This window comes from Bidens hawaiensis, unplaced genomic scaffold, assembly GCF_021521415.1.
Source record: "Bidens hawaiensis isolate Kalapana, Puna unplaced genomic scaffold, B.hawaiensis_p1.1 tig00034696_1, whole genome shotgun sequence".
NCBI lineage: Eukaryota > Viridiplantae > Streptophyta > Magnoliopsida > Asterales > Asteraceae > Bidens > Bidens hawaiensis.
The window spans coordinates 93,394-165,482 of NW_027496026.1; the positions used below are offsets into that span (position 1 = coordinate 93,394).

Here is a 72,089-nt window from a genome sequence, read left to right on the forward strand (position 1 = left end):
TTGACAGGTCAACGGGTTTGGGTTGGTTTTACTGAAACGGGTCAGCTGCTTATGGGTCAATGGCTCAACTGTTTTGTTTAATTTAATCACATGTTTGTTTGTTTGTTTAGCAAGCTTTAGTTAGTGGTTCATGTTTTCTAGTTCATGGGGTGTTTTTCCTTAGCTGACTAGTTCTTGTTTTCCCAGTTTCAGTTATATGAAAGAGCCGAACATCAGTTTGTTCAATTATTGTGTTTCTTCCTGCTAATTACTATGGTTTAAGATCTGATATCCAATAATTAACGCCGAAATAGCTTCCATTTTTTAAGTAATTAAGCATACAGCCCTAAATAAAACCATCCAAATATAACAAATTACATACCCTCAGATGAGTATACAGGATCTTAGATTTGAGTTCGAAATGAGGAATTCCTTGATTCGATTCTTCATTCGTTGATGCTTCTGTTGCCCGGGTCGTTTACTTATATGTGCAGAGGAAACCATGAAGAAGAGAGAAACAAATTCAACACCACACACTAATATTATTAACACAACTTGAAATGTCAGTACATGGTGGGTATTTACACCCTTACAAATGATGGTTATATAACCGTTTTAACAAACTAACCGGTGGGTATTGGTATCTAAACGCCGGGCCCTAAATCTTGATAATTTACAACAGCTTGACATTCTAAATTGACTTCTAAATTACATGGATTAATTTCTTAATGATTCTAAGTCTAACAGCTTCTAGCTGAACAAAATCCATAAACGTCTGGCAATGTTACTAAGCTCTGCTTTAAACCGCACATTTTCTATCAAGTCTTTGTGTTCTTGAATGGATATGTGCGGGATCTTTAGAGCTCCTTTAATCGCTAAAAACGGAGGGCTGAGTTCCTCACTCTCTTGCCTCAGTCCGGCTCTGTTGGTGCATGTACTTCTTCCTCAGCACTTTAATCGTAATGATAGCTAGAAAAATACCAAATGCCTGTAGTTAAAAACCTGCCCTTTTTCTTACTTTGATCGCCAGCATTTGCGTAATCCAAGGGTGGGCCCATGTATCTGGTTTAATAGCAGCATCACACTTCAAGCAACTTATGAAAACTACTAAGCATCAAAATGAACTTGCAACTTATTATATAGAAAGTTTCATGGAGAATTATTCATTTTGCGTAGGATGAAGGTGGGCAGTGGATCAAATTACCGTGTGATTGTTGTAACGCTATGAGCAATCAACATTCTAGAAGTAACGATAACCATTCCTTATGTTCGTCCATCATGATAACGATTAACGAAAGGGACAGAATTGAACAGAAATCACGATGTCTGCTTTGTTCTAACATGGGCAACGATTGATATGTTGGCTGCTGACGGCTACACAAGAATAGAATAGATAATTAAGTCGAGAAGTAGCTACGCTTGTTTTTATACTTGCAGGCGTCAAGGCCTGAATTTTCAATTTAATCCCTCATGAGATATGATATCTTGGTATTAATTATTAATCATTTATATAGTTATTTTTTGTAATGGGATTCGTAAAATCTTAATTGGGAATTTGGGATAGAGGTTGTTATGAGTTTAAAGAAAATCTTTAAATTAATTACATGGTGAATTAAATCATGTATTGTGTAAATGGGGTTGTAAAACTTACTATGCCTAAGACATTCTTTATTGAGCTTTGATAAAAGTACACACGATGTTGGGCGTTGATCAAGCTTGGATTCTAGACGTTGGTAACTTTAGTTACACCTGTTTGATCATGATTGCTTGTGTGCGGATGCCACTAGGGAAGCACCCATTTCCTTCATCTACTAACGAGTCTCCAAATTCCATAAGGTTTGTATTCGTTATGACACCCTATGAATAATTTTTGTTTGCTGGTACTTGCAATTGAACTCAACATATATAGTAGAATTTTGGTTATCAATAGTTGTATATGTTATAATCATATTCGCTATTATCACTTAAAAACTGAAAAAGGTTTCTTTTTGGTTTTGTTAAATTACCTTTAGAGCCCTGGATTTTTATTAAGTCAAGATTTGGAAGGTTGAAGACGTATACCCTGTCATTAGCTATATGTACTTCGATCAAACCTGAATAGAGTAGTAGTATCAATATTCAAATCAACCTAGTAAATACTTGAAGACTGAATCACTAAATGCGGTTCTGATTTTTCAAGATGCATTCGTGCAAAATCTAAATCATCAAAAACGAGGATTTTGTGAGCCGCCCGTGGACTGCCGTAGGAAGCTTCTGTTGGCAAATTCATATGTGAAATTGAATAACAAACACAATGAAATTGATAAGCCCTTTGATTTGAGAAATCTTGTTCATAAATACATCAACCAATTCTTTACATACATTGTGGACGATTATGGTTAACGAGATTGTGGAAGACAAATCCTGGATGGTCCTCTTATGGTTAACGAGATTGTGGATGATTATAATTGAAGGAATGGCAAGTTACTTTTGTTGAAACTTGACTTCGCTAAGGCATATGATTCAATTAATTGGGAATACTTATTTTCTATCATGTCTTTTCTTGGATTTAGAGGTAAGTGGATGTCTTGGATTAGAGCGTGTTTGTATTCTGCTAGATCTTCTATTTTGATTAACGGAAGCCCGACTGAGGAATTTCAAATCGAGAGGGGGCTTCGACAGGGAGACCCTCTTTCCCCATTTTTATTTATCATCGCTATGGAAGGGTTACATGTGGCGATTGAAGATATTGTTCAAGCGGGATACTTTAAAGGGGCTAAGATCGGCAGGGGTAATATGCATATTTCTCATCTTTTTTATGCTGATGATGTTATTGTGCTCGGAGAATAGTCTTTGAGGAATATTAAAAATATTGTTATTGCTTTAAATTGCTTTTATTTGGCTTCTGGTTTGAAGCTAAATATCCATAAATCTAATCTTTTTGGAGTGGGCGTGGTTCAAAGTGAAGTTGGGTATTTTGCGGATATTGTTGGATGCAAACCAAAAAAAATTCCTTTCTTGTATCTGGGAATCCCTGTGGGTGCGAAAATGGGAAATATTCAGAGTTGGAATGGGATTATTGACAAATTTAATAAAAAACTTTCGAAGTGGAAAGCTAAACTTTTGTCTATAGGGGGAAGATCGATCCTTATATCTTATGTTCTTTGGTCAATGGGGATATACCACTTGTCGTTGTTTTTTATGCATGCTGGAGTGAGGAAGAAACTTGAATCGTTACGTGCCAGATTCTTTTGGGGGAGACGATGAGAGTCGGAAAATTCCTTGGGTTAGATGGGAGTTGGTTTTGGCTGACAAAGCTAAAGGTGGATTAGGTATAGGCAGTTTGAAGAAATTTAACTTGGCGTTATTATATAAATGGAGGTGGAGATTTGTTAACAATCCTAATTCTATGTGGTGAAGGTTCTTAAGGCTATTTATGGGTCAAAGCTAAACCAAGATGGCATATCACGGGCAATCAAAGGGAATGGTATTTGGTCTCGTATAGTGAATTTGATTAATAAAATTAATGATGAAGACTTGATTCCTTCTTCGGTTATAAGAAAAAAAGTATAAAACGGAAGTGAGACTTTATTTTGGAAAGATGTGTGGGTTAGAGATACTAGCTTATGCTCTCGATTTCCTAGACTATATAATTTGGAGTTAAACAAAAACTGTTTAGTTTAAGAGAAATTGGTTAATTCAGTTTGGGTATGGAACTGGAGAAGGCGTCCTAGAGGTGGGGTGGAGGACGCTCAACTCAATGAGTTGATCTCGCTGATCGATTCAGTGTCTTTGAGTAATTCGGATGATAAATGGACTTGGGACTTAGATTCTGATGACGCGTTCTCGGTTAAAGGAGTTAGAGCTTACTTGGATCGTCAGGAGTTGTTGGAGGGTTCGATCCCTACGAGATGGAATAAATTCGTGCCTAGGAAGGTTAACATCATGATTTGGCGCTTGCTGCTAGATCGTCTCCCGACTAGATTTAATTTAAGTCGTAAAGGTTTTGATATTCCTTCTATATTATGCCCAATGTGTATAAATTCGGTGGAAGTTTTAGACCACATTTTCGGAGGGTGTCACATTGCTTCAAACATTTGGAATGCTATCGGTCGTTGGTTGGAGGTAGCTTTTCCGGTTGATAAAGGGCCTAAAAGTATTTTAGAATGCTTGGATTCGTCAGGATGGCCGAAAAAGAAAAAAGATGTTATTGAGATGATTATTTATACGACATGGTGGAGTATTTGGAGAGCTCGGAACGAGATTATTTTTGGCCAACCCAATGACAACAAAGACACTCTGTTTGATTCGATTGTTTCAGTTTCGCATATGTGGTTATCTTCTCGTAATTGTAAGTTTTATTTGAACTGGGTAGCGTGGCTAAAAAACCCATTACTTAGCATGTAATTTTTGTTTTCTGCCCGGTTAGGTTTTTCTTTCCAGGTGTGGTTTTTAATTCCAAGCTTGCCTTTCAAAAAAAAACTACTATACTAAAGACACATTAACTCCCAAACTTTACATTAATAGATTATTCCTAAACTCTACAGGACCCAAGGACCATTGAATTAATCATCATAACAAAAACCAGAAATTGAAGATAACAGCAAGAGAGATGAACCATATGCAAACTTGTATTAATTGATAATAATTTTGTTACATGTATCGTATTTACATATATTGATTAACACCAATCGAAATACGCTCCGATTCTAAAAATATCGCATTTTATATTCTAAAACAGACCAATATTACCTAATGATATTTGCAAGTTTGATCCTTCTAAAAATTACATAACTGCTGACTACTATACTAGAGACACATCAAATCCTAAACTTTACATTTAAAACATTAATATCTAATAAACTCTTGTAGCTCCATTAAAAGCTTTCATTGCATCAAATAAAATCCTGTAGCTCCATTGATTTTGTCTTCACTTCCGAAGAGGCGCCTCTTGGTTTGCTTTGGATTTGAACTCTACAGCCTGCAAATTTGGACTACAAAATTGTAATTAGTAAAGAGAACTACATAAAACTAAACAATTAATGATAAAAAATGATATAGGAACTCAACAGGTTTGCTGAACATAAAAAGTGTAAAAGAGAATGGAATAATAATATATCTGAACTCTAGCCTCTGTGTGTGCTTAAGATAACTAAACAAACTCTTACATCCATTTCTGGTAGCAAGGTGATCTGTGCATACACTTCGTCTGTGCCTCGTTCAACCTACATAGTCACAAAATTTGTATGAAGTTTCTTGATAATTGAAAGATTTCCTTTTTAAAAAAATAAAACATAAATATAAAACTTCAACAAACATAAATCTGAGTTTTACTCACTTGTTCCATATGCCCTTGTGGAAAATAATAAACACGTTCTCCGTGTTTTGGCATATTAACAAGTGGGCCCACACATGATTTCCACAGTTCTTTGAACATAGCATCTGCACAAATTTAAGAACATAAAAGTGAGTATAAATAACAAGTGGGCACATACTTGATTTGAGTTCAAACAGTGGAATACCTTGAATCGATTCATCAATTCATCGATGCTTCAACCTGAACAAAATCCATAAATAGAACTAGTTAATTAAATTATAAATATAAAACTTGAACAAATTACTTAGATCAATCTATAATTAGCTCACTTGTTCCATTTGGCATGCACAATGCACATATGGACATATGGCCTGCACACAGGTGCGTTTTGGCGGACCTGCATATATGATGGCGTCCAAATTAGATGAAGTTCAACAGGTAGATATATAAATTGAAAAGTCTTAAAGTTTTAGCATTACGTACCCTGAGCCTATACGGCTATGAACAATCAACATGTTATAGGAGATTAGCATTCGTTCCTCTGTTTCCTCCATGATTAAATAATTGGATTACAAAGAACTTATCACGATGCCTGCTTCACCGACTGTGGCTAGACAAGCTACACAATTAAGAATGGTGGGATAAGACTAAGAGAAGCAGCTAGGGGTGTTTTTATAGTGAAGAGTTTCAGTTTAGTCCCTCATGACTCATGAGATATCTTAGTATTAAATAATAGTTATCTTTTTTGTAATAGGATTCCTAAAATCTCAATATATTGTATAGAGATTGTTATGGATAGGGACAAACTAGCACATGGTGAAGTAATATGAGTATATTTTAAACATTGGGCTGTAAATTTGCAAGTTAAATTACTCTAGCTCATAAAGGATCAAAACTTATAATTATTAAACTTATAAACATCATTTAGTTTTATTATTGTTATTTGTAATTAATACTTGTACTTATATGTTATTATTAGTGTTTAGGATAATATTTGTGATCAGGTAACATTAGTACACGGCTGCAACAAACATACCGTTACCAAAACGGTTGTTTTTGGCACCTAAACGTTGCAACGGTTACAAGAGACGGTTACCCGTCAAATGTGTGTATAAGTAAACATGAAGATGTACAATTTCATTTACCGAGATTAATGGTGTTATATTTGATTGATCCATTTCGATTTGTCACCGTGTTTATATAAATTTGTGTTCTTGATTTCCAATAACGTACAATGCCTAGGCATATTTTACTAAGCTTTGATAAAAATACACAAGATGTTGGGCATTGATCAACCTCAGATTCTTGACGTTGGCAACTTTACACCTCAGATTCTGATTCTTGATTCGTGAAGATGCGAGACATGGTTCAACAAAGTTTTTGATATCATAAGTCAAGGGGTGATTGTTTTGCCAAAAAATTGTGACTTTTGATATCAAATTAGGAAATCCGTTATATATTTTATGATCTAGTGAATAATTTAAGCCGACGAGGAAACCGGACACGAGACGAGAGCTTCTAGAATGTTTGTATTTGGCTATATATATGCCTTTATTTGTCATTTGTATGTGTGTGTTTGTAGTTTGTAAATCACCCACCCAATGGGAGCTCACCTTGGGTGGGGTCGGTTCTTGCTCAATATTATCAATCTTTAACTGACAACGAGATCGTTCCTTTATTTTATCTTTATATTATTTATGTTCGGTCGTTTGATTTACCGCACCCGTCTCGAAATATGTATCAAGTGCAAAAACCATTCACGTGGTCGTTTTGGGACCTACATACCCATCAGACATTAGCTATGCGCTTTTGGAAGTGCTTTGGTAATGGTTTGTATCAATCTTTATTCAATAACCATTTGCTTTTGTTTTGCAAAAACAACTATTTATATGTGGGTCAAGTTATTCTACAAATGGTAACAAAAATGAGAAATATGAGAAGCCATAAATAATTAACATGTGTCAAGTGGGGACCAAAAGAAAAATGGTATAGAGGTAACTATACACATTTTCTCTCTCCGCATGCAAGACACATGTTAATACCCATCATTTTAGAACGTTTATAACTTTTTCGTATGATATTTAATATCATCATAATAACAAGCGTTTTTTTATCTTTAATAAGAGTATGATTTTTGTTATATAAAATTTAAAACAAAAATCACATCATTGTGTCTTTTCGCACACCATTTTTTTTTCGTCATTGTGTCTTTTCGCACACCATTGTGTCTTTTCGCTTATCATTGTGTCTTTTTTTGTCATTGTGTCTTTCGCACACCATTGTGTCTTTTCACTTATCATTGTGTCTTTTTTCATCATTGTGTCTTTTCGCGCACCATTGTGTCTTTTCGCTTATCATTGTGTCTTTTTTCGTTATTGTGTCTTTTCGCACACCATTGTGTCTTTTCGCTTATCATCGTGTCTTTTTTCATCATTGTGTTTTTCGTCATTATGTCTTTCAACACATTATTATGTTTTTTTAAATACTAATAGCACCGTTGTGTAATAATAATATGTAAAAATAATGATAAAATAACAACAAATTATCTAATACATAAAGCACAATGATTAATACATGCTACACAATAACTTGAAACGTAAAACACAATGGTGAATACGTATAACACAGTGACCTAAAACGTAAGACACAATGGTGAATACGTATAACACAATGACCTATAATGTAAGACACAATGGTGAATACATATAACACAATGACTTGAAACGTAAAACACAATGGAAACAACATATTACACAATGACTTGAACGTAATATACAATGAACGCAATACTGTTTTTCTCAAATTAAATGAATTTGTTATATGTTAATCTCTAAAAGACGATGAACATATTACACAATGACTAAAAGACGTTCAAGTCTTTGTTAATGACAAACAAAACGACACAATGACGTAATCTTTGTTTTAATTTTTGTCTTTAATATCAGTATCAATTGAAAAATATAAGATCAAAATCTATAATACAATTCACATGAAAACTCAACTAAAGACACAATGAACAACAAAAAAAACACAATTAAAAAAACCCATTAATTTTTTTTATATAACAATTTGATACTTATATTAAAGATAAAAAAAAACGCTTATTATTATGGTAAATTTTTTTAAAAAAAATAATGTTGTATGAAAAAGTTATGGACATTTTAAAATGATGGGATTAATTGACATATGCCTTGCATGTGGAGAGAGAAAGTCAACAAATGTGAGTTATTACCTTCATGTCATTTCCATCAATTTTTATTTATTAAATTAATCACCATTCAAATATAAGATCAATAGACTGAATTTCTTCTCACCCTTCTTATTTTTGTTGTCCTTTGTATTTAACCTTACCCTTAGATCTTTATGCAAATATAGAATAAAATATTTTGATCTTGTGAATTATAATTGTAATTTAACTATGCTCTTGTATAATTTAATAGGGAATGTTTAACTTGAAACCCATTCTTATCTAATGAACCCTTGAACCCCAATCTCTCACCATATATTTTTACATCAAATGGTTGAGATTAATTCAAACTTGATGGCCCACATGGTTTGACTATTTTTTTCAATAAAATATAAGGAAAGAGTATAACGGGAAAGTAACCAAAGTTAGTCAAAATCAAGCACACCCAAAATAGAAGGCACCAAATTCATCGGCTATATCTTTTGTTGTGATGGCAAAGGCAACATTGTATGTAGGAACACATGTTTCTTAATTGATGTTGATTTAAAGTGATTAAAGTGATTTGTGCAAAAAAGTCACAAGATTTGTGTGAACTTTCTTGATTGATGTTGATTTAATCTTGACAGGTTAACGGGTTCGGGTTGGTTTAACTGAAACGGGTCAGCTGCTTATGGGTCAATGGCTCAACTGTTTTGTTTAATTTAATCACATGTTTGTTTGTTTGTTTAGCAAGCTTTAGTTAGTGGTTCATGTTTACTAGTTCATGAGGTGTTTTTCCTTAGCTGACTAGTTCTTGTTTTCCCAGTTTCAGTTATATGAAAGAGCCGAACATCAGTATGTTCAATTTTGTGTGTCTTCCAGCTAATTACAATTGATCAAGATCTGATATCCAACAATTAACGTCGAAATAGTATCTACTATTTAAGCATTTAAACATACAGCCCTAAATAAAACCATCCAAATATAACAAATTACATACCATCAGATGAGTATACAGGATCTTAGATTTGAGTTCGAAATGAGGAATTCCTTGATTCGATTCTTCATTCGTTGATGCTTCTGTTGCCCGGGTCGTTTACTTATATTCGCAGAGGGAACCATGAAGAAGAGAGAAACAAATTCCTCACCACACACTAATATTATTAACACAACTTGAAATGTCGGTACATGGTGGGTATTTACACCATTACAAATGACGGTTATTTAACCGTTTTAACAAACTAACTGGTGGGTATTGGCATCTAAACGTCGGGTCCTAATTCTCGATAATTTTCAACAGTTTGACTTTCTTAATTGACTTTTACATTACATGGATAATGATTCTAAGTCTAACAGCTTCTAGCTGAACAAAATCCATAAACGTATGTCGATGTTACTAAACTCTGCTTTAAACCGCGCATTTTCTATCAAGTGTTTGTGTTCTTGAATGGATTTGTGCAGTTCTTTAGAGCTTCTTTAATTGCTAAAAACGGAAGCCTGAGTTCCTCACTCTCTTGTTTCAGTCCGGCTGTAACCTGCCCTTTTTCTTACTTTGATCGCCATCATTCGCGTAATCCAAGGGTGGTCCATGTATCTGGTTTAATAGCATCATCACACTTCAAGCAAGTTATGAACTGCATATTTCCTAAGCATCAAAATGAATTCTTGAAATGTTCATCAGATAAAGTTTTCCCCTGAACTTACAAACTTATTATTATATTGAAAGTTTCATGGAGAATTTTTTATTTTGTGTAGGATGAAGGTGGGCAGTGGATCAAATTACCATGTGATTGTCGTAACGCTATGAGCAATCAACATGCTAGAAGTAACGATTACCATTCCTTATGTTCCCTCCATCATGATACGATTAATGAAAGGGACAGAATTGAACAGAAATCAGGACGCCTGCTTTGTTCTAACATGTGCAACGATTGAAATGTTGGTTGCTGATGGCTACACAAGAATAGAATGAATAATAAGTCGAGAAGTAGCTACGGTTGTTTTTATACTTGCAGGTGTCAGGGCCTGAATTTTCAATTTAATCCCTCATGAGATATGATATGATATCTCGGTATTAAATATTAATCATTTATATAGTTATCTTTTTGTAATGGGATCATAAAATCTCGATACGGATAGAGGTTGTTATGGATTTAAGGAAAATCTTTCAATTAATTACATGGTGAATTAACTGCAAGTATAGTATAAATGGGGTTGTAAATTTGAAATTTTACTGTAGCTCATTAAGGATTAAAACTTACTATGCCTAAGACATACTTTACTGAATAGAGTAGTAGTATTAATATCCAAATCAAACTAGTGAATGCTTGCAGATTGAATTATTAAACGCGGTTCTGACTTTTCAAGACGATTCGTGCAAAAACAAAATTAAAAACAAGGAGGGTACGTTAGTGAGCCGCCCGTGGACTGCCGTAGGAAGCTTCTGTTGGCAAATTCGGATACGAAATTGAATAACAAAAACAATGAAATTGATAAACCATTTGATTTGAGAAATCTTGTTCATACATACATCAGCCAATTCTTTACATACATTGTTTGGGTTTATATAACATAACTACATACCAACCCTTAAACTTTATACAAATACATATATGAGATAAACTACACTTCGTAAATTGACACATCGACCCCTAATATTTAGTTTATATTTCAACATGAGCTTCAATCGGCTACGAAATCCTAGATTTGTTAACTCCCTTTCCTTATCTAGAGCCTCACAACTCATAATCAGCTGAAATTACACAAAATCAACCATAATTAATAATAAAAAGTATTGACTTAATTCATCATCAATGCTTTAGAACTTAAGGTTCAAAAGTCTTACCGCGGTACCGCAGCAAGTACACGGTATACCACGACCTTGCTTTAAACCTTTTAGTTTTTCGGTTTTTCCTACCAAGAAGCGGATGCCACATTAATAAAATGATTGAAGTGGTCAACTGCTGGCACATGTATTATTAAAATTCATTAACACTACCTTACATATATAGTAAGCTACAGGAGTTCCTTCTTCAAATATTGACCTGTGCATCTTCTGATACCTTAAAAAATATAAGAAAACAAAATGTTATATTGTGTTGAGGTATGAATTAAAGTAACTATTTATAAATAGAACAGTTGAAGAAGAGAACCCACTCTGTCAGTATAGTCTGCTGACTCTGGTCTTCAGATAAACCCAAATCCTAAAAGTCCATTGGAAGAAAGTGTTGAACTGCAGCATATTAAACAATGATGTCAAATAGAACTAGTTAAACAATTACATATGCATGTACTAACAGCAAAACCTTGCTCCCATGGCAAAAGATAACAACATTTTTTTGGGATAAGAATAGATGTTTCAACATAATTATATATCGAACTAATTAATAGATGTTAAATTACACGGTATACCACGACCTTGTTTCAACATAAATACTCACACATGGATCGATTTATGAGCTTTCTCACTCCACCATGGTCTAGACCTGCATGAGCGCAATCAAATTAGAGAAATTTGTAAAAGGTAGATATATAAAATCAACACTCGTAATCATAAACTTTAGCATTATGTACCCTGTGCTTGTTGTAATGCTATGAACAATCAACATGTTATAAGTATACATGATTAGCATTCCTTCTTCTGTTCCATCAATCATGATCGACGCCTGCTTTGCAACGGCAGCTAGACAGGTAGGGTTTGGCATTTTTTTATAGACTGTGAAGTTTCAGATTAGTCCCTCATATGATATCTTAGTATTAAATAATTAGTTATCTTTTACTGTAATGGGATTCGTAAAATCTCATTATGTATAGAGCTTGTAAATTAGTGCAAGTACAAAAGGTGAATTAACTTTAAGTATAACAAGCATGGGTGTAAATTTGAAAAGTTACTCTAGCTCATAAAGGATCAAAACTTACCATGGCACTTCGATATAATATATAAAATTAGAAAATTCGTTCAACATGGTTAATTGCATGTTAGCATAAAATTTTCAAAGGACAAGATACTGATTACCAAATCGAACAAAAGTACAAAGAAACCACGACGCCTGTTTTCCTCTAACATCGGCAACAATTGCCAACGGCTACGCAGGAATTGTGGGACAAGTCAAGAAGTAGCTAGGTTGTATTTGTACTTGTTGTAAGGGCATGAAATTTCAATTTAGTCCCTCATGTTCAGTTACTTATTAATAAGTTACCTTTATCCCTCTTATTTTTTATATGGCTAAATTACATGTTAGCATAAGTTTTTTCCAGAAAAAACAAATGAAAATAAATAAATAAATAATATCAAGTTGTTTACAATATACGAAATAAATATAATGAGTTTTCCAAATTTGATAATGTTCTTATTACAATTAGGAGATTCTGTGATTTAGCAATTATCATGATCGTTTTAAATAATTCAAAAATCACGTACGGTATCAAATTTATGAACTAGATTTTTTTGACGTACATATAATCATAAGTATACTAGAAGAAGTACGATGATGGATGATAGTTTTTTTCCAATGCCATGATAGTAATAATGGCCCATTTGACTACTATGTCTGTAAACTGTGTTTAACAAACTCATAATTATTAACATTTAATTATATTCTAAAAACTTATGTCTCATCCACATATCACAATTTCCACACTGTCTCTTATTTATTCATCTAATTAACTTAACTTTATTGATGTTTACGTTTTAAAATATCTTCTCTTAAAGCATGAAAAATGAATATCATATTATTTTATTGCTTGAATGTTGGTACCTATATAACATGCACAAATTTGTTCATGTGTATGCTACTCATCTTGTAATGTTGGAAAATTTGTGACTTGCTTTTTAACAATCGCCAATATTGGTAAAGTAACGATAGAATTAACCTTGTGAGGTATGTATTTGACAAAGTTGAGACTTTTAAGTATGTGTAAAAATAATGTAACTGTAAAACCATAACTATCAGCAAAAGAAATGGTAATCAATACTATTGATTTAAGAATTTCCATAGTTGGTAAAAAAACGCCTGCTTGACATAAGAGCAATATAAAATTGTATGATATTAATTACCATGCCTTAACAAATAGATGATCTCGCTAAAAAGGGAAGTAACTTTTCGGTTTAACATGCATCTACAGTATTACAATTCTAGGAATTGTGGATTTAAATAGCCCTACCAAGGAGTTTTTAATCCACGTCTAGTATTCGCGTCCGGTTTATCACTAATGTCTCTTTTAGGTAATTTCAGTCGGTTATTGTGTGTTTACGACTTTAGCTTTGAGAAGAGTCACATGAATCGGTATCCTTAACGGGAGTTTAGTCTAGTTCCTAATCTAAGTGTTCTTTTCGATCAAACCAAAATCACGTACGAGTTGTTGCTATGCTTTTAAATTATTCCACACCTTGATGTTATTTGTCTCTAATGGATTCTCCATACAATCTGCTTTGCTCTATTACTTGTTTCCTAGTTAAATTAAACAAAGTTTTTTTTTCTAAAATTTATTTTATCATGCAAGATATATAGGAATTGCTTATGTGTCTGCAAATTAATATTCGGATCTTACGATTGCTATATTGTATTCTGATAGGTACGTACACTAACCCTAAATTGGTGTGTAGTTTAATGTGCCGGTGAAAATCATTTCAAAAGTTACTCATGTAAAAACGTTTTAATTAAAATCATTTTTTACACACATCATGTGTTGTGTTATGTTGTGTTGTGTTGTGTTGTCGTGTGATGTGTTGTGTTACGTTTTGTTCAGTGGTGTTGTTTTGTTGTTTGCCATGTTGTTTTTCATTGTTTTATGTTTTTCGTTGTGTTGTAAAACATTATGTTTGTTGCAGTTATGTATTGTGTTGTGTTGTTATGTGTTATGATGCGATGTATTGTGCATTTTTCTTATTGTGTTATGTTGTGATGCAATGTTTGTAATTTTAAGATAGAGAACACCATGCAATGCTAGAGTATATCATATAATAGTATAACACTCCATTGTATTAGATTACATCAAAGTAAATTAAGTCATATCATATCATATCATATATACCATATCATATCTTATCATACCATACCATACCATACCATTGATGTGGTCTTAATTAAACATTTTATTAATGTGTCCTACACTTTTTTGGTTATATTATTACCGTGAGGGTAGAGAGAAGGGAGATAAGAGAGAGTTTGTAGTTTTAGGATAAGATAAGATGAAAAGCAAAAGGTTGTGTGTGCATGAGATACACACACTATTTGTGTGTGTGCTCATGCACTATTTATTCATTATTATGGCCCATTGGGCTTCAACATACATACATGGCCTTGGGCCAAACATACAAATAAACAGAAGTCCAACTAGCTAACGTACATAAACGATACATTACAACCAAATACGAAAGACTAACACAAAATGGGCCTAACATGTATTGTGTTGTTGTTATATGTGTTATGTTGTGTTGTATTATGATGTGATGTAGTATGCATATTTTTTATTGTGTTATGTTGTGATGCAATGTTTTTAGTTATAAGATAGAGAACACCACGCAATGCTAGAGTATACCATATCATATCATAACACTCCATTGTATTAGATTACAACAAATTAATTAAGTTATATCATGTCATGTCATATCTTGCTAGGCTATATCATATCGTATCGTATCGTGCTGTGTCGTGTCATATCGTATCATACCATATCATAGCATACCATACCATACCATACCATATCATATCTTATCATAGCATACCATTGATTGGTCTTAATTATATATTTTTTTATATTAATATTTCCTACACATTTTAGATGCTTTGGGGTGTTATTATTCAATCATGCTAGTTTTGGTTCATATTTTGATCATTATTGGTTGTTAGAGACAAGGAGATATAATATGAAGTACTTATATTAAGCTTGAGATCAACAAATGAGACTTCAAACATACTTTTTTTTATTATGATCGTTTCTCTTTAAAGTTAATCTCTCTCTATATGTGTGTGTGTTATATGTAAATGAAAATAAAATAAATATATTAGATGCTGTGAAAAAAAAGATGAATGAGCTAGAGATTAGTATTACGCCAAGTACAGTAACTCAATTATTCAGCTTTTGTGATATAATAATTCAGGCCCACAAGGAATAGTCTTAAAATCATAACAGTCCACTAATTGGCTAGCTCACGAGCCGCATAGGGGAATTACTTGAAAGAGAAGTTTTGGTGTTTGGATGTTGACACCAAAAAGGAAGTGCACTACAATAGGAAAAATAAAATAAAAATATTATCATCATTTGGTAGGGACCGTCAAAAGATATATGGTTGATGTTTGCACCGTAGCAACTTGGATTTTTCATATAATATATACCCGACCCGTTTTCGTTATCGTGTTTAATTAACGAAGCATTGCGTTTATCGAGTCATTAATATTTTATTATTATTGTTTATTTTATTTATTTATTTTATCAAAATAACTTTCATTCATATACAAATTACACCCTAAACTATAGTTTTAACCCCTTTATGCACCCACCACCTTAGTACAAGGACTTATTTGCAAATATGATTACTATAATTCATTCAACCCATTAACCTAGAATGAACCCGTTAACCCAGACCGGTTTAGGCCCAACCCGTATACTCAAATTCTTGTCTTGAGCCGTAATTTTCGATGTATACATGGAATTGATCACAGGAATCGTTTATATTACATAATTGCGCATTCACCGACATGTCTAATTAAAGAAAAAACGATCTGATATATAGGAATTGGGGTAATTACCAATCGGCGGTATTTCATAATACCATTAGGTCATTAACAGCTGTATTCAATCCAATTAAACTCGTCATGACGTTGCTCTGGGCATCGTAAGAAGGAACCCTATGATTAATTTCATTTTTAAGCTGCCAATACATGTTCTTGACTCATCTTTTGGCTGTCGGTTTCGTGGTGACCGTTCACCATCGTTACGCATCAGGATTTGGTAATTGTTGTATGATTTCAATTCGTTTTTAATCAAATTACATTAACCCTAACCTTAACCGAACCAATATGCAACGGATTAATCGATTTAAAGATTAGGGTTCTTACGTATATATATATATATATATATATATATATATAATTTGTATGTCTTATAAGTATATAATGTTTTAAATAAACCTTATTGAAACCCAACAGTTTAAGTTCACGCTTTCTCATCGTTAAACATCTTTATAAAATTTTATCTTTAATATATATGTATTAATTTTAGACAAGAATAGAACAAACGTATTAGATATATTTTTATCGTTAAATTTCGTTAGCAATTCAAAATGCATATTTGCTTAAATAATATTATTATTATTATAAATATTTATTTAAAAACGTTTATGTTATAATTATTTAATTATAGTATTATATCTCAATTTATATTTACTCAAATCATTTTATTTAATTGGTTTATTTAATTGTTTTATTTAGATATTTATATAAAAATGTATTATATTGTGTATTAGTGGTATTTTATAAATAACGAAACAAATAATCATCGTATATATAAATGATTAACAATAATGTTGTTTTGCATAAATAATAACATAGATTTCCATTGAACAATCAATAACATTACAATACCCAACCATAACTCAAATCACCGAAATCTTAATTTATTAAATCGTGTTATCTCACTATTAATTAATTTATAATATTATGTTATTAGGAATCCTTAACGGTAAATCCCGAAGGGTTCATCATTCTCACATCCTCACTTGTGTTTTTTTCTACTAATAGGTGAGTAATCACTCCCCTATTTTACTTGTTTTCAAATGTTTTAGGGACACTTGTGTACCATTTATCAAATTATTTATCTTATTATTTATCAAACGCAAACTGTGATCATTGTGTTGTGTATCAATTGAATGATAGTCTGTTACTTGTTATTTGCTTACTTACTTACTTGAATCGCATTCGGAGAGGTCCAACATAATCTCATTATAGTATGATCATACGACCGTCGTAGTGGCCGGAGCCCGATCGCATTGGAAATGGTTTCACCGACACCTCATTTTTGGTAACCAATGCCCATTCGCATGGCAACGGTTTCGCCCTTTCTTTATGGTTGATTGTTTATGTATGTACTATGGTTTAATTGTTTATACTCACAAATAACAGTTTTGCCTATTTTTTTATTCACTTATATCATTATATATTATTACCATTTTTTTTGTGTCAAAACCGGTGATCTACTCACTCAACATTCGTTGTTGACAAACATATATTTTGTATGCATTTGCAGGTTATAGATTTGGATTGCTTATCGAACTGAAGCTCACATAGAGATGACTTTAGGATGAAACATATACAAGACTAGTTGGTTTTGTATTTGTAATTTTCTTTATTTTTGTTGTATATGAATGTTGTTTGATAATAAATAAATTAATTATATATTGTCGCTTTATAATTTCATGATAGTAACCTTGTGAGCTGTGACAATCAGTTCATGTCCAGTTCATGCCCGGTCATTTCCGCCGTAGGTTGGGGTGTGACAGATTGGTATCAGACCCGAAGGTTTAAGATAGGTCGTTAGTGGTGCCTTAGTAACATGATTAGGAACCCCATACGTGCTTAATTGTTTACCTGATGTGTTCTATTTGATTGTTTACAGCTTACATAATTACTTGTTAGATTAAATACTTATTAACTGCTTAGCTAATTGTTTATTTTATTGTCGTGCACACACACACAACTCCGAAGCTATGCTTCACTTTCAAAATATTCTTTGACTCCGAGACTACGTCTCATTCTCAAAATATTTTTATAACTCCGAGGTCGAAATATTTCTATTTAATTTTATTGAATTGTCTTGTATTGTCGGAAATTTTCTTGAGAATTTCTTAGCTTTGTATTTGCTCTTTTTCGCTTAGAACTAGGGAGTGTGACAAGATTCTCCGTCATTGTGGGAATTGTCATGCGACCGACACTTTAAACGTTTAACGTAACCGGCTAAAGGGTTACACCATTTGTTGTGTTTTATTATTATTTTTTTAATGTGTAGTCGGGTGAAAAATCCATGGGACGCCATGGACACGCCAACTATTCATTTTCACAATTATTATATTTACGATATTTGGTTGGAGCATTATCACGCGTGGTGATACATGAGATACTTCAACTACTCATACTTATATTTGTCATTTGTTGTTTAGTTTGGTCGGTTAACACTCATGGGCCAACAAAATACCATGGACAAGCTCATGGGAAATCCAATATATCAAGAAACTTACGTTATTTTTTTTTATTTGTTTATGTATTTTATTTTATTTGAAACAAGTTACGATTTGACTCAATTACTTAATTATTCAATTACATCGAACCAAGGCTCACTGATTTAGTTCATTCACATACTCATAAATATTTTTATTTCCATAATAGAGCAGAAATCATTCACTCACTGAGACTCTGTTATCACAAGTGCATCTAAACAACTTACTATTTAATTATCTAATCGGTTATCTCGCACTCATATTATCACATTCACAAAGTATCAAGAGCAATTAATAGCTATTTTCTCATAAGCATATTACAACATCATAAAACTATCAATTATTGTAACATCCCGAAATTTCTAAAGTAATATTTAATATATTATTTTGTCTAGTGAAATAAAAGAGTTAGTGGAATGATAATAATAATAGCAAAATATGAAGACTTAGTAGGATAATTAGATGGGATTATATATGGACCAAAAGGAAATATGGGCCTTCGTTCCATGGGCTTAAGGGAGTATAAATACCCCCCTTAAACCCCAATCATTTCCATTCCATCCATTTATCCATCCTAATCTCTACACACTCCAAAACACACACAACCCGAACCAAGATCCAAAGGCAAGGACCCGAGCTCGTTGGTGCTAGATCGTCGTGACGAACCAAAGCAACAAGACCAGCTCGTGTTCGTAGTTCGACTCATTTACGGTACGTTTATATCGAGAACATGTTCGTTTAGGTTTGGATTAGTATAGAAATGATAGATCGGTGTTTGTATGGTAAAAACGAATCCTACAAAGCTAAACTTACTGAAAATGGTTAAGATTTGATGGGTTAATTGATTGATAAAAGAACCCGTAACCTATATGCCTAAATCGCACCCCTTAAACATCGATGTTAGGCCGATTTGATGGTTGGGGTTTGTAGGCGTTGGTCAGACGATTCCGTGGATACCTAAATCGAGTTATTTGGTTAAGAAACGAAGATGATTAAGGACGAACAGTAGCTGCAGCCGACAACTTCGCCTGCAAGCTAAGTTCGCCTGATGAACTTCGCTTGCAAAGCTAAGTTCGCCTGATGACAACTTCGCCTAAAAGCTAAGTTCGCCTGATGAAAACTTCGCCTGAAAGCTAAGTTCGCCTGATGAAAACTTCGCCTGAAAGCTAAATTCGCCTGATGACAACTTCGCCTGAAAGCTAAGTTCGCCTGATGACAACTTCGCCTAAAGCTAAGTTCGCCTGATGACAACTTCGCCTAAAGCTAAGTTCGCCTAAGGTTTAACTTCGTCTAAAGCTAAGTTCGCCTAAGGTTTAACTTCGCATAGAGTCAAGTTCGATTAGAAAATAAATTAAAACGATAAGTAAAAGTAATCTAATACTAGGCCACCAGATTAAATCAGGCGAGTATTGATACGTGTAACTTATACAGTCAGCCGAGCTCAGTTAAAGAAGGGATTTACAACTATCGGAGGAAGAAGCAGAGTTCAGGTGAGTTTCTAGCCCCATTTCCTTGTTATGTTTTCGGGGCTGTGTGCATACTCGATGTGAAGTGTGAATACACTTACCTTAAGTGGTAAGTGTATGCTATAGATGTTATACGAGGTATATATTTTATAATGCTTGTCGGTACGTGAACGATCTTCGGATATTGCACGTATCGCCAAGGATAGTAAATTCCAAGTGGTTGATAGTGTAACATCTGCCCTGATCCGACCCGACCCAGGTACCCGTTTCTCTGACCCGATCTTTCTTTTATGATTTAGTATTTATTTATACTTATATTTTACTTTTAATAATAATATATATTTTCCTTCCCGCCTCTTTCTCTCTTTTTCCTTCCGCCGTCCCGTCCCTCTCCTTCTCTCTTTCCGCCTTCTTTTCCCTCTTGTCGCCGTCCCGCCCTTAAGCCTTGTTTCCCTCTTTTTCTTCTAACTCTTTGCTTGTCCTTTGTTCCTTCCCGCCTAAGGTTGTCTGCGCAGCTCCACGCGCCAGACTCTTTACAAGGAAGCCTGCGTGAAGACCACCTGTTTCAGCGATACGCGAGACGAACTCTTCTCGCAGCGCGCTAAGAATTGTAATTCTTCTCGCAGCGCGCTAAGAACGGTAGTTCTTCCCGCGACGCGCTAAGGATTTGTAGTTCTTCTCGCAGCGCGCTAAGGATCGTAGTTCATCCCTCGACGCGCGAAGAATTATAGTTCTTCCCGCGGCGCGCTAGGAATTTTAGTTCCTCCCGCGGCGCGCTAAGAAATGTGATTCTTCCCGCGGCGCGCTTAGAAATGTAGTTCTTTCCGCGACGCGTTAAAGTTAGTTCTGTCTGCCTTCGCGCTCGCGCTCTCTTGACCTTTTGTGTCAGCCTTCTCGCGCTAAACCCTTTGAGTTTTCTTCTGTTTAATCTAGCCGTTTGCTTTTGTGTTGTCTTATCTTTTGTGCTGTTGACCTAATCTGCTTTATGTCTGAAAAGCCACTTTTGGCGCAGCATGCGCACCAACCCCATTGGTTGGCAGAAAAAGTGACTGACATTATCTTTGGAGATCTGCTTTTTCCATGCTTGACCAGTACCTTTATCTGAACCGCCCATGCCTTTTTTACTGTTCCCTGTCAGCTTTATCTTGCCTCTGCAGCTGCCATATCTTTCCATATCTTTTGCTTTTGGATTCTTATGCTTTTTGATATCTTTTGCTTGATCCTGTTAAAGATCTTTTCCCCTTTTCTAGGGATTATGTCTCCTAGGGTTTTCCTATAAATAATAATAATGTTTTAACACTACACACACAAAACACTTAATCTCTCCTGTTCTCTTACTCCTTGCTCTCTCTGCCGTCTTCCTCTCTGCCTCCGTCTTCCTCCCTGTTCTGCCCTGCTTTTCCGGTAATATATATATATTATATATAATAATTTACTTATTAATTATGCTAACTTATAATCAAGACTTAAAACAAATCATTAAAACAATAATCTTATTTATAGGTTAACTTGTGCTTGTTTAAAGTTGGTTCTTGCTTTATCTTACACCGCATCGTTTATCAAGTGAGTAATCTCGTACCTAATCCCTTTTTATCTTTAATGTTTTGGGATGTTCATGTGTTCATACAAACTTAGAGTCTTAAACTTGTTTATGAACTTTAGTCGCGCAGTATCCCATGTGTTGAGGACGTAGACTTGGCTGTTTATTTGTATGTGTGGATCATTAACCGTCTTGTCGGTCTATTCCGCAGTTTTCATGGTACCATTAGATGAACACGGGAGAACTATCGTTTATGATTTTCTCTTTTGTTTGCACATGCACAGTTTGTCTTGTTTGTGAGCTCAATTGTGAGCACTGGCAGTCTTATGAATCTTAGAGTTGGTCCCGATCAGATTACACCCTTGTTGAAAACCAGACATACACATGTTGCGCGCAGATTTATGGTTATCTATGTATTGTATTAAACTTGATTTCTCACCAACACGCAAGTGTTTGACGTTTATTTTAACACATGTTCAGGGTTGCAGTAGCTGTTTTGGAGCTTGTGGACACATAGGAAGTTTTCTTTATTTTGGACCTAGATTAAAATGTATCAAGACAAGCTATTGCTGTTCGAATATTTTGATTTATAATATATTGATTTATGATGATTTATGTTATCTTACTTTTACTTTGCGCGTGCGCGAATGAATGTATTTATTAAATATTGACACCCAATAGTGTCACGAGTAATGAAACAATATGTGGCGCCCCGATGTATAATCCGCCTTTGGTCGGGGTGTTACAGATTGGTATCAGAGCTCGTTGACTTTAGGATAGGTGGTTAGATGTAACGGCCTAGAATACCTAAGAGTCCCTTCTCGCGCATGAGAGAAATCTCATGTTTGCGCGCTTATTGTTAATTACTCGTTATTTATGAATATGCTCGCGCTTGCGCAGTATATGATTTTATGTTTTATTCTGCGATATTTCGATTTTTGTGAATTTCGATTTTTATTGATTTTTCTTACATATTCGTTTGTTGGGTTTGAAAATCCGAAAAGTCATGGTGATACATGAATAGTTGATTTTCAATTTCCATTTACGATTATGTTCTGAGGTTGGAGACTTGAAAAGTCATGGTGATACATGAATTGTCAACCTCCAATACTCATTTTCTTGTATGTTTTATATTGAAGATTGAAAAGTCATGGTGATACATGAATCGTCAATCTCCAATACTCGTTTGCTCGTATATTTTAAATTGGGAATTCGGAAAGTCATGGTGATACATGAATTGTCGATTCTTGATTCGAATTTGTTACCTTTATTAAGTCTGCATTTAGGGTCATTTAATCTACTTTAACTTTTGATAGTATCTAACTCTGCGAAACCAAGCTTTATAAAGTTATACTTTGCGATAAAACCAAGATATTAACTAAAATTAAAACTTTTATAGAATGCCTCCGCTATCTCGCCGATTTCAGAGAAGAGAAGCCTCGCGCATGCGTAGACAGCAACGTTCCCAGGAAATGGCCGCCGCGATAGCCCAAGCCTTGAGCCAAAACAATACCAACACCTCTGGTTACAACATTAAATCCTTTAACGCGGGTAACCCTCCAAAGTTCACAGGTCTTGAAGGAGCCACCGTGATGCTCCAGTGGCTTGAGAAAATAGAAAACGCTTTCCTCCACACCCAATGCCCCTCAGACAGGCGAACCCTATATGCTTCCAGTGTCCTGGAATCTAGAGCGCTTACATGGTGGAATGGAGTAGCTCATGCGCGTGGCGCAGAAGCTGCTTCCAGCATGCTCTGGGAGGAATTTAAGGAAATTCTGACGCGAGAATTCTGCCCTCCCAACGAAGTTAAGCGCCTGGAGGAAGAATTCTGGAACTTGAAGCAATACAGCGGTGAAGCGCGCGAGTACGCGACGCGCTTCCATGAACTAAGCCTGCTTGTCCCTCACCTTGTTACCCCTTCCCGCCGAGCCATAGAGAAATTCCTTGGGGGTCTCCCCATGGAAATTCAAGATTCTGTATGGGCCAGAAACCCAGTTACCCTCTCTGACGCCATCGAGTTGGCCGCTGTGCTCAGCGACAACCATGTCAGAGCAGGAACCCTGTTCCTGCGGGGAACTGAGAAGACCAAACTCACCAAGACTGCCCCTGAACCAACAGAAACCAAACCTGAACCCTCGAACCGTAACAACCTCAAGCGCAGGCGCAAGGCCTATGCGCTTACCAACCCGCCCATTGTCCAGCAACCCATTTATCAACCTCCAGTTTACGCGCCTAACCCTCTGTCAGCTTACCCAACACCTCCTGTAGCCCACAACTATGCCTTAACCAATCCAGCACTCCCTGCCCCGCCAACTAAGAAACCTTACACAGGAAACCATCCCTTTTGCCCAACCTGTAGACTCCACCACCCACCTCAAGTCCCATGTCGACTTTGTACCCGATGTGGCCGCGCTGGTCACCTTGCAGAAAACTGTAGAGTCCTTCTCGCCAATCCAATTGCGCCAACACCACCAGTCTACCCGCAGAACCCACAACCAACCTACCAAAACCCACGACCCAGATCGTGCTTTAACTGCGGTGATCCCAGTCATTTCCGGAACGCGTGCCCAAGGCTACAAGTTCAGATTACGCAAGCGAATCCGGTGAACCAGATTTCGAACCAGGTCACGCGTGGACGAGCTTTTAACATAACCGTGTAAGGCCCCGAACCCGGTAGCCCTACTTTAGCGTCGGATTTACTCATAAACACAGTTCTTCAATCAGAGTTTATTAAAACTTTTCGCGGAATATAAAACATCAATCATTTGTTACAAAACGTTAAACCTTTTCTTTGATACCATAACACAAAACTTTATATTTAAAACATCTTTACTTCTTTCTTCAGATGCCAGCCGTTCAATCCATGCCGTGTGTCATCCTCATGCTAACTCTGTAATCAGCTCACCTGCGTGCATACTAAAAGTCAGCTACGCTGAGTGAGTTCTAGTTAATCGAACGCCATACAATACATACACATACATACATATCCGTAGATACATATCCATACTTCACTAGTTACCCTTCTGTTCTACATACACACTTACTACCATACATACACACATATTTATAACCACTAACCTCAGTCTACCGAGAGTACGTTCATAGTCCGCCGTCTATACCTGTACTCAAGGTCGTGAACACGTAAAAGGTCCGCGGTCCTTACCTATGTTCACCCTTTATGGTACGTGCAAGGTCCGCAGTCCTTCCCTATACCATCCTACATCCACAACACGTACAAGGTCCACAGTCCTCCCCTATGTTGCAACCTAAACCATAGCACGTACGAGGTCCGCAGTCCTCCCCTATGCTACCACAATACAACTACAGCACGTATAAGGTCCACAGTCCTTTCCTATGCTGATGCCTATCTATAATACGTATGAGGTCCGCAGTCCTTAACTACGTTGTCGTCTATTATCTGTAACACGTATAAGGCCCACCGTCCCTATCTACGTTTACGTCTATCATCTACTTTACGTATAAGGCCCGCAGTCCTTAACTACGTTTACATCTATCATCTACTTTACGTATAAGGCCCGCAGTCCTTAACTACGCCATCACCAGCCGAGTCTATGTCCGACAAAAGCTAGAGGGATTTGCCATCCTAACTTACTATGTCGAACGTAGAACTCACATACCATTCGTGTACCTGCATACACCTACTTCACATATACAATAATTACATCATAGCATAAGAACACCCTAGGCGTTCTTTACATCATTCATTTAACAACCATACCTCTTGTCGATACGTGCAATATCCGAAGATCGTTCACGCCCCGACAAGTATTCATTTGTAATGTTCATGCATCTTCGATGTATAATATTCGTACCTTTATTTTTGACCTGACAGTACGCGCAATATCCGAAGATCGTTCGCGTACCGACAAGCAACCATTCATATCCATCACATATATCACATATGGCATACACTTATCACTTAGGATAAATGTATTAACAACACATCGAGTATGCACGCAGCCCCGAAAACATAACACATAAATGGGGCTAGAAACTCACCTGAATACTGTTACGCTCTCCGTTAATAGTTATTCCCCTCTTGAGCTGCGCACGGCTAACTGTATAATATTTACACGTATCAATTAGCTACTACTACTTATGTTGCGTTTCTATCTTTATATGACCCACAACGAACGGGGGTCCGGGGGCAGCGCCCCTGGTAGCGGGGTTCTAGGGGCGGCAGCCCCTAGCGGGGTCCAAGGGGCAGAGCCCCTGGCTGGGGTTAAGCTGCCAGGTCAGCTTGGAAAAATTTTATTTTCGATAACTGCCTTAACACATTTTCCATTAGGTTTTTAATTTATTTTATAAACGAACTTCACTTCAGGCGAAGTTAAACCTTAGGCGAACTTGGAAACAGCTTGGTTCTGGCTTGATTCGGTCGAATAGGGACACGTTCGATCGAATAGGAACACGTTCGATCGAATAGGAACACGTTCGATCAAACAGGAACACGTTCGATCGAATACAACACGTTCGATCAAACAGGAACACGTTCGATCGAATACAACACTCATTCGATCGAATACAAAACTCATTCGATCGAATGAGTTGGAGACCATTCGGTTGCTTCCCTATTCGGTCGACTGGACTTGTTCGATCTACGCATTCGATCGAATGGACTGATTCGATCGACTGGTTCGATCGAATGAGTCTGATTCGACTCCTTCAAGCTGGGCGACGGAGAAACCCACGGGTTTTCCAGATTTTCCAGATTTTTGACCCAAAATCGAAGTTTTTGACATGGAAATGCTCGGGATTGAAAGGGCTATCGATTCCTAGTACTTTTAAACACAAAAGCTTGCATTTTGACACCAAAACAAGGCGGTTTTTGACCCGAAAACTCAAGTTACGAAAATGGGAGTTTTTGCTCGATTTGAGGTCGGAAATGGTTATGAAAACGGATGATTTTCGAGAGGGACTTACCAAAAACGATTAGGAACAAGATTGTGGACTCGGATTTGTGATTTGAGAACTTTCTCTCTCTAGCTTCTCTCTCTAGAAATGAGAGTGTTTGGGTGGGTGTAAGTGAAGGAAGATGGTGAAAATGGTGGAAGTGTCAAGAACTTTCGTTTATATACTACGGGTTTGGTTAGGCTCGGGTTGGCTTCCTACGGGTTGAGACAGGCCGAGTTCATAAAATAACTAAGCCCAAGACCCGTTCCTTACTCGACATTAAATAACTAAAACGTGAAATTACTAAACATAACTTTCTTTTATTTATCAATATAAAAATTTTAGGATGTTACAAACCGCGCACCAAGCGCAAGCGAATAATGACGTAGTTAATGGTACATTTTTGCTTAACGGATTTTATGCTTCTGTACTTTTTGATACTGGCGCCGATCGAAGTTTTATCTCTCGCGCCTTCGAGCAGAAGCTTGCGCGACCGCGCAACGATTTAAAAGAAGATTTTTTAGTTGAATTGGCTAATGGCGAAACTGTTTTAATTAACTCTGTGATCAAGGATTGTACACTTAACCTTAACGAAAACGATTTTCTGATCGACCTCATCCCCATGCCTCTTGGAAGCTTTGATGTTATTATTGGTATGGACTGGCTTTCGCATAATCGCGCCGAAGTTATTTGCGCCAAGAAGTTGATTCGCATACCTCGGGAAAATGGTGATCTTCGTATCTACGGCGAAAAACCCTCCCGCGGTCTTAAGCTTATGTCTTGCGCCGAAGCCCGAAGGCTCATGCGGAAGAAGTGTATTGCATTTCTAGCCCATGTGGTTAAACCTGCTGAAGAGAAGAAGCTTCGCGATATCCCTGTTGTGCGTGATTTCCCTGAAGTTTTTCCCGATGATCTTCCTGGTATCCCTCCCGCTCGTGAAGTCGAGTTTCGTATTGATCTTGTCCCTGGTGCTTCCCCCGTAGCTAAATCTCCTTACCGTCTTGCACCCGCTGAGATGCAAGAATTGGCCAGCCAACTTCAAGAGTTGACAGCTAAAGGATTCATTCGCCCTAGCTCTTCGCCCTGGGGTGCTCCGGTGTTGTTCGTTAAAAAGAAAGATGGATCGTTTCGCATGTGTATTGATTACCGCGAGTTGAACAAACTCACCATTAAAAACCGGTATCCCTTACCGCGTATTGACGACCTCTTTGATCAACTCCAAGGTGCCTCTTGTTTTTCCAAGATTGATCTCCGCTCTGGCTATCACCAGTTGCGCATCCGCGATGAAGATGTTCCGAAGACTGCTTTTCGAACTCGTTATGGCCATTTTGAATTCTTGGTCATGTCCTTCGGTTTAACCAACGCACCCGCCGTTTTCATGGATCTAATGAATCGGGTGTGTAGGCCTTTCTTGGATAAATTCGTGATTGTGTTTATCGATGATGTTCTGGTGTATTCTAAGACCAAGGCCGAGCATGAGCAACATCTTCGGTTGGTGTTGCAAAAGCTTCGAACCGAGCAACTCTATGCTAAGCTTTCCAAGTGTGAATTTTGGTCGGATGAAGTACAGTTTCTTGGTCATGTTGTAAACAAGATGGGTATTCATGTCGACCCATCCAAGATTGAAGCAATCAAGAACTGGATTACGCCATCCTCTCCTTCTGAGATCCGTTCCTTTCTGGGCTTAGCTGGTTATTACCGGCGCTTCATTTCGAACTTCTCGAAGATCGCTTTGCCTTTAACAGCTCTAACGCACAAAGGTAAACCGTATATTTGGGGCTCGAAGCAAGAAGAAGCCTTTCTAACGCTCAAGCGTCTGTTGTGTGAAGCTCCTGTTCTTGCGTTACCTGAGGGTAATGATGATTTTGTCGTGTACTGCGATGCCTCCAACCAAGGTCTCGGTTGTGTTCTTATGCAACGAGGCAAGGTTATCGCTTACGCATCAAGGCAACTCAAGGTTCATGAAAAGAATTATACAACTCACGACCTCGAACTTGGTGTAGTTGTTTTTGCCTTGAAGATCTGGAGACACTACCTTTATGGTACTAAGTGTATCCTCTACACTGACCATAAAAGCCTTCAGCATATCTTTGATCAAAAGGAACTCAACATGAGGCAACGCCGATGGAACGAACTCATCAGCGATTACGATTGTGAGATCCGGTATCATCCTGGTAAGGCTAATGTGGTAGCCGATGCGCTCAGCCGAAAACCCTGCCAACTTAACTGTATCTTGCCGCGCACCCAGCTTCACTTCGCGCCGATTCAAAACAACCTTGAATCGCGTATTCGTGACGCGCAGCGCGCATCCATCAGTAATGGTAACCTTCGCGCCGAGTTAGCGTGTGGCGCGGAAGCGCTCTTTGTCCCTAATCTGAGTGGAATTCTCTGCTATCTCAATCGCATCTGGATTCCCTTTGATGAGAATCTTCGCGCTGATATCCTGAGTGAAGCGCACAAATCTCGATATTCTATTCATCCCGGCGCTGATAAGATGTACAAGGATTTGCGCATAACTTATTGGTGGCCCGGTATGAAGAAGGATATTGCTGTGTTCGTAGCTAAATGTCTGACTTGTTCTAAAGTGAAAGCTGAACACCAACGCCCATCTGGTTTGCTCGAACAACCAGAAATTCCTACGTGGAAATGGGAAAGTATAGCGATGGACTTTATTACCAAGTTACCTTTGACAGCAAGCAAACATGATAGCATTTGGGTAATAGTGGATCGATTGACTAAGTCTGCTCACTTTCTGCCCATTCGTGAAAACTACCGTGTTGAGCAACTCGCGCAGCTTTATGTCAAGGAAATTGTCTGCCGCCATGGCACTCCTTTGAGCATCATATCCGATCGCGATGGCCGTTTTATATCTCGCTTTTGGAAATCTCTCCAATCTGCGCTAGGAACTCGCTTGGACATGAGTACGGCATATCATCCTCAGACTGACGGACAGTCTGAGCGAACTATTCAAACTCTTGAGGATATGCTCCGATCTTGTGTTCTTGATTTTGGAGGTAATTGGAATTCACACCTGCCTTTGATCGAGTTCTCTTATAATAACAGCTATCATTCCAGTATCGGTATGGCCCCATTTGAAGCACTTTACGGTCGTAAGTGCCGCTCCCCGATTTGTTGGAACGAAGTGGGTGAAACTCAAATCACAGGACCCGAACTTGTTCAAGAGACAACCGATAAAATCGCCAAGATCCGTGATCATCTGCTGACTGCTAGAAGCCGACAGAAGAGTTACGCAGATCGCAGACGAAAGCCTCTCGAATTTCAAGTTGGTGATCTTGTTCTCCTCAAAGTGTCGCCTTGGAAGGGTGTTGTCCGCTTTGGGAAGAAAGGTAAGCTTGCTCCTCGTTATGTTGGACCATTTAAGATTCTCGCGCGTGTGGGAAAAGTTGCCTACAGACTTGACCTGCCGCCCGCGCTCAGTAATGTGCATCCAACGTTCCATGTATCCAATCTCAAGAAGTGTTTAGCCGACGAGAACCTTCACATTCCACTTGATGAAGTTCAAGTTGATGAAACTATGCATTTCGTTGAGAAGCCTGTTGAGATTATGGATTGCGAGGTAAAGCAAACCAAGCGCAGTCGTATCCCTATTGTTAAAATTCGCTGGGAGTCCAAGCGCGGAGCCGAGTTTACATGGGAAAGGGAAGATCAAATGAAGATCAAGTACCCGCACCTGTTCTCTGCGCAACCTACTTCGAGTTAAATTTCGGGACGAAATTTCTTAAAGTAGGGGAGACTGTAACATCTGCCCTGATCCGACCCGACCCAGGTACCCGTTTCTCTGACCCGATCTTTCTTTTATGATTTAGTATTTATTTATACTTATATTTTACTTTTAATAATAATATATATTTTCCTTCCCGCCTCTTTCTCTCTTTTTCCTTCCGCCGTCCCGTCCCTCTCCTTCTCTCTTTCCGCCTTCTTTTCCCTCTTGTCGCCGTCCCGCCCTTAAGCCTTGTTTCCCTCTTTTTCTTCTAACTCTTTGCTTGTCCTTTGTTCCTTCCCGCCTAAGGTTGTCTGCGCAGCTCCACGCGCCAGACTCTTTACAAGGAAGCCTGCGTGAAGACCACCTGTTTCAGCGATACGCGAGACGAACTCTTCTCGCAGCGCGCTAAGAATTGTAATTCTTCTCGCAGCGCGCTAAGAATGGTAGTTCTTCCCGCGACGCGCTAAGGATTTGTAGTTCTTCTCGCAGCGCGCTAAGGATCGTAGTTCATCCCTCGACGCGCGAAGAATTATAGTTCTTCCCGCGGCGCGCTAGGAATTTTAGTTCCTCCCGCGGCGCGCTAAGAAATGTGATTCTTCCCGCGGCGCGCTTAGAAATGTAGTTCTTTCCGCGACGCGTTAAGGTTAGTTCTGTCTGCCTTCGCGCTCGCGCTCTCTTGACCTTTTGTGTCAGCCTTCTCGCGCTAAACCCTTTGAGTTTTCTTCTGTTTAATCTAGCCGTTTGCTTTTGTGTTGTCTTATCTTTTGTGCTGTTGACCTAATCTGCTTTATGTCTGAAAAGCCACTTTTGGCGCAGCATGCGCACCAACCCCATTGGTTGGCAGAAAAGTGACTGACATTATCTTTGGAGATCTGCTTTTTCCATGCTTGACCAGTACCTTTATCTGAACCGCCCATGCCTTTTTTACTGTTCCCTGTCAGCTTTATCTTGCCTCTGCAGCTGCCATATCTTTCCATATCTTTTGCTTTTGGATTCTTATGCTTTTTGATATCTTTTGCTTGATCCTGTTAAAGATCTTTTCCCCTTTTCTAGGGATTATGTCTCCTAGGGTTTTCCTATAAATAATAATAATGTTTTAACACTACACACACAAAACACTTAATCTCTCCTGTTCTCTTACTCCTTGCTCTCTCTGCCGTCTTCCTCTCTGCCTCCGTCTTCCTCCCTGTTCTGCCCTGCTTTTCCGGTAATATATATATATTATATATAATAATTTACTTATTAATTATGCTAACTTATAATCAAGACTTAAAACAAATCATTAAAACAATAATCTTATTTATAGGTTAACTTGTGCTTGTTTAAAGTTGGTTCTTGCTTTATCTTACACCGCATCGTTTATCAAGTGAGTAATCTCGTACCTAATCCCTTTTTATCTTTAATGTTTTGGGATGTTCATGTGTTCATACAAACTTAGAGTCTTAAACTTGTTTATGAACTTTAGTCGCGCAGTATCCCATGTGTTGAGGACGTAGACTTGGCTGTTTATTTGTATGTGTGGATCATTAACCGTCTTGTCGGTCTATTCCGCAGTTTTCATGGTACCATTAGATGAACACGGGAGAACTATCGTTTATGATTTTCTCTTTTGTTTGCACATGCACAGTTTGTCTTGTTTGTGAGCTCAATTGTGAGCACTGGCAGTCTTATGAATCTTAGAGTTGGTCCCGATCAGATTACACCCTTGTTGAAAACCAGACATACACATGTTGCGCGCAGATTTATGGTTATCTATGTATTGTATTAAACTTGATTTCTCACCAACACGCAAGTGTTTGACGTTTATTTTAACACATGTTCAGGGTTGCAGTAGCTGTTTTGGAGCTTGTGGACACATAGGAAGTTTTCTTTATTTTGGACCTAGATTAAAATGTATCAAGACAAGCTATTGCTGTTCGAATATTTTGATTTATAATATATTGATTTATGATGATTTATGTTATCTTACTTTTACTTTGCGCGTGCGCGAATGAATGTATTTATTAAATATTGACACCCAATAGTGTCACGAGTAATGAAACAATATGTGGCGCCCCGATGTATAATCCGCCTTTGGTCGGGGTGTTACAGATAGTATGTATGAATGTTATGATGTGACTTGTTTATTACGTAAATACTGAACTGATATGAAGTGTGATATAGGCAGGTAGAGGTAGAGTGTGTTAGAAGTGGCAAGAGTCTAGTAAGGGTGTTAGTGGCATAACGTGAGCGCGTGATAGGGAAAGCCTGTACGTGCCATCGTTATTATGTGTGTATGATTGTTGATGTGAACTGCTTATTATGTAAATGATATGAAGCGTGTTGTAGACAAGTAGAGGTAGAGCATGTTAGAAGTGGCAAGAGTCTAGTAAGGGTGTTAGTGGCATAACGTGAGCGCGTGATAGGGAAAGCCTGTACGTGCCATCGTTATTATGTGTGTATGATTGTTGATGTGAACTGCTTATTATGTAAATGATATGAAGCGTGTTGTAGACAAGTAGAGGTAGAGCGTGTTAGAAGTAGCAAGAGTCTAGTAAGAGTGTTAGTGGCATAACGATAGTACGTGGTAGGGTAAGCCTATACGTTCCTTCGTTATTAAAGTGGCAAAGTGGCATAACGTTATACGTTATTAAAGTGGCAAAGTGGCATAACGTTATACGTTATTAAAGTGGCATAACGTTTTACGTTATTAAAGTGGCAAAGTGGCATAACGTTATACGTTATTAAAGTGGCAAAGTGGCATAACGTTATACGTTATTAAAGTGGCAAGGTGGCAAAGTGGTAGGCGTAAATAAGAGGTTAAGTGGTAATGTAAGCAGGTTAGATAGTGGACTACGTGTCTGCGGATACGTATATGATGCATGTAGTGGTTGTATGATAAGTTGCTTGATTAACTAGAACTCACTCAGCGTAGCTGACTTTTAGTATGCACGCAGGTGATCAGACCAAAGAACTAGCATGAGGATGGCACATGGCATGGATTGAACGGCTGGCATCTTAAGATGGAAGAAAAGATGTTTTAAATATAATGATTTGTTTTATAGTATCAAAGAAGAGATTGAATGTTTTGTATCGAATGCTTCAAGTAAACGTTTCCGCGGAAGTTTTAATTAACTCTGATTGCAAGAACTGTGTTTATGAGTAAATCCGACGTTAAAGTAGGGCTACCGGGTTCGGGGCCTTACAATTATAATAAAAGTATTATTAAATACCTTAATATTTGAAAAATATCCCTCATGTTCACGATTATCACGTTATCAATTAACAAACTTATCACAAGTAACTCAATACCCCCAATAACTATCAATTACATCTCAGTCATCACCCTCAAATTTTAAGTATTAACATTTTAATTTGTTATGCTTCGACAAAAATCTCATATCAAATCACCTCATTGATTATATCATCTACTTAACAAATTGTCGTATAGATTATCTCATTTAAATTTTGAGTTATCCTTAAGTCATAATTAACACTAGCACAACTTATGTCGAATATCACTATTTTCTTAATAACTAATAAGAAATTTACCCAACTTATTATTTATACTCATTTAATCTCAATTTACATAATTATAGAAGGATTTCTACATCAAACAATATAGATCATATATTCTCTACACCCGCTTTATGACCACAAATACTGTCAAAGAGATAGCTCCTACAATCTCTAGGGTATAAATTCTAACTCAAAACGCTAATGCAATAAATTTAATCTTGTTCACTAATTTCTTTCAGAGAAATTTCTATTCATTTACCCTTACTCACCCTCATAACAACGCATTGTTCTTTACTAATTCACATCGAGTTCAAATTATACCGGCACCGTACCGTACTACCATGCTCATTTAGCTTAAAACTATCAACTCTATGCCTTTCAGGCTTTCTTCATGTAACAAGATCGTTCTCGCTTATTCGATTCTAGACCCGCAAGACTTAATTTCATCAAGCTTACCTTGGTCAAACCTCGTTTCCACAAACCTATTCGAGGTGCCCCAAATCATTCGATCTCAATTATTTAAGTTTTCATAAGCTCAATTAACAAAGGTGTTTTGAATTAAACCAATCGTAGTTATGTTTTCACAAAGAAGATATTTATCGTCTTCATCATTTTCGTCTAAACGTATTTTGTATTCAATTATATCTTAAGCGATTATTAGTCTAAATTAGTTATTTTGGAACAAACCCAACAAGGAAAATCCATCATTACAAGTATCTTTTTCGCATACAATAAAATTTTTCTTATCTTTTTAAAGATCAATATCGTTGGTTGTCGTACTTATCTATACGTTTGGTTTTACTTAATCAAAAATTATAGGATTTGGTTCAACATTTCGTCAACTGATCAAAATATTTAGATCCTAATAAATCGAAACAATTTTTTTTTATTTTTCAATTATAAAAGACACAATTTTGACAGTCGGTTATTAGTTAACCATATTATTCAATTTGTCTTTTCTCATTTACCTTGTTTGCTTATTAAATTATTAACAACGTGTCAATTTCTACCCTTAACTTTGATTTTTACCATTTTTGTACGTCGTTTATTTATTGATCTCATGCATTACAATTTACCTTTCATCTTATAAATTTTTTATTGTTGAAATTGAATTGTTATAGTTCTATTATTAATTGAACTTGTCATTATTTAAACAAAATTATTTCTGCTATAGAATTTTATTTTTCATTCTTTAAGTTAATTTTCACTATAAGAAAATAAATTTCATTGAATTCCCATTGTGATTTAATTGGAATTTTATTATTAATTTTCACTATTATCTAATGACATTTGCATGATTGTTGTCGAAAACCTGCGGTGGTTCGTGGGTACCTCAACAATCCATTTTCATTCTTGTTAGATTTCGTTAATTAGTTGGAATCGCACGTTGGTTCGTAGATATTTCAGCTCCTTACTTCAATTTTTAATACATCTTGGGAATTTAAAATGTTTCGATGATTTCTTCAGCTGTTGTTGGAATAGTCATGGTGGTTCATGCATTTCCAGCTCCGCGTTTTCTTCTATTTAAATATATTATTTCTCAACTTGTCTATGTTTTTCATTATTACTTTAATATTCATTATTTATTTAATCTTCCATGATAAACTATGAATATTGCAACTTCTTTATTTTAATTTTAACGATGTTATGGAGATAGGAAAATCCCTTGTAATTTGGGGATATTCCAATGAACCACTTTATACTATACCTAATTTTAAAGATTTAATAGAAATAGGACTATCTCGGTGATTCGTGAATATCCGTTTCCCAATTTCATCTATTTACAATTTGTTTGTATACATAAATATTTGCATTAATATTTTTGCATTCTCAATTACTACTATCAGTACTTTAATATTATAATTTACCTCATCTTAAATACACAATTGCGATATTTCAATGTTGTATAAAGTTCTCTTTAAATTTCATGAGTTTCTCATTTAACTAAACTAAATCCCTCAGAGTCTTCGTTTAAATCTTGTTCAATTTGTACTCACGGTCTTATGAATTCTACCTTGAATGTTGCAATATTTAAAAATTTTCACAGATTATTATTTGTCTACAATTATCAATTAATTCCTTCATAAACTTTTGTTGATGTTATCCTTGCAATCATAGAATTTTTGGTAAGTTCACGTAAATTTGTTAGTTGGCTCGTATCCCCACTCTCTTTCTTCACAATCGATCTTGTCGACGCATCATATATCCCAACTTCAATGTTTCTGTTTCTCTTAACTTTTAAGTTACTTTAAAATTTTCACTAATTTCATTAATCAAATTTGAAAGTTCACCTAAATTACGTTATTAGAAATATTTTTATAAAATCTTCTGATTTTACACTTATAATAAATCAACTCCCAATGGTCTTATGATATGTTAACACTTTCCTCATATTTATTATAAATTAATAACTTTTCTCACAAATCATGCCTTTCAAGTATTTTGTAAACCACACGATGGGACGAGTTATGTGGACCATCCGACAACCTAAGTAATACATAATTATCGAAGTCCTCGCATGAAATCATAATGCGTGCAATTGTGTGTCATAACATAGAATCGAAAGTAGTTTGAGTAACGGTACAAATGCAGAGATGATAAGGACATAGTGGATACGCCGCTGGTATATCCTATATATAATTGCCCTTATCAGATTTGCATTTGGAGCGTTGTTTTGACTATTCAAAGTTCTGTATTATGATTACTTTTAAAAATTATATTTAAAATTTTCCGTTCCTCAAAATGTAATGGTTTAATTATATTATTCTTTAATTTCGGGACGGAATTCCCCAAAGTAGGGGAGACTGTAACAACTTGGATTTTTCATATAATATATACCCGACCCGTTTTCGTTATCGGGTTTAATTAACGAAGCATTGCGTTTATCGAGTCATTAATATTTTATTATTATTGTTTATTTTATTTATTTATTTTATCAAAATAACTTTCATTCATATACAAATTACACCCTAAACTATAGTTTTAACCCCTTTATGCACCCACCTCCTTAGTACAAGGACTTATTTGCAAATATCATCATCATCATCATCATCATCGTACTCAGTATATCCCACCAATAGCAAAGCTATGGTAGGGTCTGAGGAGGGTAAGATGTAGGCAGCCTTACCTCTACCCCATAGGGATAGAGAGGCTGCTTCCGGTGAGACCCCCGACTCGATAGTAGTTTTGCATCAAGCCTTGGACATAAGGCACATAGCACTCAATCATCGGGACACCAGCTGATCGGTGCATGTACCCTTATCTTTCAGCTATCAACGCCACTACATGATGCCTGATTAACCGTCCGTCACTTTTAACGTTATTTTCACGAGATTAGTAAAATAACGTCAAAATTAGTGCAATTTCACTTTTGCCAACCCGAGGGTTCACACATATATACATCATATGTGCGCACCGCAAGCAGGGCTAACTTATTTGCAAATATGATTACTATAATTCATTCAACCCATTAACCCAGAATGAAACCCGTTAACCCAGACCGGTTTAGGTCCAACCCATATACCCAAATTATTGTCTTGAGCGTAATTTTCGATGTATACATGGAATTGATCACAGGAATCGTTTATATTACATAATTGGGCATTCACCGACATGTCTAATTAAAGAAAAAACGATCTGATATATAGGAATTGGGGTAATTACCAATCGGCGGCATTTCATAATACCATTAGGTCATTAACAGTTGTATTCAATCCGATTAAACCCGTCATGACGTTGCTGTGGGCATCGCAAGAAGGAACCCTATGATTAATTTCGTTTTTAAGCTGTCAATACATGTTCTTGACTCATCTTTTGGCCGTCGGTTTTGTGGTGACCGTTCACCATCGTTACGCATCAGGAGGATTTGGTAATTGTTGTATGATTTCAATTCGTTTTTAATCTAATTACATTAACCCTAACCTTAACTGAACCAATATGCAACGGATTAATCGATTTAAAGATTAGGGTTCTTAAGTGTGTATATATATATATATAATTTGTACGTCTTATAAGTATATAATGTTTTAAATAAACCTTATTGAAACCCAACAGTTTAAGTTCACGCTTTCTCGTCGTTAAACGTCTTTATAAAATTTTATCTTTATTATATATGTATTAATTTTAGACAAGAATAGAACAAACGTATTAGATATATTTTTATCGTTAAATTTCGTTAGCAATTTAAAATGCAAATTTGCTTAAATAATATTATTATTATAAATATTTATTTAAAAACGTTTATGTTATAATTATTTAATTATAGTATTATATCTCAATTTATATTTACTCAAATCATTTTATTTAATTGGTGTATTTAATTGTTTTATTTAGATATTTATATAAAAATGTATTATATTGTGTATTAGTGGTATTTTATAAATAATGAAACAAATAATCATCGTATATATAAATGATTAACAATAATGTTGTTTTGCATAAATAATAACAATAGATTTCCATCGAACAATCAATAACATTACAATACCCAACCATAACTCAAATCACCAAAATCTTAATTTATTAAATCATGTTATCTCATTATTAATTAATTTATAATATTATGTTATTAGGAATCCTTAATGGTAAATCCCGAAGGGTTCACATCCTCACTTGTGTTTTGTTCTACTAATCAGGTGAGTAATCACTCCCCTATTTTACTTGTTTTCAAATGTTTTGGGGACACTTGCGTACCATTTATCTTATTATTTATCAAACGCAAACTGTGATCTTTGTGCTGTGTATCAATTGAATCTCAATGATAGTCTGTTACTTGCTATTTGTTTACTTGCTTACTTGAATTGCATTCGGAGAGGTCCACCATAATCTCATTATAGTATGATCATACGACCGTCGTAGTGGCCGGAGCCCGATCGCATTGGCAATGGTTTCACCGACACCTCATTTTTGGTAACCAATGCCCATTCGCATGGCAACGGTTTCGCCCTTTCTTTATGGTTGAGTGTTTATGTATGTACTATGGTTTAATTGTTTATACTCACAGATAACAGTTTTGCCTATTTTTTTTCACTTATATCATTATATATTATTACCATTTTTGTTTGTGTCAAAACTGGTGATCTACTCACTCAACATGTGTTGTTGACAAACATATATTTTGTACGCATTTGCAAGTTATAGATTTGGATTGCTTATTGAACTAAAGCTCACATAGAGATGACTTTAGAATAAAACATATACAAGAATAGTTGGTTTTGTATTTGTAATTTTCTTTATTTTTGTTGTATATGAATGTTGTTTGATAATATATAAATTAATTAGATATTGTCGCTTTATAATTTCATGATAGTAACCTTGTGAGTTGTGACAATCAGTTCACGCCCCGTCATTTCCGCCGTAGGTTGGGGTGTGACATGCACCCTCTTTGGTCTACCATGAGAAAGGTGTGGTCTAGCAAAAACCAGAAATTGAAGAGAACAGCAAGAGAGATGAACCATAATTCAAACTTGTATTAATTGATGATAATTTTGTTACATGTATCGTATTTACAATATTGATTAACACCAATCGAAATACGCTCCGATTCTAAAAATATCGCACTTTATATTCTAAAACATACCAATATTACCTAATGCTATTTACAAGTTTGATCCTTCTAAAAATTACATAACCGCTATCTACTATACTAGAGACACATTAAATCATACATTTAAAAGATTAATATCTAATAAACTCCTGTAGCTCCATTAAAAGCTTTCATTGCATCTAATAAACTCCTGTAGCTCCATTGATTTTGTCTTCACTTCCGAAGAGGCGCCTCTTGGTTTACTTTGGATTTGAAGTCTACAGCCTGCAAATTTGGACTACAAAATTGTAATTAGTAAAGAGAACTACATAAAACTAAACAATTAATGATAAAAAAAATGATATAGGAACTCAGCATGTTTGTTGAACATAAAAAGTGTAAAAGAGAATGGAATGATAATACATCTGAACTCTAGCCTGTGTGTGCGCTTAAGATAACTAAACAAACTCTTACATTCATTTCTGGTAGCAAGGTGATATGTGCATACACTTCGTCTATGTCTCGTTCAACCTACATAGTCACAAAATTTGTATGAAGTTTCCTTTTTAAAAAAATAAAACATACATATAAAACTTCAACAAACATAAATCTGAGTTTTACTCACTTGTTCCATATGCCTTTGTGGAAAATAATAAACACGTTCTACGTGTTTTGGCATACTAACAAGTGGGCCCGCACATGATTTCCACAGTTCTTTGAACATAGCATCTGCACAAGTTTAAGAACATAAAAGTGAGTATAAATAACAAGTGGACACATACTTGATTTGAGTTCAAACAGAGGAATACCTTGAATCGATTCATCAATTCATCGATGCTTCAACCTGAACAAAATCCATAAATAGAACTAGTTAATTAAATTATAAATATAAAACTTGAACAAATTACTTAGATCAATCTGTAATTAGCTCTCTTGTTCCATTTGGCATGCACAATGCACATATGGAAATATGGCCTGCACACAAGTGCGTTTTGGCGGACCTGCATATATGATGGTGACCAAATTAGATGAAATTCAACAGGTAGATATATAAATTGAAAAGTCTTAAAGGTTTAGCATTACGTACCATGAGCTTGTACGGCTATGAACAATCAACATGTTATAAGAGATTGGCATTCCTTCTTCTGTTTCCTCCATGATTAAAAAATCCGAAAACATTACAAAGAAATTATCACGACGCCTGCTTCACCGACGGTGGCTAGACAAGCTACACAATTAAAAAATGGTGGGACAGGACTAAGAGAAGCAACTAGGGTTGTTTTTATAGTGAAGAGTTTCAATTTAGTCCCTCATGAGATATCTTAGTATTAAATAATAGTTATCTTTTTGTAATGGGATTCCTAAAATCTCATTATATTGTATAGAGATTGTTATGAATAAGGACAAACTAATATGAGTATAGTTTAAACATTGGGCTGTAAATTTGCAGGTTTACTCTAGCTCATAAAGGATCAAAACTTACAGTTATTAAACTTATAAACATCATTTAGTTTTATTATTGTTATTTGTAATTAATACTTGTACTTATATGTTATTATTAGTATTTATGATAATATTTGTGATCAGGTAACATTAGTACACGGCTGCAAAAAACATACCGTTACCAAAACTGTTGTTTTTGGCACCTAAACGTTGCAACGGTTACAAGAGACAGTTACCCGTCAAATGTGTGTATAAATAAACATGAAGATGTACAATAACATTTACCGAGATTAATCGTATTATATTTGATTGATCCATTTCGATTTGTCACCGTGTTTATATAAATTTGTGTTCTTGATTGCCAATAACGTACAATGCCTAGGCATATTTTATTGAGCTTTGATAAAAAATACGCAAGATGTTGGGCACTGATCAAACTCAGATTCTTGACGTTGGAAACTTTGCACCTCTTTGAGCATGATTGCTTGCGTGCGGATTCCATTAGGGAACCCATTGTAGGGCCAATATTCTATATTAGTTTTAGGATTGTGTATGTCTTTATATTCGCTAAAAGTCGGTGTAATACGTACCTCAGTATGTTTATTGTGTAAGGACAAAATGTAAATGTTGGAGAAATGGGGACCCTATATAAAGGGTCACTTAACCCATTTCTCCACAACATTTGAACATAAACCCTTTGCATTATTATTGTCTAACGCTAAAACTCTCTACCTCCCTCACCCTCTTCGTAGTTTTCGGCCCACATCCACACACCACAAGATCCGAGATCTCGGTCTAGCTAGTTGTTTCCGCCAACTAGTTGTGATGTTGATCCAAGAACGACTAATACTTAGTTTGTTGTGTTGTTTGATCCGGTCACGGGACCTACACCCATTCCTTCATCTATTAGCGAACCTCCAAACTCCATAAGGTTTGTAATTGTAATAACACCTTATGTATAATTTTTGTTTGCTAGTACTTGCGATCGAACTCAATATATACTGTAGTGTTTTATATTTATAAACGAAATGCGCACAGGGATCTAAGTATATCAAAAACCTGAGTTAGGGTTTATATTGTTGGAATTACGTATGCCCGAGACACATATTTATATTAATGTGGCTAACTGTGTTTGATCCAAGTCGGGTCATACCCAATAACAAGCTAGACAACACCAAATGTATTCTTTTAATGATTTGATCATTTAAACGAATACCGAACACTACGCGTTTAGAAAATTGGTTTTCTAAACAAACACACTTGAGGATTTAAATAAATTATTTGGATAATTTGTTTATATAAATTAATTATTTAATTGGTTAAATAATTAAGATAGCATGTATGTTTTATAAAATTAGTTTTATAAAATATGAGATGGAGATGTTTTAAATGTTAAAACACAAAACAAAAAAAAAAAAAAGGAAAAAAAAAAGGAAAACAAACAAAACCGGCCACCCATGTGGGGTGGTGGTTTTACCCAATCAAACTCTTTGGTTCCTTTTAATCCTCCATTTTCCCATACATGCATTTTGGTCTTGGGTTTTGTTATTATTCAAGAGTTGAATCAAGTCACAAAGACTCTCCTTTCTCTCTCAAAAACTCACGGCCATATTGGCTCAAATTGGGAGTTTTGTGAGCTTCAAATTGGTGTTCAAATCCTAGCACAAATTGGTGTTGTTGCTACATAAGCTTGGGGTATACAAAGCTTGAGGGTTTCTCCTTTGCAACCTTGCCATTTGAAGACATCATCTTCTTCATCCATCTACATCTTCTTCAAAAGGTAAAAAGAGGTACATTTACATTATGTGAGCATTTTGTTCTTGTAATATTGATCTTTGGCTTTGGGTTTTAGTTTTACATAATGGTATGTTCAATAACAAGTTTTAAAATATAAGCTTCCGTTGCGTTTTCTAGTTAAATGTGGTTAACTTGACTTTGATAAACTTGTATAAAACCCAACAATGGCATCAAGAGCCGGTTACAAGGACTTATGCTTCTTACATGTTCATAGATTTCGGTTTTTTCATGGGTGAAAAAGGGGTCCGAAATTTTGGTGGATTTTACCCCTCATGGATTTATAAGATCTTGACATGCATGAAAGATCTTAGGAAACCATTAATAACATTTGGATGTTGATAATAAAAAAAAATAATAATAATAATTTGGGCCGTAGCCTCTTGGGGGGGGGGGGCTGATTTTATTTGGTGATTTTGGGCATTGGTTGCTTAGGTTGCATGCTTAGAACATTTGGTATGTTTGGATGTGTCATAACCGAAACCTAGACCTTGGATGTGTTGATTGTTGTTTGTGTATGTTGATTATGTTTATTATTCAATATGGTTGTAATAATTCATAATCTTAGTCTTGTGTAATTTATTTATTCATAAGTTGGTTTGTAATAAATAGATTAGTTGCATTTTCTTTTTTTAGAAAAATATGTATTAGGATACATTTTGTAAAAATTGAAGATGCAAGAATTAGTGGATTTGGGCCTTGGACCGAAATTTTGGGCTTGTTGGGCCTCACCGGCCCATCATGGGATTCAAGCCCATTAGGCCCATAAATTTCACTCTTGGGCCCAAGAAGACTTTTGGAAGTTTGGAGCCCATTAACAAGCCCAACAAGAACACAACAACTTGGAAAGGATACTTGAAGCATTTGGATGCAAGATCAAGTGGGAGTCAACATTCCATCCTTGTGTCATGTTTTATCCCTTAGGTGTGACCTATGACCTATACTTGTTTCGGCTAACAAGTATGGTCAAATTTAGCGGTTTTCGGTTATGACTATATTTTGCATGTGTATGCTTGGTTGTTTGTTTTACTTTATGTAATGTGTGGTTGATAGATATTAGGATATCCAAACCGTCACATAGGAACGACAACAAGCATAAAACGGGTTCTAATATATATTTGGTAATATCGCGTCAATTAGTTTAATTAAATGGGTTTATTAAAACTAAGCGATTACTCACATATAATAAAATTGGTTTTATTATAACTAGAACCTTGAAAATTGGTTTTCAAAATCGCCATATTTCTAAATGCATGTTAGGATATGGCATAATGTTTTTCATACTAGAATATTGGAAAACTTAAAAATCCCTTTTTCATAATTACCAAGGAAACAAGTCTAACACCATCCTTTTGTAAGACACTTAACGTATTAGGAAACTTTAAATGGGATAAAGGTCACCTAACCATTTTAGAGCAAACTAATATACTTAAGGTAATATTAACATATTTGTGGGATAAAGGTCACCTAACCACTTGTATGTTAATCTTACATGTTTATACAAGTAGGACGACTTGAATTGGAAACCATGTGATAAAGGTCACCTAAGCATGGGGTCCAATGGTGTTGATGGGATAAACATGCCAACACGAAATAAGGATTTCGAATGGTCCCATACCTCTAGAAGTTGCAAAGGGTTGCAATTGTCAAGGTTGACTACCTTGTTAAATCAAATAACGGGATAAAGGTCACCTAACCGAAATTTGATTTATCGTTGGATTCTAGAATTTAATTATTATTTTAAAATTTGGAATAAAAGGGTATTAATAATTAAATTGTTTATAATACTAAAATAAAACTTTGTTAAATTTTGTAGATGGCCGCTAACAATGCAAACACCTCTACCCATAACACCCGTAACCTATCCTTAAGAACCATCCTTGAAAAGGATCGTCTAAACCATAATAACTTTATGGATTGGTATCGCAACTTGAGAATAGTTCTCAAACAAGAAGAGATATCATATGTCTTAGACGATCCCATTCCCGATGAGCCTAACGTGGAAGATGAGGAGGCGTATAACGATTGGGTCAAGTACACCAAAGATTCGGTGCAAGCCTCTTGCCTCATGTTAGGGACTATGATTCCCGAAATCCAAAAAGATTTCGAGCATCATGGGGCATACGACATGATAACTCAATTGAAGGAAATGTTCCTTCAACAAGCTAGAGCGGAACGTTTCGAAACGGTTCGAGCGTTTCATGCATGTCGTATGGAGGAAACCCAAAGCGTCTCATCTTATGTCCTAAAAATGAAAAGCTACATTGAAAAGCTTCGTAGGTTGAATTGTCCCGTCTCTAATGAGTTGGCTACGGATTTGATTCTCAACTCTTTGACCAAAAGGTTTGAAACCTTTGTCATGAACTATAACATGAACGGGTGGGACAAAAGCATTGGTGAGCTTCACGCAATGCTAAGAACGGCCGAAGCGGGAATGGGTAAAAGGGTTTTACCCGTTCTAACAATCAATGAAGGGAAAAGGGGACATAACTCCAACCCCAAAGCAAGTGTTGCTAAGGGCAAGGGCCACGTCCAAGGAAAGGGAAAGAGGAAAGCCATCACGCCCATCAAACCGAAGGAAAAGAAGCAAAAGGTTGCGGCGCAAGATCCATGCTTTGAGTGTGGAGAGATAGGTCATTGGAAAAGGAATTGTCCGACCTATCTCAATGCGTTAAAAGATAAGAGGGATGCGGGGCATACCTCAGGTATTATCTTTACTATACATATTGAACTAAATGTTATTTCTTCAAATACATGGGTACTTGATACCGGATGTGGAACTCACATTTGCAATTTGTTGCAGGGGTTCAAAAGAAGTAAACAACTCAACAAAGGGGACATTAGTCTCTTTATGGGCAATGGAGCAAGAGTTGAAGTCCAAGCCCAAGGAGACTACATATTAAAGCTTCCAAGTGGTTTGGAAGTAATTTTGAAGAATGTTTTGTATGCTCCTAAGTTAAGGAGAAACATTATTTCCGTGTCTCTTTTAAAACAATGTGGCTTTGATCTTAAGTTTATTGATTATGATATTCATGTTTTGATGAATGGCATATTTTATTTTAAAGCTATACCCATGAATGGTATATATGAAATAGATCAAAGTGGTATGTCACATAATAGTTCAATGTATAATGTCAACACCAAGAAACTCAAGAAGGACTTGGGTGATTCCTATCTTTGGCATTGTCGCCTTGGACATATAAGCAAGAATCGCATGCAAACTCTTCGCAAGAGTGGTATTCTAGAAACCAATGAGTTTGATTCATTTGATGTATGTGAATCTTGTTTACAAGGCAAAATGACAAAGCAACCCTTTAATAAAACTTTTGAAAGGTCAAAAGAATTATTGGGTATCATACATTCGGATGTATGTGGTCCTTTTAGACCAATGACTAGGAATGGTGAAAGATACTTCATTACCTTTATTGACGATTATAGTCGATATGGTTATGTGTACTTAATGAAACACAAAGATGAAGCTTTTGAAATGTTCAAAGACTTCAAAACTGAAGTAGAAAGACAACTTAAGACAACAATCAAAGTACTTCGTAGTGATAGAGGAGGTGAATACCTAAGTGGTGTTTTTCAAGATCATCTTAAGAGTTGTGGAATTATTTCACAACGTACTCCACCTGGAACACCACAACATAATGGTGTGTCTGAAAGGAGAAATCGTACCCTATTAGATATGGTTCGATCGATGATGGCTAGAAGCACTTTACCTCTATCATTTTGGGGCTATGCTTTACTTTCCGCTGTTCGCATATTGAATATGGCTCCAACCAAGAAAGTGGAGAAGACACCTTTTGAAGTATGGCATGGAAAGGCTCCATCGCTATCATTCTTAAGAGTTTGGGGTTGTAAAGCTTATGTAAAGCAATACACCCCAAACAAATTAGAAGTCCGATCCACTAAGTGTATCTTTATAGGTTATCCTAAAGATGATTTAGGATATTACTTTTACGATCCTAGTGAGCAAAATGTTATTATTGCTCGAAAGGGTAAGTTCTTGGAAACTAAGTTCCTTGAGGAAGGAACTAATAGTAGAACAGTGAAATTTGATGAGGATCAAGAATCACAAGATGATACACAATTGGTTGATACTAGCACTCAACAAGAGGTTGTTGAAAGTGATCAAGTGGTTGATCAAAACACACAAAACGTTCGCAGATCTGGTAGAATTAGCAATCCACCTGAAAAATATGGATTTTTTGTAGAAGGTTGCTACGTGGTAGATTCGGATGAACCGACCACATACCGTGATGCAATGTCCAAGAATGATTGTGACAAATGGCTTGAAGCCATGAACGTTGAGATGCAATCCATGTATGACAACCAAGTTTGGGAATTGGTTGAACCACCACTCAACTCCAAAGCTGTTGGAAGTAAGTGGGTTTTCAAAAGGAAAACTGATATGCATGGAAACTTGGATACTTATAAAGCAAGACTTGTAGCTAAGGGTTTCACTCAAACTCAAGGGGTTGATTATGATGAAACTTTTTCGCCTGTGGCAATGCTTAAGTCTATTAGGATATTATTTGCCATAGCTGCACATTATGATTATGAAATTTGGCAAATGGATGTCAAGACCGCTTTCCTAAATGGATATCTTGAGGAAGATGTCTATATGGTTCAGCCTGAAGGTTTTGTCGATCCGAAACATCCTAATAAAGTATGCAAGTTAAAGAAATCAATCTATGGATTGAAACAAGCATCTAGAACTTGGAATCATCGTTTCGATGAAGAAATCAAAAATTTTGGATTCATCAAGAACGCTGATGAGGCTTGTGTGTATAAAAAGGCTAGTGGGAGTATAATTACCTTCTTAGTATTGTATGTCGATGACATTCTACTATTTGGAAATGACATTCCAACCATGGAAAGCGTTAAGGCTTGGCTTGGAAGTAGATTTTCCATCAAGGATCTTGGTGAAGCTGCCTATATTTTGGGAATAAAGATCTATAGGGATAGGTCAAGGCGCTTGATAGGTTTGAACCAAAGTACATACATTGATAAGATCTTGAAAAGGTTCAAGATGGAAAACTCCAAGAAAGGTTTTGTACCTATTCAAAGAGGGACCATATTGAGTTCAGCTCAATGTCCAAGCTCAAAGGGTGAGCAAGAGACGATGAAACAAATCCCATATGCTTCTGCTATAGGATCCATCATGTATGCGATGATATGTACTAGACCGGATGTGTCATGCGCTTTGAGCATGACAAGCAGATACCAACAGAATCCAGGAGACAGTCATTGGATGGCTGTTAAGAGCATATTGAAATACCTTAGGAGAACTAAGGATATGTTTCTGATATATGGATCTGGTGAGGAGGAACTCGCTATAAAAGGTTACACGGATGCGAGCTTCCAAACTGATCGAGATGATTCTCGATCACAATCTGGGTATGTGTTCACTCTTAATGGAGGAGCTGTCTCTTGGAAGAGCTCAAAACAGGAAGTGGTAGCATTGTCCACTACAGAATCAGAATACATCGCCGCTTCATTGGCAGCTCAAGAAGCTGCATGGTTGAAGAAATTCATTACCGATCTAGGGGTGGTCTCTTCCATTCAAGACCCCCTAGAAATCTTTTGTGACAACGAGGGTGCGATTGCACAAATCAAGGAACCTCGTTCGCACCAAAAGACAAGGCACATAGAGCGGAGATTCAACTACATAAGGGATGAAGTTGAAAAGGGAAAGATATGTATTCGCAAAGTTGGAACTGATCAAAATCTTGCGGATCCATTCACGAAGCTCCTAGAAAGACCTAAACATGAGCGTCATGCGAGTGGCTTAGGACTTCGATATTCTAGTAATTGGATTTGATCTATTTTGTATTAAAGTTTAAAAGACTTTTGTAATTTAACTCTTTTATATGATTATGGAATCTTGAGTTAAATTCTAATTTTGCATGTTTAATCCATGAATAAGTTATCTTATTCTAAAAGTCCGTAGTCGATCACATTTGTGGGAACAAATATGAAGCAAGACTATTATGAACTAGGTTTGGTGGATATTCATAAGAAATGAATATGGAGCATAGGTTTGCTGCCAAAGTTCATAGATATTTGTGGGATACAAATATGGGACTGACCCGCTCTCAATATTACTACATGGAGTCGATTGACTTGATCATTAGTAATCTTGAGTAAAGGAGAATTTCATATTATCCTTAGACCTGAGATGTATATTGGGTCTTGATTTTCACCGAGTATTACACTTTGACTCTCCCCTTCGCTATTCGTAAAAGATGGTACATAAGGATGAGCTCAGGTGGAGTATAAAAGTGATAGTGAGAGGCGTATACAGTCAAGAAGGAATTTGTTCCTCTTATGTGTTGAGAGTTTAGATGTCTAAGGCCTGATAAAGTTGAATTGTAAAGAGAATGATCGCCTATGTCTCTTAGATCCAACATGACATCTAGTAACAAAGGGATATAATGATAGATTCACCTAAATCATATCAAGTAAGGGACTTGAAGGGATGATGTTATTGAATGGCACTTCGTCAAACACATTAGGGGTGGTGATCTGTTGTTAGGCGGTATTCACCACTTGCATTAATTTTCTATGTATCTCGTGCAAGTGGGAGATTGTTGGAATTACGTATGCCCGAGACACATATTTATATTAATGTGGCTAACTGTGTTTGATCCAAGTCGGGTCATACCCAATAACAAGCTAGACAACACCAAATGTATTCTTTTAATGATTTGATCATTTAAACGAATACCGAACACTACGCGTTTAGAAAATTGGTTTTCTAAACAAACACACTTGAGGATTTAAATAAATTATTTGGATAATTTGTTTATATAAATTAATTATTTAATTGGTTAAATAATTAAGATAGCATGTATGTTTTATAAAATTAGTTTTATAAAATATGAGATGGAGATGTTTTAAATGTTAAAACACAAAACAAAAAAAAAAAAAAAAAAAAAAAAGGAAAACAAACAAAACCGGCCACCCATGTGGGGTGGTGGTTTTACCCAATCAAACTCTTTGGTTCCTTTTAATCCTCCATTTTCCCATACATGCATTTTGGTCTTGGGTTTTGTTATTATTCAAGAGTTGAATCAAGTCACAAAGACTCTCCTTTCTCTCTCAAAAACTCACGGCCATATTGGCTCAAATTGGGAGTTTTGTGAGCTTCAAATTGGTGTTCAAATCCTAGCACAAATTGGTGTTGTTGCTACATAAGCTTGGGGTATACAAAGCTTGAGGGTTTCTCCTTTGCAACCTTGCCATTTGAAGACATCATCTTCTTCATCCATCTACATCTTCTTCAAAAGGTAAAAAGAGGTACATTTACATTATGTGAGCATTTTGTTCTTGTAATATTGATCTTTGGCTTTGGGTTTTAGTTTTACATAATGGTATGTTCAATAACAAGTTTTAAAATATAAGCTTCCGTTGCGTTTTCTAGTTAAATGTGGTTAACTTGACTTTGATAAACTTGTATAAAACCCAACATATATATCAATGATGATCGAGTAAACACCTAGATAAGATGTGAGGAGATGTTTACAATATACATACGAAATAAATACAATAAGTTTTTCAAATTTGATAACTCTTTGTTACGATTAGGAGCTGATTTAGCAATTATCATGTTGTTTTACAGAATAAAAAAAACCACAACATAGAATTCATGAACTAGACATTTTATTGACATATATATAACATCAATATTTACTATAAGAAGTACGAATGATGGATAAGAGCTTTTTCCAATGTCCACAATGATGTCGTGTCCAATGGCTATAATCATGGCGCATTTGATTTGACTACTATATATGTAACTTACATGTTTAACAAAATAATCTATAGTGACATTCAATTCTACAGACTTACATATTATCCCGATGTTGCAATTTCCTATTCTAGTACATGTTCTCTTATTATTCATGTTGATCCGTCTAACTTTATATTTGTTAGGTCTTATCTTTCCATAAAGCACAGAAAATGAATGTATTGCTTGAATGTTGCTACATATATTAAACCAAAAAATAGTTCATGTGTATGCTACCCATTTTGTCATTTTGTAACGTTGGCATTTTTGGGGACTTGTTTAAAGACAATCACCAAAGTTGGTAAAGCTAATAACGTAATTTTTGCAACCGTTTATCTTCGGTGGCTAACCAATAGGAGTTTTTGCAACCGAGTGGCTAGGCGGTCGGAGTTTTTGCAATCTGTCGGAGTTTTTGCAACCACGTAGTTAGACGGTCCGAGTTTTTGCAGCCATTTATTTTTGGTGGTTAGGCGGTTGAAGTTTTTGCAACCGAGTGGCTAGACGGTCGGAGTTTTTGCAGCCGTTTATTTTCGGTTACAAATTTGTGGTGTATGGTATGTGTTAGTTGCGACCGTCTTAGCGGTAGCGATATGAGAAATATAAGCATATTAAAAACGTTGATGTCCAGGTTAATAATATATTCCATCTGTCCATATTAAAAAAGTGTTTTTATCCAAGTTTGACCATATTTAAGCATATTACATATTAAAAAATCTCACACTCGTCTTCTCTGCAATCCACCATGACCGAGGGCAAATTCATCCGAAGGAGTCTGTTGTTGAGCCTTATAAGGCTGTTATTGTTGATACAGGCGGTAAGTCAGCTCCCGTTGAAGATCTCCGGTTGCCACCGCCGGTTTCACCACCGGATCCGGCTGCGGTATCGGTTGCCGGAGATGGACAGTGGATGATTGTTCAATGCTGTTAATTCCGATTTCCTATCCTAATTACAGATTCGCTCCGACATCTCTCCACAAATTGAAAGGTTCGTCAATTCATTCCACCTTTACTTTCAATTTGTGCACGATTAGGTTTATGAGTTATTTTGTTCATTTTATGCTAATTTATGTAATTATGCTTGATGTTGCTGTTTCAGTTAGGTTACACTTTACTAACATAATTGGTGTCCAAGTTTTACTTATATTTGATCTCAACGTAATCTGTAAATGTCTGTTTTAATTATTTTATCTCTTAGACTGATTAGCTTTGAATTTTAGGTCAATTCGTTCCACAAACTGATTTCATTGAGTTGTTTCTCACTAGATTTAGGTCTGAATACTTTATATGTTCTGCGTATGGAATTGCGTTGATGCACACTTTAATTGATTATTTGTGGATCTAGCACATGATAATAGATGGTTAATTAGTAAAGTTGTGGTTGTGATGTAACCGATTCGTTTTACTTATCTTATAAGTTACCTGTTGCTTGGAGGCGATGCTATTGTTTTCAGTCGTGCATGCTGCAACGGGTACTGTTTTAATTTTATTTTGATATTTTTATGTTGGAAATGATGATTATGCCCTTAATGTTATTTGATATTACCATCTTGTAGACATGCAACCTAGAGTGTTGATATTAAACTCATATATTTAATCAATGTATATATTTTTTTATTCTTATATATTTATATTATTGTCCCGTTGGCAGATTCGTTTTAATATTACTAAGCATTAATCATAGTTGATATTATATGGCACTCAAGATGATTGGTCTACCAACTTAAACACAATTTTTGAACGGTGCCCGTTTGCTACAAAAGATGACCTAATTCAACAGGTTTGTTGAGTTTGTTTAATGACTGTAGTATATCAGCTTCATTACAAAGATAATCGTATATAACTTATTGGCTCAAGTTCGTTTAAGCTTGGCTCGACTCGGGCTTTTATCGAGTTAATCTCGAGTAGGTAACCGCTACAAACAAAGGGATTTATAATGAAATCTTGTTTAGATTTTAGTTTTGATAATTCTAATTATCTGAGTTCAATTTAGATTTTAATTTTGATAATTCTAATTATATAAGTGCAATTGTTTCCATTGTGTTTTTTTTTTTGTTTGTAAAATGCAGTTTAAGTTGTGCAAGGTTCATTGGTACAATTCAAATCAAAGGGCATTCCATACATCAACACTTATGATGGTATGATTTATTTACTTCATTTAGATTTTGTGTTTTGATTCTTTCCTTTCCTTGACTTTAATTTTCATTTTTATAAAGTTAAATCTGTCCTCTGTTATGAATGAATTAATTTTCAATAAATTTTTTTGTTGCTGATCATTTTCTTTATTGCAGGATTGAGGAAAATGCTATAATATATTAAATTATTGTGAAATCTTGGCATACAAAGTTGCTTGATTAATATTCTAGAGTTTTCTCAACTGCTTTAAAGGTGATTAATTGTCTAATTTTATTATATCAAATTTTGTTATATTTGAACAAAAGAAACTAGCACATGTTTATTTAGTCTCTTGCATTTTATCTATGTGCTTTTCCTTTTGCTAAAGGTCAAGGTAGAAACACAAGGTGGCTTCATTCCCGTTGCTGATTGCATGCGAGTTTTTGATACAAAGGGAGAACTGGTACATATATCATATTCTTGTCTTATATTTTATCATACTTAACATACGTATCCTTAACATAAGTTTGTTAATTAGGTCTCTTATATTGCATCAAAGATGCCAATGGAAAAATGACGCTTGCACATTAGTAGTGCATAGGGGATTTTAGGTGACCATTTTGTATACTTTTAATAAGTCATGTAAACATTCAGTGCCAGTTTATTATTACCTTTTTGTTTAATATTATTCTCATAATAGTTGCTATTGTTTGTCAATTAGTGTACCATTTGGAGTTAGCCGTTTTCGTTTGGGCACCGGCACACTGTATCACTGATCCAACCATCAGCAATTCAACATGAGGTAATAATTTCTTATGCAGATATATTAATATCTGGTGATGCAACGTTTATAAGCATCATGGTTGGTCAGCGGTTCTAATTTTTTCCATTAATTGGGTCTGGGTTGGTTTTAGGTAAGACCCGTTTGATCACCCCTAATGATTTGAATGAGTACTTTGAATATAATAAAAAGGAGTTGACTCTTGATTTCTTTGACCTCTATACATTGGTTGTTTTGTAGTTTGAAAAGTAAATATTGCTATCAAGGAACTCGTCAAAGAAAAGAAAGATTAGAAACAACAACGTTGAAATGGAATTTTTGAGGAGTTGCGACTGAAAAGGACAAAAGATAAGGCGGAGAAAGATGTTATGCACAATAGGATGACAAAGATTGAAGTTATGTTGGTAACTATGGCTAAAAGATAGAATATAAACACTTAAATTTGAATGTTTGGATGTTTGGTATATTATTTGACATTTTAATTTGTAATTTTAAGTTGAATGTTTTTATATAAAACTTGAATAAACGCTTAATAAAAATATGAGCATTATTAGCAGCTGAAACGAAAAAATATATATATTAAAAAACATTTTGGCCACAAATTGCGCTTTTACGGTAGCAAGATTTGTGACTACATTTAAGGTAGCAATTTTTGCGACCTCTTTTGTGGTAGCAATATTTGCGACAGTTTTTACAGTGGCTATTTTTGCGACGGCGTTTTTGGTAGCAGCTTTTGCGACCGCTCTCATGGTAGCAAATATGTCTGATTTGCGACCATTTTCTATGTAGCAAAATCTGGTCGCAAACGTGTAGAATCAATCGCAAAATAATCGCAATAGGCTATTTGCGTATGTTTCGATTGCAGATTTGGTCGCAAAATGGTCGCAAAAAGGCAATTGCTACCGTTTTGCGACCGCAAATGCCGTCGCAAAGCTCTTTTTTCTAGTAGTGACAAATTAATATTTGGTTTTTACGATTGCTATATTGCATTTTGATAGGTACACTGGTACACTAACCTAAATTTTCGTGTAGTTTAGTCTGTTGGTGAAAGTCTTTTCTAAAGTTAATTGTGTAAACATTTTAACTAAAATTATTATTTACACATCATGTGTTTTATGGTGTTGTGATGTCATGTGATATTTTGTGTTCTATTGTTGTGTTCGGTGGTGGTGTTCTGTGTTTTGTTGTGTTGTGTTGCATTGTATTACAATTTTCGTTGTATACTAAAATATTGTGTTGTATAATGATGTTTTGTGTTGTTATTTGTTATTTTATGTTGTGTTATGATGCGTTGCATTATGTTTTGTCTATTGTGTTATATTGCTATGCATTGTTTGTGTAGTTATACGTTAGAAAACACCAAGCATACCATACAACACCATATCATAATATAATGCATTTTTCTTACGTTACGCCATATGATATGATATGATATGATATTGGAGCATTCACATCCTATCCCTAAGAGGTGGCAAAATGAATGGGTTTTGTTAGATTGGGTGATAAGTTAGAATAAGAAGTTTGGATCAAGATGGGTTTAAAAAAAAAAAGAAGGCTAGGACGAGTATGGGTAAGATGGATAAATTTAACCAATCTTAACCCATGTAAAGGTTAAAATACAAAGGGTTTCAAAAAACCCTAAAAAACTCAAAAAAAATAATAATAATAATATAATAACATAAATTAGAAACGAAAAAAGTAAAATAACTAGAATGTTTCCTCCATAGTCCTCGTTCATTAAAATTTATAAAAAATACCCTGTTTTGTCTCGGTTCAGGTTTTTGTTTTTTGGTTCGATTTTGTTTTTTTTTCGCTTTAGTCGGTCTGCTCGGTTTCGATGTTTTCGGTTTCTGTTCGGTTTTGATTTTTTTGGTTTATGTTCAATTTTGTGGGTTTTGTTTTGAAATAAAATAGAATGGAGCTTGTTTTAGTCCATTGTATCCCACAAACAAACTCATTCTGATGCAGGAGCATCTTCTAATTTAAATTCTGATTTTTATTGTCTTTTAATATTTTCTGTTTATCTTGTTTCCAAGTTTATCTCATTTTATTTTAGTATAAGTTAGGATTTAAGGTTATGTATTATTCAGTTTTTGATTAAGTTTAATATAAAGAACATTGTTCTTGGAACCTTTGGTTCTGTTTATCATCTTTGATTTATCATGAGTCTCTCGAGCCATTGATCGCTTCCGAAACTGCATCAGTTGGTATCAGAGCTTTTGGTTCTCAAATGGCTCGACGTGAGGAAGAATACTTGTTTTCTCGTAGATTCGCCGCCCGAAGCAACAACACAAGTATGGCTGATTCACGTGCCCACGGTAGAGATTGGTATTCTACTAGCAGAGTCGCCGCGAGAGGCAGCAGTGGAATCCATCCCGACCCGCGGGTTCTTGAAGAGATCAAACGACTCCGACAACGAGTCCATGATCTTGAAGAGATCAAACGACTCCGACAACGAGTACGTGATCTTGAGGAGATCAAACGGCTCCGAAAAAGAGTCCGGGATCTCGAGTTACAACAGGAGATGCGCAAGGAGGAAACCGAGTCGAGCACCGTCGTCTGGGACGAAGGTGGCGACGAAGAGCAGCATCCGTTTGGCCGTCACCCACCCCGGTTCTATGAACCAATCTATCCAGAGTGTGTATTAGAAGACGAACCGAGGCTCGATGAAGAGGGGCCGAGGTTTGATGAAGACGAGGTTGATTTTGATGAAGATGAGTGTTTATTTATGGAACAAGCTCTTAGCGGAGTTTTCGGTGGTGATACGATAGCCTCTGTTGGTGCAAGGGTGGCTAATGATGGTGTAGGTTTTGTTGGAGGAGATGACTCAATCATAGAAAATGTGGGTGTCAACGGTGGTGCTATGGTGGCTGTAGGTCGCGAGACAGTGGTCAAGGGTGGTCATGTGTTACCCTTGGATGATCCAAGAATCTTGCCAATGGTTGTAGATGGTTTGAATATTGACTACTACCTTATGGCATCTCCTAACATTATGGATGTTCAAATGGAAGGTAATAAACTCATAAATGCAAATTTCCATGTTGCCAATAATACGTGTGATGTTGTTGGAAAGTGTGATATCGTGAAAGGTTATGATAATATTTATGAAATTGATTATGGAAATATGGATAAGAATTATGAGTGTCTGGTCAATGCATGACTCATGTGGAATGGATCTTCAATTTAGAATCCATGTGGCGATGGATCTATGACCATCACTAGCAAACAAGTCAATACTCAATTCTTTTTTTTCATCAAGTATTTTATAGACATGGCCCACAAGAATTATCAAACAAAATCTATGGGTGGTTTATTAAACACGATAAGATGAAAATCACAGCAGAATATATTAAGCGTGCAATTGAACTGTTTCGACGGGTTATGGTGTTCGATCCAGGTGGTACAGGTTCGGAACAGGGCAAGACAACCCATGAAGTTACTTTATTAGACAAGCCGTGATGATAATAATAAATGGGAATCGGGTTGATGTTCCGTTTGATCCAGGTGGCTTGCTTTCGAAGGCAAAACTCGAGGACGAGTTTTTTTCGAAGACGGGGATTATGATACAGGATATCTTCTTATTTGAATTATGATTTTTAATATCTTTTATTATTTTGTGTTTATCTAGTTTCCTAGTTTATCTTTTTATTGTTTAGTATAAATAGGGTTATGGTTGTTTTGTTTTGATAAGTTTTTGATTAAGTTTTATTGATAAATTGTTCTTGGAACTTCGGTTCGTTTATCGTCTTTTGATTAATCATGAGTATCTCGAGCCATTGATCACTTCCGAAACTGCATCACATTCTAACCCATAACCAAAATTCATTAGCATTCTCTAATCCATCGTGACCTTCTTGAAAAATTCTTTTGATCATGACCCATTTCAAATTTAAAAGATATCCATGTTGACCTGAAACAACTCATTTGGGTTTGTTTTGCCAACCCTATTATCCCTTATTTTCTTTCTGTGAGTGAAGTTTTTATAATATAGAGAGTGATTTATGATGTTGTAGTATAAGATAGAGAAAATCCAGTGATTTTTCTATATATTTGAAAAAGTTATTGTTCACTCCTATAATTTTTTAATATTTTTTAAAAGTGACTGTGAGTGGATGATAAGAAAAGGTAGTGATAAATGTATAAAAAAATTATTATTTAATTAAAAAGATGAGAGAAAATGTAGTGATTCTTAATGTGATTTTAAATTTGAAAATAGTGAAGGGATGAGAATACTATAATATGATATGATATCGTCACATATTAAAGACCGAACTACAAATTTTGTTTTTAAAATTGATAATTTTCTACTCACGAGTAAGAGTTCCCATGATTTAGCAACTATCATGTCGTTTTAAAGAAACTAAAATCATGTATAGAATTTATAAACAAGATTTTTTGCTATACATATCATAAGTTTATGCTACAAGAAACGATGATGGATGATAAAAAAAATTTTTCCAACATTCCTAATGGATCATTTGACTACTATATATGTAATCTACTTTCAACAAAATAATATTTAGGCTATGTGTAGTGGAAGGGCTATAAAATAGGGCGTTTAGCGTTATGTGGCGCCCAGTTAGCAAAGAGTGAGTTTTTGTTTTAAGGGTGTAATGGTGGTGTAGCCCACATATATATATACACACACACACACACACAAAAATACGTACATACACACGTACATACGCACCTATACAATAAGAAAGGGAGTGAAATTAGAGATTAATGAAGTTACACATTCATTTCTCGATGTAAAAAAACTTCTGAAATGATCCAATACCCTAAACTTATTAGATGCTAAATGTCATACATACATATTTGATATTTCTTAAAAGAATAAAAAGAATCCATTAATTAACATAATGCACCTCATAAATCCACGATCATTTGTACTAAATACAAATTGATGTTTTCATTGGCAACGAATCTAGTAGATAGATAAACTAAACACTCATAATCATAAGCATTTACCATGTGCAATCAAATGGCTAGTTGGAGATTTATGCTACAAACAATCGACATGTTACAAATGGTTAGCAGTCAAAAAATTTTGAGAAAATTACTGTTTGTGTCCCTGTGGTTTCAGGCAAAGACACAATGAGTCCCCAAAAGAAAAGTTATACTGGTTGGGTCCCTGTGGTTCAAATATGAACCATTTAAGTCCATGCCAAATGTGAAATTACTAGTTTACCCTTTTTTATGACCCATATGAGTCCATTTGGTTAACTGATTGCTCAGTTTTAGTCTCTCTTTAAAAATTATCTCCAAATTACATAATTAACCTCCAAACTATAACCAATCAAGCCATAATCAACTAACCAAACCATAATCAACCAAAAATAAATGACCCAAACTTTTTTTTTAACAAAAATAAAAAAACAAAACTCTTTTTAATAAAAATAAACGAAGTGAACTATTTTTTTTTAACAAAAATAGACGAACCCGACTTTTTTTTAACAGAAATACGAACCGACTATATGTTTTTTAAATAAACGAACCGAACTTTTTAATAAAAATAAACGAACCAGACTACTTTTTTAACAAAAATAAACGATCGAACCACCTTTTTAGCGAAACTAAACGAACTATTTTTTTACTAAACTAAACGAACGTAACTACTTCTAAAATAAGCGATCAACGTATTCCACCTTAGCACAAGATACGACGATATTTTTGTTAAAAACAAGTTCGGTTAGCTTATTTTTGTTTTAAAAAAATCTGGTTCTTTTATTTTTGTTAAAAAAAAGTAGTTCAATTTTTTTATTTTTGTTAAAAATAAGTTTGGTTCGTTTATTTTTTTTAAAGTAATTCTAATTTGTTTTTGTTAAAGCGAATTGCTCGGTTCGTTTAGTTTAGTAAAAAAAAGAAGTTCGTTTGGTTTATTTGTATCAAATAAAAGTATTCGGGCGTTTTCTTTTTTGTTAAAAAAGTAGTTTAGTTAGTTTATATTTGTCAAAAAAGTAGTTCGGTAAGTTTATTTTTGTTCAAAAATAAGTTTTATTCGTTTTTTTTTGTTCAAATGTAGTTGGATTCGTTTATTTTTTTTAAATGAAATGAACTAAACTGCTTGTTAAAAAAAGTGGCACGGTTCGTTTAGTTTAGTAGAAATAAATAGTTCGATACGTTTATTTTTGTTAAAAGATAAGTTTGGTTTGTTTATTTTTGTTAAAAAAACAAGTTTGGTTCATTTATTTTTGTAAGACATATAGTTTGGTTCGTTTAATTTTGTTAAAAAATAAGTTCGAGTTGCTTATTTTTGTTAAAAAAGGAGTTTGATTCGTTTATTTTTGTTAAACGAAATCAACTACTTGTTAAAAAAGTGATTCGGTTCATTTAGTTTGCTTAAAAAATTAGTTTGGTCCGTTTATTTTTATTAAAAAGTAGTTCGGTTCGTTAATTTTTTGTTGAAACTGTGGTTCGGTTTGTTTGTTTTGTTAAAAAAATATTAAGTCAAGTTTATTTATTTTTGTTAAAAGGTGAAAAGGACTCAATATGACCAATTATGAAAGTTTAAGGACTCAGAGTGACAATGTATATATATAGAACTAAAATGTCTAATCTACCCTTGAAGCTAACATAATTGAGTAACAGCAGAGACTCAAATAGTTCATTTTGAAACCACAGGGATTCAACCAGTCCAAATTTTCTTTTGAGGACTCATTGTGCCTCCGCTTCTAAACTACAGGGACACAAACAATATTTTTCTTAAAAATGTTCTAATCCAACAAAAGCATCCAATACATCGAAATGTTCTAATCCAAAAGAACATGTATTTGCAATATCATTAAGTTAAGCTAAGGACATTTTGCTTGTTTTCACGAAATTTATGAATTGCGTTCTCCTCAAAAGCCAATTTATGTAGCCCCTCAGCTTCTATGAAACTAGATAAAGTAAACCATGCTCCATCTCCAACTTAACCCAGTAATATCAAATATCAATGGACTAAGAGCTTCGAAAGCCTTTTTAGAGTTCTAACATCACCCACTCACCACTTGTGCTCTTCATTTGTTTCACAAGAGTGAGTGTGTGTGTGTGGAGCTGACCAAAACCACATCGGGATTTGTATAGTTTTTTTAACGCAAGGGTATTTTAGTTAAAGATATTGTAAAGTAAAATTAAAACTTTTAAATTAACTTAAGCTATTGAGCTAGTGGTGTGGAGTGATAAGGGAGAGACTTGATTCCAGCGACATCTAGTGATAATAGGAGACTAGATGAGTTTGTGACGATCACTAGTTAAATCCTTGAATTAAACATGTTTTATCTCACCGTACTGTCGTGTCTTTCGGGCGAATGTTTACTGGGTGCCGACCTTAGGTGAGGGTTTTTCAGTTCGGAGTAGAGATGAGCTCGGTACCAAAAATACCGATCCAGAAAATCACAAATTTTTGGTACCAATAGAGTATCGGGACGGTACTGGTATTAAAGGTAAACATTCGGGAAATACTGGTACCAGTACGGCACCGTACCAATCCCGAAACCCAAAACTTTAGTATTAATTCGGTACCGAATTTGCTTAGAGACAAGTGTCTCTCTATTTGATTACAAAAAATAAGCTCATAAACACCCCGTTATTGAAAAATTGGGCGTGTGATAGAGGAATCAGCATCCGTGTGCTATTTGGGCGTTTCCCGAACCCTCAAACACAACAACACAAATTGTTGTTGTTGTTTAACATTCGAACAACAACACAACGATTAAGAAGATGCAAACTGTTTCGGTGATTCTGAACCAATCATCTTACGTCACTAGACCTCTTGATTCATCTTCATCTTCATCTTCAACTACTTCTTCATGTTCCTTCCCTAAGGTTACTTTCCTAAATTATTAATCTATCTTGGTTGTCTTTTTGCTGCTTTCCACTTTCATAATTAACCAATTTGTTTTCTCAAACTATTTTCAGGTTTCTTGTTTTTTGGGCACTGGTGTTAATCAACCTAGAGGCGGTTCGAGTTCATCTAGAATTCGATTTCGACAGGCGTCACGCCGGAAAGGTAATTGATTGATTTTATATGTAATTGATTTCTAGTGTATGGATTGGAGTGAAGTACCCTTTATTGCTACTTTTATAAGAACCATTTGTTGTTTTAGTGAAGTAGATTAAATTGTGTGTATATTTAAGAAGCAATGATATGCTTGTTGAGAACTAACAAACCTGTAGTGGAAAAGATAATCAGTGGTAGTGGGAATGCGTCACATTCAAAGCAATAGGTACAAATACATTATGCGGTTTTCAACATATTATTGGTTCTGAGATAAAAGCCCCTTTGTATATAATATGTGTATGTATGGATGGATGGATGGACGGATGCATAGGGGAGGGTTCTAGTCGGAAGACAGTTTCTTTGCGAGAACAGAAAGAGCAAAATAAATATATCATTTTGTTTTTTCAATTTTTAAAGCTTTAAAACACAAGAAAATGGTCAAAATGCAATGTTTATTCATTTTTTAAAAAAAATTTAAAAAATGCATATGCAAAGATCGTTTATTTATAGAGCCTACACATGTAGCATTCAAAAGTGGAGAGCGATATATGAACAAATTAGTTTAATAGTAGTTTTATGTATCTAACTTAAACATTTTTTTTTATATATAATTTTTTTTTTTTTTAAAAGGATCCAACTACAATATATAGAAACATAGATATTACATCAATATAGCAGGTAGGCGGGCAACAAGCTGCGCCGCCACCCCTTCCTGAATTGCAAACCCTAACCTGCTAAAGACATACCCCTGCCCCTTTGGAGTCGACACATTGCTATGCACAACCTGTTGGACCCTGGTTAGGAAACGGATAGCTTCCGGTGCCAAGGAGCCAAATGTATCAAAAGCCAGAGGGACAAAAACATGTTGGTTCTTTTCGCAGGCTTTAGCATGTTTCTCCACCTTCTTCGTTTCAGCCCTTTTCATTGCTTGCCCAGCTACAAACCCATTATCCCTCAAACCAGCTAAGGGAGATACCCCTGTGAGGTTAACACAAGCGTGTTTTCCCCTGGCCCAACCAAAGACGAGCAAATCTGCCGGTCGTAGAGTGGATCTCCCTTCCGTGGGGTCTGTAAGGAAGTTTACGGGGGCTTCCTTTTTAGCTGATATCCCAGCTCGCCTTAAGATGTCCCAAAGAACGTCCCGCACCCAATCATGTCGGTATTTGAACCCAGGCATCTCCTTGCAATGAACCGTATGCTCTCCGAATTTATCCAGGCAAGCCTTACGGCAGATCGGACATGTTTCGTCTTCTGGGTACATTGGGACCATCAAACGGTACTTAAGAATGGACCATCAAACGGTACTTAAACATTTGTATGTAAAAAAAAGTTTTTAAAATTACGAATCATTGATAGAAAAAGTGAACAATTTAGGTTTGTTCTTTTTGTTCTCATAGTAATTTAGTCGTCTTTAATGAACTCTCTTTGGATATATATGCATTTAACGTTTATATATGAATATAATACATATGTAATTATTTCACCTTGGGAATATTTAGGTTATACACAATTACACATTAGCATAAGTTTAACATTTTTTTTTAATATGTTTTATGATTTTGTGTTGCAGTTATAAAGGCTGTTGCAACTCCAGAATCAGCTGTAGAACTGCCTCTTACTGCAGAAAACATTGAGAAGGTTCTAGATGAAGTTAGGCCTTATCTAATCGCAGACGGTGGCAACGTTGCATTGCATGAAATCGATGGAAATATTGTACGATTAAAGCTGCAGGGAGCTTGTGGTTCATGTCCAAGTGCTGTAACCACCATGAAATTAGGCATTGAACGGCGTCTGATGGAAAAGATTCCTGAAATTGTTGCGGTTGAACCAGTACCCGATGAAGAAACTGGCCTTGAACTTAATGAAGAAAACGTAGAGAAGGTATATTATTTTTCATATTACCTGCCCATACAATGCATAAAGTCGCTTTACTTAACCTAACATTGTACAGTAATATTTTGGAATATTTTAGGTTCTTGAAGAAATTAGACCATATCTTGTCGGTGCAGCTGGCGGGTCACTGGAATTTGTGTCAATAGACGAGCCCATTGTAAAAGTACGGTTATCGGGTCCTGCAGCAAGTGTGATGACGGTTAGAGTTGCAGTCACTCAAAAGTTGCGTGAAAAAATCCCTGCCATTGCTGCTGTTCAACTTTTACAATAGATTCCGACTGGTATTGCTGTTTCTAAAGTCTAAAAATTTGAGAAACATATGTGACCTATAAAAATGAAGAAAGGCAACATTATCATTTAGTAAAGCATGTACAGTTTCATTTTTTTCCAGATTTGTTGAACCAAGTGATGATAATGAGTGCCTTCTAAATACAGTTTTTGTGTTTTTTAGCGAATCATTGTATGGTACTTAGTTGATGTTTTTACCGTGTTTTCTAGGATAAATATTATGTTTTTGGTGTGGTTGCATATTTTTTGAGCGCTTAACCAAATTTTTATGAAGTGCAATCGGGATTTGTAGATATAGGTATTCCATTCTTTGTGTGGAGGACTGATGTGCGTTGAGATATAGAAAACACGGTTGGTTTTGTATCCAAACGCTTCGATAAGTGGCAAAGTGCATCCCACTTAGTATTAAATCGATGGGGTTGGACCGTTGGTGGTTCGAACGTCATACACAACATGAATCTGAATATTATGTTTATGTCAAATTAAACACAAAGTGAGCAACAAACTAGATGAGAACAGAACAGCAGTGTTAGTTGCAATTCAAGATAAAAAAAAGTGAGACAACTGTTGCCATTTTTCCACTCAATTCACCTAAATATTTTGATAATCTTGATATAGTAATAACAATTAATAGGGTTGGGTTGGGTTGGGTTGGGTTGGGTTGGGTGAGGTGTGAAATCACTCGGTTTATGTAATTAATTATTTGAATAATCTTGATTTTTCTTAATCAATGACTCTAAACATATTGAAATGAATGTATTCTTGTTAAATTAGTGCCCCAAGGTGAATCTATTTCCTCATGTGGGTTATATGCAATGCATTTGTAACATATGCTAGTGTAAATGACTAAAACCGGGTAATATGCAAATAGTAGGTGAAAATCATTTTCGTAAAGGATCCACACCATAATTTTGAATATTTAATAGTACAAATATGTTCTTAGTCATTATAATATAAACTTATATATATTATTAAAATGCAACTTGTAAACTTTTATACTTTTATCACAATAGCTTGATATATATACTTTTTGCCCTTTAACTTCATATATTTACTTTTTGTCTCTCAACTTAAATTGCCATAACGAATCAACCAATACTACTCGACTTCCAACTGTAAAGCACGGTAGCTTTCAAACATGTAATGCATTTAGTTCGCTCCACCGCAACGCACGGTAGAATCACTTGTATATATTAAAACCTAACTTGCATAGTTTTATTTCTAAAAATGTTGTCACCAAAGTTTTACATATTTACCTGTTAACCACTTAAGTTTGATAACTTCTAATATATATCCTATTTTTGTTTTTTATACTTTGGCTACCAAACTTACAAAACCCCAATTCAAAACTCTGTCCACAAACTTCCAACATTTGTCATTTTTGCAGTACCATAATGTACCGAACCAATACCGTCGCATTCCGATACCACGTCCCGGCTTAAAGCAACTACAAAGAAATAGTTTGGATTCTTCCGGGTTCCAGTGAGATAACCGACGGATGCATATAATTTTTTAAGGAATCAAGTTCGAGCAGCCGTAACGCTACGCTAACCCTGTACACAAGAAAGAGGAGACGTAGCTATCTAATCATAATATTATATCAAACAAAACCCCTTCTTTTCTTTTCTTTTCTTTTCTTTTGTTTCTTTGTTTCTTTTTTTTTGTTTCCCCCAAAACCCACTCATCTCAACCAATTATTTCTTCAATTCTTGAATTCCACTGTGTAATACTCCAATTCCTTCAATACCCACTTCAATTCCACTCTTTTCTTCCTCATAAACCCAATTTCTGATACCAAAATCAAAAGGGTTTGGTTATCTTGAATTTGCCGTGGAATGAGTACACACAGTTGGAGAGATGCCTACAGCGGCATGTCTAGTGATAACATCAAGGGTTTGGTCTTAGCATTGTCTTCAAGCTTGTTCATTGGCTCTAGCTTCATCGTCAAGAAAAAAGGTCTCAAGAAAGCAGGTGTTTCTGGCGTTAGGGCAGGTTCGTCATTTTACCACCCAATTATTATTATTATTAATATTAAATGATCTGATTGCTGTTTCAATTTGATGTTATTGAACTAGTCATTAACTTTAATTATAATTAAGATCATGTTTCATTATTCGTTCCTTTTAGGGGTGTTTAGTTTAGTATTCGAATCGGACTTGAAAACTCGATATTTTTTAATCGGAATCCGTTTTTGTTAAATTCTGAATTCAAATTATGCATTAGTTTCTAGTGAGGCTTAAGTTTCGACATTTAACTAAATGTGTGAGATTCTAAATTCGTAACCTTGTAATCGGCTTTTGGTTTCTAGTTCATTTAGTTTGTTACTTTGTTTATTGATTTGTTGTTATTCGTTTTGATTTCTAGAGAATTTTGTCAACTAGGGATGTTCGGTGTCTAAATTGGACTCAAAAAACTCGAATTTAGGGCTGTCAGTTCGTGTCTTAACGTGTTTAACAGGTTAGAAACAACGCGATTAACACAAGTATCAAACATGAAAATGACTCGCTTAACAATTGACTTTGGTGGTTTTAGCATGACAGTTATACGTTTTATGTACCAAGAAAGAGAAATGATGTTCTCTAGTGTTTTAGTTTTAATTATTTTTAAAAAGGTACAAAATTGCATAGCGCGCTTTTTTGCTAAACAGGTCTTATCGTGTCTAAACAGGTGCCCACTATGATGACCCGTCGACCCTACTCGAAATTCAAATCAATTTCAGTAATCGAATTTTTAAGTTATTCGAAATTCGATTTGTTGAACACTTCTAATTCCTTCATGTTAATCATTTATTTGTTTTTTACAGTATTTTTTATGTACATTTGTTTGAATCCTTATATAAGAAAACAAAAGTAGTGCATATTGCATTAACCAACTAATGTTCATATATATAATATTTATTTGTTTTTTACAGTATTTTTTATGTACATTTGTTTGAATCCTTATATAAGAAAACAAAAGTAGTGCATATTGCATTAACCAACTAATGTTCATATATATAATATTTATTGTGTTTTTGAGATTTAATACCTTTCCATTTTCATACAACCCTAAATAACACTCTTAAATTTTCATTAACAAATTTGATCGATTTTGTCAGGAAGTGGAGGATATTCTTACTTATACGAGCCTCTTTGGTGGGTAGGCATGATAACAAGTGAGTTCATTTATTTGATGTCGTTTAACATATAATTTAAAACGTAACATGGTTACATTAACATTATATAAGTGTGTTTGTTTAATATTGCTGACTTATTTCTACAGTGGTTGTTGGAGAGGTTGCAAACTTTGCAGCGTACGCATTTGCACCAGCTATTTTAGTCACACCTCTCGGGGCACTCAGCATTATAATCAGGTATGACTTAACAATTTAAGTTCAGAACTTGTGCTTGAATTATTCTTTCTTCTTTACATGATAGTCATACATTATTATTATTATTATTATTATTTATTTATTATTATTATTATTATTTATATTTCAGTGCTGTACTTGCGCATATCATTTTACGAGAAAAACTACACATTTTTGGTGTTCTCGGTTGCGCTCTATGTGTCGTGGGGTCCACAACAATCGTTCTACATGCCCCTCAAGAACGTGCAATTGAATCAGTTGCAGAAGTATGGGATCTTGCTACAGAACCAGGTAACAACCGCTTTTTTTTGCTATTAATCTAATTTAATTAATTAAACAGTAATTTAATGGTTATATTTTCATTTTGCTCTTTATTGCAGCTTTTGTGCTATATGGAGTGCTTGTGTTAATAGCTGTTTTTGTACTTGTGGTGCATTATATCCCCTTATATGGTCACACGCACGTAATGTGCTACATTGGAGTCTGTTCACTAGTAGGTTCTTTGTCGGTGAGTATCTTCATTTGGGTGTTTTTATTTTCTTTAAAAATTGTTTTTTTTATTTAATTTGTTTAATCGTGTTCATATTATAGGTGATGAGTGTGAAAGGTCTTGGTATCGCTTTGAAGCTTACGTTTTCAGGAACAAATCAATTAATGTATCCTCAAACATGGGCCTTTACCTTCTTTGTTCTTCTTTGTATCATTACTCAAATGAACTATTTGAACAAGGTAATTTCAAGTTTATTGTTTTTGTATTAAAAAAAGTATAGCGTTGCCCATTGTTTTAATGTTTTTTTGTTGTTTTTCTTGGCGTGATATCGAGTACAGGCGCTTGACACTTTCAACACAGCTGTGGTCTCTCCCATATACTATGTTATGTTCACGTCTCTTACTATCATAGCAAGTGTGATAATGTTCAAGGTAATACTTTATTCAAACGCTAAACTGTAACCAAACAATCAAACTTTAAGTAGAGATCTGCATAAATACGTGCAGATGCTGCGTTAACTGTGATACATGAAGTGGTTATTTTACTCACAACCATATGTTTCCGTCCACGATATTTATAATACACTTGTAGTTCTTACACACGTGTATATCTATCTATCTATAAATGTTCATCGAGAATGATCTTTTGAGTTTGTTTGTCTAATCAGGATTGGGATGGGCAAGATCCTACGCAAATTGTAACCGAACTTTGCGGGTTTGTAACAATACTCTCGGGAACCTTTCTTCTTCATAAAACCAAAGACATGGTTGAAGGTATGCATCTTTACTTCTTTATGTACATTACTTAATATGACCTCTTAGTCAAGGTAGCAAAAATGATCACAAGAGTTGCTTCATTCGTTTAAATTACACGCTTGATGCAGGTTCAGTGCGACTTCCGAAACATATGGACGAGGAAGAGGGCATCCCTTTGAGACGTCACGATTCTAGTAATTCAAGGTCACCATAATGTAATTTTGCGCTTCCTTTATTCATAGACTACACGAATATCACGTTGTATCTTGGGTTTTTTTATTCGATAGCGTGGACTGAATTTTTTCCATGTAATTTAATCGTAACAGTTATAGAAAGTTCAGCTTATTGATTCTATTATGTATTAGTGTTATTGAGCCATCTTCATTCCTCATGTGTAAACAGTTAAAATTAGGGGTGTGCATAGTGTGGTTCGTGCGGTTTTGGGCTAAAACCAAACCGAAAACCAAACTTTCGGTTTTTCGATTTTTCAAAACCGTTTGGTTTTGGTTTGGTTTTGGTTTTTTTGTTTTATTTTCGGTTTCTGGGTTCAATTCGGTTTTTCTACTCGTATTTTGGGCCAACAAAGTTTGACCCAAGATATTGAATTGGGCTTAATATTTTAAAAAAAATAATGATTAACAAAATATTGTTTATTTATGCATGGAATATTAAGAGCTAAAAAGATGCCTACATTCAAAATTATAAATAAAATGTCAAAAAATCAATAGCAAACGTTAAATATAATAATAATAATATTCAAGTGGATAAAACATAAACGATTCAACCAAAAAGTAATTCAACATAAACTACGCACTTCCTCGTCGGTTTCTAATTCAGTTTAATTTTTTCGGTTTCGAATCGGTTTTTTTGGTTTCATGCACACTCTAAGCTAATCTTTATAAAAGAATAATAACAAAATAAAAAAAATAAGTCTCCATTGCATTATATGTGGCATTTTATTTATTATGATTCCAATAACATATCTAAGCCCAAAAGGCGTCTTATTGCTTAGTAATCAACTGTTACATCAAATAGAAAACTAAACAAAACATCAAAAAAGAAAAAGAAAAAAAAAAACCCAAAATAGCTGAAGAACCAACTCATCTAAGAAATGCTTCAAGATCTTCATGCTTGGTTCCACCACCTGTTTTTTCCATATTTTTGCCACCTTTGCTCCGCTAGAATCCGCACTCTAAACGCCTCTGTGGCGTCTATTTTGTTTAACTTTCACTGGGCATCCCTCAGCCAGCCGTAGAATTTTAGTCACTTACCTCTTGGCTAACTCACACGTGTGGTCCGTAATCCTTCTCACGGCTGATTGTACGCTTGCTTCCAGATCCATATCACCTGTCACATCCACCTCGAAACTGGCCTGGTTGAGGTGGATGTGACGGTGATATGGAACTAAAAGCATACAATGAGGCCGTGAAAAGGGTTAAGGATAACACGTGTCAGTTTGCCAAGAGACAAGTAACTAAAATCCTACGGCCGAGGGACGTCGGCGGAAGTTAAACAGAATAAACGCCACGGAGGCGTTTAGAGTGCGGATTTCAGCGGATTCTCAGGCTATTTTAGTGATGTAATAATTTGCAGTGGTGATGATGGGAAGTTGAAGGTGAATGAGTGTATTGTATCTTATAATATTGTGTTAGGAAAGATGTGTGTGGTTGGTGAAGTATAAAATATAGAGAAAATGAACAAAATGTTCTTTTGAGCTGTCAAAGCAAAACAGACTAATCATCTGACCACCTTTTTCATGTAATGTATATTTTCAGTCTTGTCGACTCATACGCCTTTTAATGTTAATTGACTACATTTTCAACCAACAAAAATCAATCACGCGTTTTAAAACTGTCAGTTGATAGTTTCTTACACTTTTGCCACAAAACTGTCAGTCATGTGTTTAAATCGTCCAAGCCGACAGAAATTTTTTAAACGTCCGACAAGATTTATTTTGACGTTTGGCGAGGTTTATTTTTTTTTTTACTCCCGACAAAATTTTTTAAACAAGTGTTAGAATTTGGTTAGACAAAAATCACATCGAGTAATGACTAAGGCAAGTTGTAAACTTTGTTTAGTAAAGTTTCACATATATATTCTTTGGTTCTTCAACTTTAGTTTCACATATTTATTTTTAAGTCATTCAACTTCGGTTCTTCAACTTTAGTTTCACATATTTATTTTTAAGTCATTCAACTTCAGTAATAAAGCTTTACATATTTATATGTTGACCCCTCAACTTTCATAATGAAACATTTACCATAACGAATCAAACCAATACCGATCATCTTCCCTCCGTAACGCATCACAACTTTCGACTATTTAATACATTTAACCCTTTCTGCCGCAACACGCGGGTAAAAATACTTGTTTTCAGTATAAAATATGTTATGATTTCAAACTAAATAAATTTAAACAAAATAATAAGAAAAAGGGAAAAAGCCACAAATGAGTTATTTGAACAAGTTAACAAATTCTTAATTGTATGTATTTTCAGTTTTTTTATTAGCAAAGGTAATGATATCAACCATTGGCTTTTAACTAACTTAGTGTTAGAAATGAAAAACTTAAAACATGTAACGTTTAAAAATTAGACCTCAAAGGAGACTTGGAACAAACTATATGGACTATCATTGTAACTAACTTTAAATTATGTGTCCTTTTAACCAAAATCAACTTATTATTTGACGCGTGAATAATAATTGCGGAGTGTAGGACGATCATAATTGTCTTTTTTGCTACCATCCCATCATCTTAAATTAAATACGTGTCACATAATGCATCTTAAATACATAGCCTGGTAAACAGTAGTTAAGACAGATTTTGTACTAGCAAAGTTATTATTCCCATAAATATTTATATAATAAGTGTTTAATATAATATATAATTGAATTATTAATTAAATATAATAAGTTCTCTTTAATTGGCAACACACTTCCAAATCCACCTATACTTCGTTTTCTGTAGAAAGAATGCGAGCTTACTGCTTACGGACCAAAAACCGAAACTTAATGAATTTGAACTCGTTGCATCAGCATTATTAAGCAACCTCATTGAAGGCTATCCGCATGTTACAATGTTTTCTTTAATGTGACAGAAAAAATTGAAATTAACTGAAAACAACAATTGTGTGCAAAATCTTGTCCTGATGATATACCATAATGTAAAATTTGAACAAACCTGTTAGTGTCACCCGTGATGATATGAAATTTGGTACCAAAATAATGGCGCTTTTATTTTTCAGATTCAAAAGCCAAATCAAATATTTGATTGTAGTCATCTACAAAGTGCACATCAAGACCTTCCTTAACATTAGGTGCCAGCTCATCAAAGTCTCTTTTGTTAGCTAAAGGAAATATTATGGTTTTCACTCCGCTTCGTCTTGCAGCTATGGTCTTCTCCTTCACCTACATTTGCACACAAAATAAATTTTAAAATGGTTTTTATGGGTCGGTCGGATCATGGGCCAAATGGGTTCGAGTTGAGACATTAACATCCTTTTTGTTGAATTTTTTAAAATATGAAGATAACTAATGTGTTGATTATGACTACAAAAACAATATTATTAGAATAACAAGCTAAATCTTCAAATAACAAGATAAGTCGTGTTCATTAAAAATTGAACTTAGGCTACTTTTTAAACCCGTTTGCCCCGTTTGCCCCGTTTCCTTGATAGCTAATCCCATATTGCCACATTCATAGTAAGTCTCACTACGAAGTCAGTCAAAAATGCCACTAGAAACGGAAACGAACCAAGCCCCTTGTGACTAATCAAGATCGGCTCGCTAAACGCTCGAATGACGTGAGCTTAAACAAGCTCGTTTAATAAAAAAGCCCGAGCCCGAGCCTCATTTGTCGAGCTCAAGCTGGCTCGCGAAACTATACGAGCCTATTATCTATATAGTTTTTATTTAAAATAATATAATATACATTTTTTTAATAATTATAATAATATACAAAATTATAATAAAAATAACTAAAGAAATATATCTTATCTTATATATAAAAAATGAGTAAAAAGATATAAAAATAATAATAAATTTATGCAAATTAATAAATAAATAACCCGAGCCTGAGTTTCACTCA

The 72,089-nt window shown here is 35.3% G+C and overlaps 4 protein-coding genes and 1 long non-coding RNA gene across 5 annotated transcripts in view; 4 read left to right on the top strand and 1 right to left on the bottom strand.

Moving 5' to 3' along the window:
- Positions 1-2,511: 2,511 nt before the first annotated feature.
- Positions 2,512-51,279, top strand: LOC143586566 (uncharacterized). Its single transcript, XM_077068090.1, has 3 exons — positions 2,512-2,749; positions 3,662-4,309; positions 51,164-51,279. Exons 1-3 carry the CDS (start codon positions 2,512-2,514, stop codon positions 51,277-51,279), a joined length of 1,002 nt encoding a protein of 333 aa, XP_076924205.1.
- Positions 51,280-52,114: 835 nt separating this feature from the next.
- Positions 52,115-53,748, top strand: LOC143586563 (uncharacterized). The gene is made up of 6 exons (XR_013144726.1): positions 52,115-52,486; positions 52,640-52,736; positions 52,852-52,926; positions 53,002-53,074; positions 53,185-53,265; positions 53,485-53,748. It is a non-coding gene; the product is annotated as an uncharacterized LOC143586563 (long non-coding RNA).
- A 7,051-nt stretch (positions 53,749-60,799) lies between these two features.
- Positions 60,800-63,496, top strand: LOC143586564 (nifU-like protein 2, chloroplastic). Its single transcript, XM_077068088.1, has 4 exons — positions 60,800-61,053; positions 61,147-61,237; positions 62,799-63,109; positions 63,201-63,496. Exons 1-4 carry the CDS (start codon positions 60,949-60,951, stop codon positions 63,390-63,392), a joined length of 699 nt encoding a protein of 232 aa, XP_076924203.1. The 5' UTR covers positions 60,800-60,948; the 3' UTR covers positions 63,393-63,496.
- A 1,562-nt stretch (positions 63,497-65,058) lies between these two features.
- LOC143586565 (putative magnesium transporter NIPA4) lies at positions 65,059-68,430 on the top strand. The gene is made up of 9 exons (XM_077068089.1): positions 65,059-65,401; positions 66,507-66,563; positions 66,671-66,761; positions 66,889-67,049; positions 67,139-67,266; positions 67,350-67,487; positions 67,587-67,679; positions 67,916-68,021; positions 68,132-68,430. The coding sequence occupies exons 1-9, from the start codon at positions 65,245-65,247 to the stop codon at positions 68,215-68,217; spliced, it is 1,017 nt and encodes a 338-aa protein (XP_076924204.1). The 5' UTR covers positions 65,059-65,244; the 3' UTR covers positions 68,218-68,430.
- Positions 68,431-71,010: 2,580 nt separating this feature from the next.
- The window catches only part of LOC143586560 (lon protease homolog 1, mitochondrial-like), a 10,035-nt gene continuing 8,956 nt past the window's right edge, over positions 71,011-72,089 (bottom strand). Inside the window, exon 20 of the mRNA XM_077068085.1 lies at positions 71,011-71,410. Within this exon, the coding sequence (XP_076924200.1) occupies positions 71,237-71,410 (174 nt within the window). The 3' untranslated portion in view covers positions 71,011-71,236. The remainder of the gene's footprint in view (positions 71,411-72,089) is intronic.

Coding starts and splice junctions, on each gene's coding strand:
- LOC143586564 (XM_077068088.1), top strand. CDS start 60,949: ATGCAAACTGTTTCGGTGATTCTGAACCAATCATCTTACGTCACTAGA. Junction 61,054..61,146: donor CTTCATGTTCCTTCCCTAAG/GTTACTTTCCTA, acceptor AACTATTTTCAG/GTTTCTTGTTTTTTGGGCAC. Junction 63,110..63,200: donor ATGAAGAAAACGTAGAGAAG/GTATATTATTTT, acceptor GGAATATTTTAG/GTTCTTGAAGAAATTAGACC.
- LOC143586565 (XM_077068089.1), top strand. CDS start 65,245: ATGAGTACACACAGTTGGAGAGATGCCTACAGCGGCATGTCTAGTGAT. Junction 67,050..67,138: donor GGATCTTGCTACAGAACCAG/GTAACAACCGCT, acceptor TCTTTATTGCAG/CTTTTGTGCTATATGGAGTG. Junction 67,267..67,349: donor CACTAGTAGGTTCTTTGTCG/GTGAGTATCTTC, acceptor TTCATATTATAG/GTGATGAGTGTGAAAGGTCT.
- LOC143586566 (XM_077068090.1), top strand. CDS start 2,512: ATGTCTTTTCTTGGATTTAGAGGTAAGTGGATGTCTTGGATTAGAGCG. Junction 2,750..3,661: donor AGGGGCTAAGATCGGCAGGG/GTAATATGCATA, acceptor TGGTTAATTCAG/TTTGGGTATGGAACTGGAGA. Junction 4,310..51,163: donor GTGGTTATCTTCTCGTAATT/GTAAGTTTTATT, acceptor TTGTTGATACAG/GCGGTAAGTCAGCTCCCGTT.